The sequence below is a fragment of the Arachis stenosperma genome, chromosome 9 (genome assembly GCF_014773155.1).
Source record: "Arachis stenosperma cultivar V10309 chromosome 9, arast.V10309.gnm1.PFL2, whole genome shotgun sequence".
In the NCBI taxonomy this organism is placed as follows: domain Eukaryota; kingdom Viridiplantae; phylum Streptophyta; class Magnoliopsida; order Fabales; family Fabaceae; genus Arachis; species Arachis stenosperma.
Window position 1 is genome coordinate 24,347,724 of NC_080385.1, and position 72,089 is coordinate 24,419,812.

Consider the following 72,089-nt stretch of genomic DNA (forward strand, 5'->3'; position numbering starts at 1 on the left):
TCGATTTTTTTATGGTTAAGTTGCCTATTCTAGAATGTGTTGTTGTATTTTTAATTTGTGTTTTGCTTTGCTTTCTCTGTTGTTGATTTTGTCATTTTGCTTATGCATATTCTTGCTTGATGGTACACCTAAGTATCCTCTAGGGTTTTTGAGGGAAGATATTTGCATATGACTCCTATTAATCTTCAATTCATAAACCTTTCATCTCTTTGTTTCAACTTGAATTTGTTTGACGTGATAGTATTTATGCTTTTATCATTTCTTTTGAAATGTTCGTCTCATATCTTTTCTTCGAGATTGTGAAATGATTCTCTCTAAGTTGTATTTGTTGCAGATGAATATCCTACCTGATTGTATTCTTAATCATTCTCTTAAACCTTTATGAACATTGCCATCGACTTTAGGTGGTCATCTCTTGTGAGCTATGCACTCCTTCTATTCAACTTGAATTTGTTTTGACCTAATCCTCTATCTTTCTTTTATTGTTTCTATTGAAATTTTTTTATTCAGATTTCATTGTTAAGACGCGATTTGACTCTCTTTCTAGCACACTTCGTTGTTTCTGAACATTCATGTTTAATTGCGATCTTACACATCTTTCCGAATTCTTGCGAACATCATCTGAGATGCTTGTTCTTCTCTTCCTAAATTTTGTATTCTTTTGAGTAAACTCGAGATTCTATTGGTTCACGTGTAATCTCTAGATACAGCGAGCAATACGTTAGTTTTAGGACATGGCGACGTCAAGAAGATTATGAAGTAAGAGTATTTCGAGGAGGAAGTTAAGGAGATTTTGGTACAAGGTTGAAAAATTAGTCTTGATGTTTGACTTTTGGATGTACTTTGGGAGTGATGGACAAAGTGAAAAGCGTCATGTATGTTTGACTTATCAAGAGAATAAGAGTGTGTAAATGTCAACCGCATCATTTTAACACACACCTATGTTGTAATTTTTGCACCCGATTATACTTCTTTTCTCATGTTTGGTAAAAAGGCTAAAACCATGTAACATTTTCATACTGTATCAATTTTCGAGGGTGAAATTTTTTTTAAGGGGGTAGAATGTAACATCTCAAGTTTTTTGAAACATTTCACATATACCCTCTAATTTTATCAAAATGCCTAAACTACCCTTTACCCTTTTTCTAAACCCTAACCTTCTCCTAACACACATACACACACTCTGCTGAGAATGAAAGAAAGAAAAATAGCGAGGGAAAACAGAGAGGGAGAAGAAAGGAAGAAGAAGGGGAGAAGGAGGTGACACCGGTGAGGCTGGATGTCGCCGTCGTTGTCGCGGATCAGGTAGGGAGAGGGAGCAGGACATCGAAACAGGGAATGGGGGAAGGAGAAAAGAAGAGACGCGAGAGAGGAGGTGTTGTCCCGCCATCCTCGCCATCGCCCCTGGAGACCGTCCCTGCCGCTGGAAGGGGAGCTTCGTTGTTACCGTTGCGGCTGCAATTATGGGGCTTCGAAAAGAGAGAGGAGCTTGCAGAGGAGAGGGAAACACAATGGCTAGGAAGAGGAGAGTTTCGCAAGGAGGGGGAGCTGGTACGCCTCCACCGTTGTCGCAAGCTGCGCCACTGCGCCTCTGGTCACCGGGAATCGCGTTGACGTCGCCGGAAGCTGCTGTTGGAAACTCTGCAAGTTTGTCCTAGCTCGGCTTTGCTTCTACCTGTTCTGTCCTTGCCGGTGGTGGGTCACCGGTGCTGCTGATGCTCCATCCTCTTATTTCCTTTGGTAAGACTAAACTTGTTCTGCCTTGTCTTGCCATAAAGCTCTATTATTGACTCTGTCCTATCATGTTTGCTGTCCCTTTTTGTCTTTGCTTAGTTTTAAACCACCATAGGCTATTAGATTCGCTGCCATTGTTACTGTGGTTGTTCTATGTTATTGATACTAAGGCTGTTGTTGAGGTTGCTGCAATGAGAAATCGAAGTTGTTGCTACTACCTTAGTCAAAATTTCGTGCTCTTTCATTCCATTCTACTTCAACCTTCCTCACCGTTTATCTTGGCACTCTGGTTTGGTTTCTTCGGTCCCTTGAGACTAATTTGTGAGTAGACTTTACATTTATAATTGTTTGATTGGACATCTATAATTATTTTAACATATATCTATTATGATCTTTGAATATACTCACGATATTTGCCTTGAAGGATTTTAAATTTATTAGAATAATAGATTTATTAGAATTTAATATTTCGTTTTTATATAGTTTATACCTTCAGAACTATACATGAGATCATATATATTTTTTATGAAGTTTTGCATTATTCCAAAATGTTTGATTTTACTTGAATATATGTTTTTGAAGCATTGAAATGTTTATTGGTATTCACTTACTTTAAGGATTGTGAAACATGTTTGAAATTTCTTATGATTGAAAAGGTATGATTGGAAATATTATCTGATTTGATTTGATTTGATTCGATACTTTATATATTTGAAAGATTAGAGATTTATTGTATTTGAAACTATATGTTTTGAATTGGTTTGGGAGGCTCGTATTAGAAAACTGTAGTTAACGGCGGTTATGACGTTAACCTAGATGCATCTGGCTCAGACCTCAGCTAGCAGGGGCGTTGCTAGCCTAATGTGTAGGCCACACGTTGGATCTGTTATTCCGTACGGACACACTAGAGGAAAGGGCTACCCATAGAGGTGGAGCCGCCCATGTGTGGGCTTTTGTTTTGCTTTCTATATGAGGACTCCCTTATTGATTCACTTATTTATATAAATTATTATCTTCTAACTAAAATTATGTTTATATGGTCTCATGTGAATTATAGATGTACTGTCTAGTCACTGGGTTGCAAAACTCACTCCATTTTTATAAAAATATTTTTTCAGGAATAAATATTTGATTAGGTGAGCCTTTCTATTCAAGAGTAATGATCTGCAATGGGTATCTATTCGTTGTTGAGTTCTTAGACGTCATCTGCTCCATATGTCACAGGCAGGATCCACCCATATTTATTTTATTTTTGTTTGTTAAAGATATGTAATTATTCATTTTAGACATTATAAATTTATTTAAAATGTTTGTAATTTTCTTATCCAACTTACATTTGAGTCGGTTAGGCTTGCTTGGGATTATTTTCCTGAGCGCCAATCATGGTTCATTTTGGGCCGTGACAGCTTTGCTCTCTTCTTTTCAGCGCTGTTGAGTCTCTTCATTCTCCTCATCGCCATTTACTCTTCTCAACGTGTTGGAGCTATTGCTCCTCACTCCTCAATTTCTTCTTTTTTTCGTGTAGCGCTTCACTCTCCTCTCACTCAACGTTAGAGTTTTGATTCTATTTTATTAGTCAGATTAGGAAAGTTGTTACTTATTGAAGTAAAATCCAAAATTCAAATTCAAAATTCAATAGAATCTATAATTTTTAATGATGAGATTTGCATTTTACTTAGTTCATATATTATTAATTTATGATTCTAATTTGATTTTAACCTCTCTTCATAAACTTATTATTCATGATTTGTTGTTTTAATATTTGTTCTGTCCGAGTTATTCACTATTGTTAGTAATCAAACACCTTTTAACTTGTTAACTATAAAGTCTACTAACTTTGCACCACTGCGATTTAAATAACAATTTGTTCTGGTATAAAACAAAAGGTATAAGAATTTGCAAGTGGCATCTAAGATGCATCATCTTCTAACAAGTTTATAATTTGTTATGTATATGTGGAGTTGTTAGATTGTTCATTCTTCATAGATACATGAATATATGGAGGCATAAGGTTAAAAATGAATTCTGCCCCTATGGGGTAATAAGGGAGTATTATTAGTGAATTTTTAAGTTTATTGTGTGCTTTGTGATGATATATGTATTTTTAAATTGCTACTGTTATTTTTAATTTGCCATATACCTAAGTTTGTTTGAAGGAATTTTTGTGAGTGAACAAATACCAAATTTTAGATATCTAATTTTTAAAATTTTAAATATATAATTTTTTTAGTTTGATGCTATAATCAGATAATCAAACTAGCTCCAAATCATTTTACGAAATCTGGTTATAATCAAACATGTCGAAAGTAATAATCAAAATCAAAAATGCAAATCAAATTTTAACCTCATGTTATAATTAGCACTATAAGAAAAATATTGAGTACCATTAGATTTACCGTTGGAAGGAATCAGACGGTATAAACCTTGCTAGTAAATGTTTACTATCGGAATTATTTTGTCCGACGGTAATTACCTTTAAATTCTGCTAATTACCTGTTCGAAAAATCATTTGGTTACCGATGGATTTTTTCAACGGTAATATTGGCTCCACAATATTTTGCTTGCTGCACTATTACCGTCGAATTATTCTCTTGGTGAATTCGATGATAATGCCAATTTTTCTTAAAAAATTTTTTAAATAAATTGTCAATTTTAATTTTTTTATTTAAATTATTTTTCACATAATTAATAGTCAATTTACAAATAATAGAAATCTATTATTTAAAATAAATAATAAAATATTCAAATAAATTAAAAATTAAGTACATCAAATAAATATAATGAAATAGGAAAACGAAAAACTAATAACTAAAGATCCAGGTATTCCTCGTCGTCGTCCTCATTCCCGTAGCTCTGATGAGGCGGCACAAAAGGCGGTGATGTCTGTGTACCACAAGTAGGACTGCTGCTACCAGCATGGATGATGCCAGCGGCGCACATCTGAACCTGGTACACCTCCATCTGAGCCTCCATCTGCTGAAGTTGCGCTAGGTACTCCCTCCATTTCAGCCTAAGGTTATTCGTGTCCGTCACGCATGTGAGGATCCCTTGATACCTCTTGCTATAATCGTTCAGTTTTTGAACCTGCTGGGGAAGGCTACAGGTGAGCTCCTGCACTTGTAGCCTCAAATTCACGCCTTTCTCGGGATTGATGGCTCGACTGGTGGTAGAGGTGAACGATGGATTTAACGTGAAGGTGCAGAGGTTGCTGGTGAAGAACGACCCCAGCCAGTAATTCAATAATTAGGAAACATGAAACACTTTTATCCATTTAAACTTACAACCATAAATCTACTAAACTAGAATCAATAATTAGATACTTTCATCAATTCAATAATCAGGAAACATGAAATATTTTCAGCCGTTCAAACTTACAGCCTTAAATCTATTAAACTAGAATCAATAATCAAACACTTTTCAGCAATTCAATAATCAGAAAATATAGATGACTTAAAGTGATACTTGCCTCGTGTCGCCATCAAGCCAAATCGTTAACTGTACGATGGGAGGTGGTGGAGGGGCATCAGTTACCTCACTTCCGTAAGAGGACTCCAGGTTCACGTCTTTTGTCGTTGGAGGCAGCGTCACCGTGGCAACGGGATGCTGAGTGGTTGGAAGCGGCGGCATCGCCATAGACGGAGGGACGTAGTTGGGGTTAAGGACTATGATGAACGACTGGTCCGCTAAACTCGCAACATGTGACGTCATTGGGGTAGTCAGAGTAGAAGGAGAGGATCCAGAATTCCCGGGGATACCGGAGTCCCTCTACCACGACCATGACTATGAGCACAATCAGCAGCCTGATCCGCAATACCTCTACCCATCGTCATGTTTGCAAAGAGCAAAACCAGCCGTAACACAGTGAATCATCATAATTAAGACAATTTCAAACAACTCCAGCAACAATATTCAGCAATTCAGTTCAATAGCACTAGATGGTTTCAAAATATTTGTGAGTTAACAGTAAGAAAACAATCAACAATAAACTTAATAACGTACATAACACATATACTCAAAATAATATTCCTTACTAAAATGTCACATTTTTAAAATAAGAAAATTTTCATTGAATAATTAGAATAATGCCAATTTTTTCTTTACATTATGAATTTATATAAAACCCATTCAATAATCAGTAAAACCTTAGCATATTGATAATCAGCAAAACCACTGCATATTCATATTCATAAACAAATTCATAAAACAATTCAATATTTCAACCACTGTCATATTCTAATCAGCATCATAAATCAATCAACAGTAAAATTAACAGTAATAACATCAATGAATCAAATACTTAAAATTAATATACCATATAAAATATTAGAATAACTAAAAAAAATTAAATGCTTACCTGTTGTTGCAGAGGCAAAATTGACTCCAGAAGGTGGACGACGCACAACAGCGCGCAGACAGCACAACCACGGAGGCACGGACGAGCAGCGACAACTACCCACAGAGACGGAGCAAAGGCGGAGGGAGGCGCGACACGCAAGCAAGAAGCAAAGTCGAGAAGAGATGTGAGGAGGGAGAGAGGCAAAGCTGGGCAGCGGCGGTGGGTCTATGGTGCGGTGCGTCGGTTCCAAGAAGGGAGAAGGGAGGGGTGTTAGTTGGCGATGGGTGGGCTGACGGCGACAGAGAGGGGGCTGTGATGATGGTGGTGTCTACGGCGGAAGATGGTGGTATTGGGGAGAGGAGAGGAAACGGTGGTTGAGTGCGAGAGAGAGTGGATCCTAAATGAGGAGGAAGAGGGTTCACAATTTGAATTTACGCCCGGTTACTGTTAGATTTACCGTCGGATTTTTCTGAGAGTAAACCATTGAATGTCACCAAAACGCAGCATTTCACTAATTACGTTTACTGTCGGATTTTTCGATAGTAAAGGACGTGCCAATTTATTTTTTCTCTCTAAATATTGCTTGTGGACTTACCGCCGGAACCCGAAATCCTCCAATAATTACTTAACCTTATGAATTCGATGCCGTTACTACTGGTAACTCCGACACCATTTTGCGACACAAAATTCGACGATAAATTCAACGTAACTCAGTATTTTTCTCGTAGTGTAGATTATAATAATCAAACATATCCAAAGTAATAATCAAACTTGAGAAATGTAAATCAAAATTCAAACTCATGTTATAATCAAACACACTTCAAATCAAACTTTAAAAATCTGGATATAATTAGATAGAAATTAACATTTGGCTTCTACTAATGTTTAGCATTCCTTTCTCAAATCTCACTGTCATCATAACCAAAAATGACACACAAACATGCACTTTTGTCTTCGTAAGATATTGTTATTGATAAGACCAATATACTAATCATTGTCATTGAACAAAAATTAAAAATCAGTTGATAGTTCTAATTGTAGCCTATAAATGAAGAAAAATATTTTCTTTCATCTTGTTTTTGTTTCTTACCTTGCACCCTTTTATTCTCATTTTACATTGAAACAAAAATCTCAAATAAAGAAGCAAAATACTAGGAATAGAAGAGAAAATGCAGAGACTTAAAATGAAACATGTGACTTAAAATACAAAAATTGAAAATATAAAAATAAAAATAAAAAAAATTGGAACTCACCTTGATACAGAGAGTAAAATACAGAATCAAACAAGAAAAAGGAGAATCGCACCGCACCAAAAGGAGAGAAAAGAAAAATTACTCTGCGCGAGAGAGAGAGAAAAGAAGATAGTTTTGACATGTGGGTGAGAGTGGAGTGGGTGCATGTTATAAAGTGAGAGTAGAGTTTGTTTTTGAATTTTATATACTTCTTTTCTTTAATCAACTATTTCAAATTTTAGTACTTTTTTTGTGTTCTCAAATAAGTATTTTTTTCAGTTATATTCTTAAATTAATTGATAAGAGAAAATAAATTAGTACAATATTTAGAAAGATTTATTAAAATCAAGAGTAGTTTTGCAACTTAGTTTTTAAAATTAATATTCAAGTTGACCTCTAAAATTTGATTTACTTTAGATCTCAAAATTTATATTAGCAACTTGTATTTGTCCATAAGCTGATTTCCATTAATATTGTGTTGATTTTGTACATTAACTTACTACAATTTTGAATTCTTGACTTAGTTTTATGTGACTAAGATCTACTACAAAATCTAGAAGCTTAATTGTCTTTCCAGCATTTTCATAACGATCATGAAGACGATAATAACAAGTTCAATTTGTAAAATTTGAAAGCTCTAAAGCAGCTGTCAAATTTTTAAAACTCTAACAAATTTTGAGCATATAAAATTTAAACAAAATATTTAAATCACGACAAATTAACATATCAAATCAATACACCATAACAGAGGGCGCACTACAAGAAAAAGCAATATTTATAACAAAAAAATTATTGTAAAAAATCGAAATTTTGAGATAAAAAAAATTTGTAACAAAAAAAAGGGCCGTTGCAGTATGTCCCGTTACAAAAAGTTTTTGTAATAAAAAATGAAACTGTTACAATTTAAAGTAATATTTTGTAACAAAATTTTCTGATACAAAAAACCACAAGTCGTTACAAAAGTGTTAACAAATTTTGTTCTTTAAAATATTTTTTGTGACAATATATTTTTTCCTATCATAAAATTTTGTTACAAAATGTAACTTGATTTTGTAACTTTTTTTTAGTTACAAAATACTATTTTTTTTAATACAAATTACATGCACCAAATTATATTATTTTTTTAATTAATTAATATATTAACTAATTTACTCAGCAAGTCAACATTTATATAATATATAATAACATAAATAGTTTAAATATCTTTCATTTAACTAAGATTATTTTATAAATCTTCAATATATAAACTTTAAAGTACAAACTAACAAGACACATTGAAGAACCGTAATGAACTAGATAGATATATAGGATAAGAAAAACAAGAAATTTTAAATCTTCAAAATATAAACTACAAATTACGAACTCTATCTTGTTCATATACCTCCTTTCTCATGAATAAGCTTCTAATAAGTGTCACACACCTGAAAAGACCACCAACCAAAAGACATTAGTTTAAGAAACAAGATTTGTTTTTTCTTTAAAAATGCACAGGAAAAACAAAAAACTATGCTCGTATTATTCAACAATAAATACAAACTCTAAAATTCTTACCATGAACTATACTCGTATTATTCAGTTGAGTAACATACTTAGCAATTCTTTTGATGGCTTGCACATATCGATGTAACAATTAAAGAGTAGAGTTTATACCTTGACAAAGCAATTGATTAAAAAAATTTGCATAATCTCACACTATTAACCTAAATAATCATAATAATTATGATCATTTATACTAACTGTTTCAATATTATGATAGAATATTTTTACACGAATCACTTGTCACTGTTTAACATAAGAAACAAGATATAAAAAATAAGATATAAAAAACCAAAACAAAAATTAAAAACAAGATATAACACTAAGTCACTAATTATAACTTAGATTCTTTGTTATAAGAGCACGAAAAAGGATAAATGCCTACCAATTTTCAAAAATAGTGAAGCATTATGTATCATGTTGTATAACCTTGGTGATTGTAGAACAAGCCTCTTAACATCTCTAATGTAATGTATAAAATAATGGGAGCAGTTTCTAAGATAGAAACCAACACTACAAAAAAAAGTTAAAATAACAAAAAAGAACATGCAGAAAATAACAAAAATAGCCACTTCAAAAAGCTCACATGGAACCACAATCAAGAAGTTTCACAGCAGAATAGAGAGGACAGTAACGATCAGAAAACATAGAAGCATTCTGCGAATAGATTCAGCTACTGAATGCCTTTGAGACTCTGGTGCAGTAATGGCTTCTTCAAATTTAAGTTTCATAACTGCCTTTTCATATTCCTTCAATTTCATTGTTGCACAGAATCATTTGGACACATTTTCTTTACCTATTGAATATAAGCATATTACATCAAACACATTTAAATATTGACACAAAGTACATGCTAAAGACAAATAGAAAGAAGATAAGAAGATACTTTGAAGAAAAGTAAAAACCAAAAATAATAGAATGGCTCAAAAGATCTCTAGTATAGAGTACAATTAAAGGAGTTATAGAAACTAAAAATAACGCTCAAGGACAAAGAACTGTAAGGCTTCTTCAACCATATAAAAACTTGCAGCAATCTCTCAAACAAGGGACAACCACCACTATCCCCAACCTCAATGATTAATTTTCAATTTCATAACATGATAAAATTTCACCAACCTCACACTTATATCATTTTATCATTCTCCACCCATACACAATACCCTTTCAAGCTAATGACTTCAAACAAAATAGTTGAAGCATACTTCAGATTTAGCACTTACCTAGTTAAGCACATGCTTATCAAAGCATCAATATCCTCATCACAGAAACTATGCACCCATCCTTAATAAGAAATTCTAATCAAAATTCATAAATTTCAATAATCAAACATTATAATCAATACAGTTTAACAATTCATAGTATTTTTTCTTTAAAAATCTCTTTACAGGAATATTCACATTTTTTTACATGTATCTTCTTCTTGCTATCAATTCAGCTACATAACTTGGATGCAGATGGCTTTAAATATTAGTATTTACATAGCATCTCATCAATTTTAATTCTATATATATAATAAATCAATATATCATTCCATCCATCAGATTAACCATCATCTAAGTCTAGTCTAGGACATGACTTAACGTTTTTTTATATACATGAAAGGGGGTTTGGATGATTGACACTAACAGAAACTCAGGAAGAACAAAATCAATCAATATTATAAAGCCTTAATCAAAACACTAACAGGAACTCAGGAAGAACAAAATCAGAACCATTCACTAACAGGAAGAGAAGAGAAGCAAATTCTAAATTTACCTAATCAGAACTTCTAATAACCAAATCCCAAATTTCAGAAGAGAAGCAATATTAATCAGAAATTCTAAATTTCCAATAATTAGAACCCTAAATCCCTAATCATAAATTCCAATATTCAAATTCCTAATCAGAAATTCTAATAACCAAATCCCTAATAAGAAATTCAAAACATATAATTTACCTAAACTGAACTTGAGCAGGGGCTAGAGAAGAGAAGAAGACCAGCGGCAGAAGCAGTCGTTGTCGCCGTCGTCGTTCAGGCCTTGAGGGTCAGAAAAGCTCCATCGCTGTTTGCAGTTGTCGTCGTCGAGAGAGACGTCGTCACTGGGAGCCGAGAAGCAATGCACCACCATCATGACTCCAAGGATAGGGAGCAGTGACTAGCACCGTCATGGTGCTGTCAAGAGACAGAGAGAGCGCTGAGAGGGAAAGAATGCGACAGTTGGTGAGAGGCACAGAGAGGGATGCACCGGAAAGGCTGGCGGCGCCGTCGTCAGGGCCTGCGGGGAAGGGATGAGAGGAGACTGAATTCTAAGACCATCTCCAGTAGGGAACTCATCACAATTCCTGGTTATGGCCCACCTGTCATAAAAAGTAACTCCACATCAGCTTTTGCGTCATAAACAGTAAATAGGAACTCAAAATATCTCTCTCTTCTCCATTAGGAGGAACTAACTTTAGTCCCTATTGTGGTCCCACTTAATTAATTAATTAAAATACTTGAAATTAATGTAATTAATTTGTTTTAATAATGTAATTTAAGTATTGAAATTTAAAAATAATTCACTATTAAAAGATATTAATATTAAATAAATTCATATATAACAATAATACACAATAGATAATTCGGGATTACACTAATTTGTAAAATTCCTTAATACAAAGAAAAACATAATTAAACTCTATAGTTGATGACAAGCATTGTGAAATTGCCATATGTGTTCAATCAAGTCTTCCTTCAATTGTCTATGCTGCTGCCTATTTCGAAGTTGGACATTTCTTTGGAGAAATTGATGGTATGGTGCAAAATCTTCCTCTCCCAACTGAGGTTGTGATAAGCCATTTTCAAAATCTTCATACTCTAAGCCTTGAGCAAAATTTCCTGCATAAGTATCTCTTTCATCCTCAACAATCATATTATGCAATATAATACAAGCTCTCATTATGTTGGCAAGCTTCTTCTTTTCCCAAAAAACGAACTAGACCACGTATAATTGCAAAGCGTGCTTGCAACACTCCGAATGCTCGTTCCATATCTTTTCTTTGCCCTTCTTGGTATTGTGTAAATAACTTGCGTTTCTCCCCCTTGTGGCTTTGAGATTGATTTGACAAATGTGGCCCATTCAGGATAAATACCATTTGCTAAATAGTATCCTATTGTATAATTATTACCATTAATAGTATAATTTACCTTCGGAGCACGGTCATTTAGAATATCATCAAACACTGGAGAATGATCTAACACGTTGATATCATTATTTGAACCAGAAACTCCAAAGAACGCATGCCATATCCAAAGGTCTGAAGATGCTACAACCTCAAGTACTATGGTTGCAACCCTACGATAACCACTTATGTACATACCTTTCTACGCCTTTGGACAATTTTTCCATTGCCAATGCATGCAGTCAATGCTACCTAACATGCCAGGGAAGCCACGACCCTCCGCCATTTGTAGCAAGCATTGTACATCATTGGATTGGGTTTCGCAAGTATTCATCCTGGAACACGAAAATAACACCTTCAACAAATTTTTCCAAGCATTCAATTGTAGTGCTCTCGCCTATGCGCACATAATCATCAACAGTATCAGCTGCTACGCCATATGCTAACATCCGTATCACAGCGATACATTTCTGGAGTGGTGACAAGCCTCTTCTTCCAGTTGCATCAACCCTCTGTTGAAAATACGGATAGACGTTTGAGAGAGCGTCTACTATCCGAAGGAACACATATCTTCTCATTCGAAATCTCCGTCGAAAAATGTTAGCATTATACACCGGTTCATCTGCAAAGTAATCTTGGAAAAGGCGATCATGTCCTGCTTCTCGATCTCTGTTGATCCATCTACAAGTAATTGGGATAGAGCTTCTATCGATATCTTCTTCTTCTGAATCTTCGAGTAAATACTCATTGATCCAATTATCTGAGTGTGTTATCTTGCCGTCTTCTTTTGCCATACAAAGCCTCATTAAACATATCATCAAAATTTCTTGCCATATGGAAAAATGTAATTTTTAGTTCTCTTTCAAGGTGAGAAACAAGAGTTGAAGTGGAGTTGCAGAGTCATTGATAGTTGATATTTATAAGTGTGTCTGCAATAAGTACCTTAACGGCTAGTTTTGTAACGGCTAGTTTTGCAACGGCTAGTTAACGGCTAGTTTTGTAACGGCTAGTTTTGCAACGGCTAGTTTTGCAACGGTCACTTTCATGAACAATAAGGGCACAATAATATTGACTAATTTAAAAACTTACATCAGAAATAAATAAAACAAACTACATCACATACCAGTAATACGCAATAAAATAAGAACATACTACATAACTCTACGAATACAAGGAACCATTAAGTAAATCACTTGGCGATTATTTTCTCACATGCAATCTCATGAAGAGGTCGACATTTTTCACTCATTGTAGACGTGTCAGCATTAAGTATTTTCATATCCATCTCCCTTTTTCTTTCCTTGGCCATCCTTTCCATCTCCCTTTCTTTTGCTTTTATCTCCATTTCTTTAATATACCTTTGAGTTTGTAATTCTTGTTCTTTCATTGTCGCTTGAATTTGTAACTCCTTCTCTTTGATTGCCATAATCTTTGCTCTATGTTCCTTCTTCTCTTCTCTTTCTTTTTTCCTATCCATTAGTTTCCTTTCTCTAACATTCTTAAAATCTTCCATGAGAGATAATTTTTTGACAACCGATGATTTTCTTTCACTAAAATCTTCAGACATTTGTGCTTTTCCCTTACCTTTTCGCTTGCTCTTCTTTGATCCTTGTGGGCGAACGGGAGAGTCCACACCGGGTTCGTCAGCCAACGGTGTTTCTGAGTTTGATGAGGATGAGTATGCTCTAGTTGCACTAACCTTGGTTCTCTTTGAGCCGCCACTCTGTGTAGGTAGTTGGCTTCTCCATTTTTGCTCCAACCGAAGCATGTTCCAATGCCTCTTAAAAGTGAATTTTTTACCATAATTTGTGGAATAAAGTTTATAAGCAAACTCCTTTACATCATCAGCGTTCGAACCACTCCTTATGTTTCGACTAACTTGATCGTAGCAACCAACAAATTGTGCAACAGCCTTGTTGATCTTATACCATCGTTTCTTACATGCAACTACCCTCCTTGTCATGTCGGAGCAAAATTCTACACAGTAGCTATGAATTCGACTCCAAAATGTTTCCCCCTTTTGATCGGTACTAACTATAGGGTCGTTAAAACATTTAACCATGCACTGATCATCATCTCATCCTCTTTCCAATGTCAGTGTTGAATACTATCTTGCCTCCGATCTTCAATATCATCATCATTGAGGTTGATAGCATCTAATCCATGAGGGTTGGTAAAATCTGAATATTACAAATTTGGACTAGATTGTATAGGAGTCTGAGAGGATGGATTAGAAGAGCCACCAACACCAGATGAGTTATGTCTTGATGCACTAAATTGAGTTAGAAATGGCAAGAAAGTTGGAGTAACATTTCCGATAGAGGGGTTAAATATGGATGAAAATGGAAAATGGGGTGTTTGTGAATTTTGATTTTGCGGTTGGAATATAGGAAATTGATTATTATAAGGAGTTTAAAAATTGAAATTAGAAAGATTTTGTGGATTTGGATTTTGAAATGTATTTGGTAGTATGAAGTTTTGATTTGGAACTTGAGAGTTTGAGGTTTGAGATTGTTGGGTATTTGAAATTTGAGAAAAGTTTTGTAAGTAATTGAAGAAAGAGTTGAGTTGGTTTGGATCCATTTTTTCGAACAAAAAATAATAGTAGCAGAATTTTGATTTTGTAAACTTGGAAGAAGATGAAGAAGAGTAGTAGAGAGTGTGGCAATAGAAGTGTATCTAAGTGGTATATATAGAGTAACAAAATATTAATTTATTAATAATAACGGTAACATAGTAACGGCTAGTTTCTAACGGCTATTTTTACAACGGCTAATTTTGTAACGGCTAAATTAATATAATAATATAAATAATATTTAATATTAATTATATAATAATTAATATAAATTATTAATTAAATAAAAATTTAATTATTTAATTTATTTAATTATTATAATTATTAATAAATTAATTATAATTTAATTACTAATAATTATTAGTTAATTAATTATATAAATTAAATTAAATAAAAATCAATATTTAATATAATTAGTCATTATAATTATTATTAAATTAATTATTATTTAATATATTAATTATTTAATTAATTAATTAATTATTTAATTAATTAATATTTTATATAATTATTTATTTTTTATTTTACTTGCCATTTGGCAATTGTGTATTGGTTAATGGGAGTCCCCATTCAGAGGGACTCCCTCGTTTTGAATTGCGTGAAGGAACTCAAGTGAGTTCCTCTCCAATGCCCCATCTCTCTTTTCTCTTTGACAACACAATAGGAGGGCTCCAAAGTTTTGCCCGTTGGAGATGCTCTAAGGATGGGACTGTAGCAGGGTCAGGGAAAAGGCTTGTGAGGCACAGAGGGTCAGAGGCAATGAGGTATTGAGGCTTGTGTATTGCGTGAACTGAATGCATGCCCTAGGCTAGCATGAAAAGTTCACATAATGATGCTCACTAGGCCGGGCCAGGCCGGACGACCTGAGCTATGACCCGGTCCTAGTTTCATGCCTCCTTTTGGTTTCATTATTTTTTTTTCGGGTTGGTCTCCGGCCACTTCGGGTCCGGACTAATATGTCCCAAAATTCTTTGGATTTGGACCGAGTTTTCGGGTCGGATCGGACTGTGTACATTCCTACTTAAAATGAGGCCGTTTCGAGTTTTTCAAAAAAAAAACTATTTTTATTTTAAATTATTTTGGAGAGTGTGTGTAAATTAAGTTTTTATTTGAGAATTTTAATAAAATTAGGGTATAGAGTAAGTATTTTTAATAAAATTAGGAGTAGTCAAATTACTAAAGTTTTAAATTCTAAATAAGAAAATATCTAAATATTTATGAAATTTATATGAATTATAATTAATTTTAAATCCAAAATCTCATAACTTTGTTTTAATTATTTTTTGGTAAATAATTTTTTGAAAATGAAACCATGAATAACTATAATAAATCACAATACAAATAATTTATTATTTATTTTCTAACAATTAGAGATTTTACTGGTTTAATGATGAGTGTTGGGTTTTAAATTTAAGAAAATTTTTCAAAATTTTATTTAAATGGATAAAGACGGCAAACAGCAAAATAAAAAATAAAGATGAGGGTTAGAGTTAGGATTTTTACTTTTTATATTTGTTTTTATTTTTAAATTTTAACTATTTTTATTTATGTTTAATAATTAATTTTTTTAATTTAAAAATTTAATTTTTAATCAACATTTAAGACTTAATTATTAAAAAAATTATATATTAATTTTATTAAAAGATATAAAATAATATATACTATTTTTAAAAATAAATAATTTAATCTTTAATTTTTTATAAAAAAATAATTAATTAACACAAATAATATTTTAAAAAATAAAATTTTTTAAAAAAAGTAAAATTATCTTAAAGATTTTAACATTTTTAAATAAATTTTTTTAGTTACAAAAATTCTTGTATTTTATGACAAACAAATAATTTGTTACAAATAATATTAAATTTTGTGAAAAATTAATTTTTTGTTACAAAATAATTAAAATTTTTAAAATAAATTAATATTTTATTACAAAATATTTTAAACTTTTGCAACAATTTCATCTTTTGTTATAAAATATTTTAAAATTTTGTAACAAAACACTGATTTGTTACAAAAGTCAATATAATTTATAATTAAAAAATTAAGTTATTATAAAATATTAAAATATTTTGTAATAAATTGTATTATTGTTACAAAATATTATTATTATGTAATAATTATTAATTTTTGTTACAAAGTTTTTATAAATGTTTCATTTTTTTGTAGTGGCGTTAAGTATGGAGTCTTAGTTTTTATCTCTTATAACTTCAACAAGTTTGTTATCGAATACAATTCAGTTAGGGCAAATACGTTGAGTCGCAAGTAATAAGAAATTGAATGAAAAGGTTAACATTTTCTTGAAAACTAATTAAGTATAAGCTCAATTGAGCCTAACACTATCTAGACAAAACACGAAATCAACAAACTATAAACATAAGAAACAATAAATAAAAAAACAGGTGACAAAATTTGTAACACCCTAACTTTTAGTACCTCATAATCGTACTAAAAGTTTGAGTGCTACTTACCTCTAAACCTTTTTATTATATACTATCTTTATTTAATATTGAGCCTTCGCGAATACGAACCGAAGCTTTAATTAAGAAAACGAAAAGAGACTTTATTTTACGCCACTAAATCACAAAAGTATATATATTCACATAGTATTAAATACATAAACTTATTTTAAGATTCCCAAAAACAAATCCTACCCCTCTAAAAACTCTAACTGACAAAGCGAGGGGAAAACAAATCCTAACAACTCAACTTATAAACATATTCCTCTGTGCTCCCGTAATTTGACAATGAGCCTTTGCACCTGTAGCTGAAAGGGGTGGAGATAGGGGGTAAGAACCGGGAAGTTCTTAGTAGGGTCGGGGTTAGAAGTTAAGTTCATTTTGCCATTATTAACCAACCGCAACTAACAACAAAACACTTATAAGCATGAATAATAAAAGAACTCAGAAGTCAATCAGTCACGCAGCACACACACACAATCACAGAGTTACACAGCACATAGATATGCGCAAACAAGCATGATGCATGTCTATTCCTATCGCAGGTAATGAGCTCATTTGTCGGTTTCGACCCGCACCCGACGCAATCCGACCCGCAAGTCAGATAAGGCATTCCAGCGGCATAACCTCTGCAAGTTTCCACTTCTTGTAGGCGCTGATTCTCCAGCTGAAGTATGCCGAACATGACCTCTGCAAGTACTTGCAGGCGCTGATTCTCCAGCTGAAGCATGTGCCACTTTCTCCTGGAAGCCGTTCCATACACACGGGCGTCCCCGCACAATCATTCAAAAACAAAGCCCACGGCTTAACACTTTTACATCGGCACTATAACTATTTACTTTCCGTCACCCTCTCGTGATCTTTCATTCTCATAAGTACGTGCGATTATCTTCTCTTTTCTTTTAAAACTAAAACCACATCTTTATGCCATTCTCCAAAATCTTTAAAACAATTAATAATCCAACCGACTCCAGCAGCAAAAATATTTCTTTAATAATTCAAAATCAGTTAATATATTTCTTAAAGCTTTTGAAAATTCCATTTCTTATTCCCAAAATAATCAAAGTATCCAACTAGTTCATACATAACTGAATCAAATCTCAAGCAAACAACAATAATTCAACAATAATTTAACATAAACTCATTCAAATTCACGCAATAATCAGCTAAATCAACATTCACTTATCAAACTCACATTTAATTATTATAAAGTTACCAAACCCTACCTCCATATGAAATCAAACTAACGGGACCTCCGGAGAAGTTTTCTGACCGAACTGCTGAAGAAGAAAACGTTAAGAATCGTCTGTGCCTCCTAAAACTCCAATTGACCGAACTCAAGGGAAAGTGGAGTTATATCACCGTCAACTTCCACCGATCAAAAGTGACGCCAATACGCAGAGGAGGAGGATACGAACACTTTTATCAGATTAGATTTTTCATTGGAGTTACGAATCTCAAAAAATCGAAACCGAAGGCTCAACAATGCCTCGGTTTCTTCCTTCCCTCGCTCACGGCTTTCTCTCTCTTTCTCTGTGCTTTCTTTTCTTCTCTTCCAACTTCAGTTTGGTTATGAGATGAGCAAAGATATTAGGTGGTGATTTGTGTGGAGTTAAGCTTTGTTAGGTGTCATTGTTCTATATACTATGCATTCAAGGCCACGTTTCCATTTATTTCTTTTTCTCCCTTAATGGTTTCGGCCAATTCTTTTCCTTTGTGCCCTTATGAAAACTGAGTAATTACTAATGCTAATCATAAAGTTCATTGGCAATTTAATTGTTAGGTATCAAGAATAATGAATAAATGAAAGCATGTGTCATTATTAATATATGCATATATACACGTTCTCCTTAATGATTTTGACTATAATAAATAAATAAATAAATAATAATTCTTTTATTTTTTTTTAAATATCTTATTACAATAATAAAAATAATTTAAAAATTTTAATAGATTTTAAACTCAAGATATCATAAAATTTAATTTAATTACTTTTAGAAAAATAATTTTTCTTTAAATACAATAATAAATTATGTATAACTAATTATATAATTTTTTAAAAATTCGGGTATTATAAAATTCAAGTCCATCTACAGTCTTAAACTCTTTAATAACTATTCATCCACACTTTTTTCAATATAATATAATTAAAGTGGAATTGCTCTTAACTATAATAGTATTTTGATAGTTCAAGTACAACGACTTTTCTAATTAGAATAATCAGCTTAATAACTTAATTTCAATTTAAACCTAACTATCGATTAAAAAAAATGAAAATTGCTAAGACCTCAGAAGCAAACAATCAATTCCTCAATAGGCTATATTTTAACTTCTATCTATTTATTTAGGTAAACATAAATCAATTCTTAACTTTATGAATCTTATGGAAAACATTAAGAAAAACTAAATAATTATATAATTAATTAAATCAGAAAAATAAATGAAAACAAAAGTTCAAGAGAATAATTCAAAAAGATCCATCTTAACCTAAAACCACTTGGCAATTAGAAAAATTGTATCTAAGTAAAATTTTCTAGTACTCTACTTATAGGAAGCAAAAATTATATACTTATTCTCTAAGTTGTGTCTATCATTATCATATCTTCTAAATCAAATCTCTCCCAATCTTGATCTTTTAAATCTCTTCCAAATATATTAAATTTGAAATTTGAGTCTTAACAACTCTTCTTAAAAGTCTTAGCTTTGATCTTCAATCAAGATAATTGATTCAAAATTTTTATAATTCAAAACTGGATTACACATAAAGTTATCCAAAATAAAATAGATATCAATTCAAAATTTAACAATAAAAATATATTCTCACTATTTTCTATAAATTGCCTATACTTGAGAATAGGTCATCATATTTTTAGCCAATATTATCTATTAATTTAGATACATTTTATGATAAAAAAAATATAATTATACATACATGAGAGATAAAATGACCACTAAGTCAGAAGATATTAGTATTATTGTCATCTTTGGAAGAGTCATCCATAATTTTAAGAAAAAAAATCTAAAAAGTTAACCACAATATAAACCAACTCAAATTAATTCAGGCTAATTTCTTCTATTTTTAGTTTTGAGATTTAAAAAATTAAGGTAGTAGGGGGTGATTTTTTTTATAACAGACTTGTTTTTCAATTAGTTGGCTCCAATTGATTACACTTCTAATTGATTTTCTAACAAAACCGATTTTAATATTAAAAGATTAGATTTAGAAGAGAGATTAAGACTAAGACTAAAAGACAGAGATTTAATTAAATCTGTTAGAATATATTAAGATCAATTAGCATTCATTAGAATTATTTAATATATCTAAATATTTATTATAAAATATTACGTCTTTATTGTTACGATTCTCTTAACACTTATAAATATCCTTTTAAATTGTATCGTTTCAGACAACTTGAATACACTCAATAATATACAAATTTTTTTTCTAGTTTAATCTCTTGTTTAATTTCTAACAAAATCTATGTATTGTGTTTGATTTACGGTGTACAAAATTAAATTATAATTCTGTATCTTGTTTAGTTTAAGATAAATATAAAGATTAAAATAAAAATAATTATTAAAATATTTTTATTTATTAAAAAAATAATAACACTACAAAGCTAATCTTTCTCAGCTTTTCTCTCTCCCTCTTAGTGAGTCCTCAGCCTCCCTCCACCTGACCTTTCTTCACCTCCCTTCACCTATATATTTAATTTTTGGGCAAATTTTATAAGTTAGGATCTTATGATAAGGACTAGATATATAGGACTACTTGATTAACTTTTTTTTTTCTCTTTTTCTTTCAATATTTTGGTTGTTTTTGTTTTTAGACTTTTTTGGGTCAATTGTTGAATTCTATGAATTTAAATTTACCATTGTTTACTTTCTAATTGGGAGTATCTCATAACACTCATGCAAACAAACAGAAATACAGACAAAAGAAGATTGAAGAACATAACGAAACTCAAGAGAAACATATTGGACAGAAAAATGAACACAAAATGCTAAACAGCGAAAGACCGACGATGACTTATCTTCGACACAACAACATCGGCGACAATAGGATGGAGCTTGAGGAGGGAGTGCCATTGGGTAGAGTTTGCCTGAGTCAGAAGAGAAAGAAAAAATTAAATGAGAGAAAAACCCTGATTTGTTTTTAAAGAGGGATTGAATTAAAATTTTAAAAATTGAATGCGTATATTTTGAAAAAAAAAATATTATTAAAATTTTAATTTTCGTCGGTTTAAAAAATTTAAGTCTCCTATATTTTTATTTTTTAGAGATAATAAATAAACTGAAATTTTATATTCTGAAATTAAAAATTTTAATTTTAATTTTTAACTATCGAATATGATACTGAAACTTAATCTGTCATTTTCAGTCTTTACAAACAAATATAATTGAAAAATTTTTAAAAAAAAAATTAAACTATTATTATATCCATAAAAAATAAATTTTGTTTAAAAAATTATTCCATTGTACGTTACTTTTTTTTTTTTGTTAACTATATATTTCGTTAAAAAAGTACATTTAATTTCTAAATTATCCCTATCATCTTCAACTTGTGAAGCCCTCAACCCAATTGCAATGACTTTTTTTTCCAAACTCTAGAATTCTAAAACCCTCTTCCATCACTACCTTACCAACACTTCTAAATCCTCAAAGTCCAAATACACCTTAAGGGTACCCTTAGCTACCACCCATCATTTGAATTAAATTAATTATTATATACTTTAATATTAACAACGGAGACCGACATCTCTCCTTTCCCCGTGGCTTGTTCTTCATACACTCACACACATTACAGGTTTATTCTATCTCCATTTACTCGGTTATATCTTCAAATATTTTAATTTTATCATATAATATGAGAAATACACATAATATATGGTACATGATGAGATACAATAATATTATTTAATGTATATAGTAAACTCCAGTTAATAATAAAGAAAAATTGATTTTTTTAAATAAATGAAATAAATATAATAATTATTAATATATAGAAATAAATATGAGAGTATTTACATTTCTACTTCACATTACATATATATTTCCAAATTCCATTATAATAAAAAAGGAGATAAATATATGTATATTTCGCTCACACGACGAACAAAATAAGTAGCAAAATTTTGTTATTGTCAATGTTTGTTTTTTTTTTTTTTTTTTTGTCAGGGGTTTTTGTCAATGTTATATAACACTTTTTGTCTCTTTTACTCATTTTTAAAGTGCGACCATTATGCCATGATTTTTATGCTCCAATAAGAGTATCAATTATTGGCTAAGAAGTCTGAAACCTGAAACCATGGAAAAATAAAACCATGCGATGGGTACATCTGACCATGGTTTTTATTCCTCCCACTAAGTACAATGGTATTGTCCGTATTGACCATGGAATGGGAAGCGAAAATTCACATTAGCCACCACTGCATGCAAAAACACGAACTTCTTAATTCTCAATTAATTCAATTCGTTCGAAAATATGTATAAGATTTTTTTTTATATAAATACAGGCAAATTAAGAAATTATATATTATTTTCAATAGAATTTAGAGTATTTGAATTAATTTAATATATATATATATATATATATATATATATATATATATATATATATATATATATATATATATGAAGGATTACCATGTGTTCATAACACACAGCGGAAGAAAAAAAAGTAATTCTAAAGATCTATTTTGTACTTAAACTTTATTCCAATAATAATATATAGATCAAATCTAAATACCTGTGTATGCTAGTAAAAATTACTTTTTCCTTCGATGGTACGAAGGTGCTATGCGTATCTATATCGAAACCAATATTTGCTGTCAACTCCTTGACCAATGGACATCTGATCTAAATTGAGAAATCTCTTACAACTCTTTGCATGCCATAAAATTCTTCTCCAAGAATTAAGCTCACATACATTTATGTGTGTAGAGATAAAGGAATAAAACTCTTGTTATTCTCTCGTGTGACTTTCCTGTACTCTTGACGTACATATATATAGTATGAGATTTGTTACTGATTTTAAATTTGATTCTCAATTCAAATTTAAATTATATCTTGAAATTCCAAATCTGAATCATTCAAATTTTATGAATCATATCATAACTCAATTTGAAAACAGAATCAGTTAGGATCTCATCCAAATTCAGAAATAGAATAACTAATTATTCTCAAATCTCATTTAATGTTCTCAATTATCATACTATTATTATATTCTTGGTGCTAGCAAAGAATATAATAATATTCCATTTGAATTAATATAATTATTTATTTGATCAAATCAAAATAATAATTAAATAATTCTATAGCAAATGTTAGAACACTCATTAGTGTGTGACCCCATAGGTTCAATACTAAGCAGGTAGTAAATTAGTCGTACTAAATTTACTAATCAAGGTTGGCGTCTAGCAACACTCCTCAACGACCCGATAGTATGAAGTAATATATTTTTACTAAAAACCTCAGAAGAACAAAGTACAATTCCTTCCATCTTTCCAGCTCTTGTTTAACCTTTAGAGTATGGTTTAATTGTCAAACTCTAACTTGTTACCATTATTATAATGAAGTGTGAATGACTTAAGAAACTCATTTCTTCATTCATTCAATCCCCTTGGCCAAGGTTTTATTCCTCTCAGTCATTATAATCATAGAGCTCAAACTCTTTACCGAGAGTTGACGGATTCCTTATTGACTAATCATTAATTCTACAAGTATTTAAATCATACCCAATATCCATTCAACTAGCACCCTAGGGTATTAGGTGTTCGGAATCAAAGTATAATAAATACATTGTTAATTACTATGACAGTCGCAGGTTAAAGAAAACTCTGTTACTATGTTCATCTTGAGAATATCCTACTGACAAATATGCGGTAATTATAACCATTAGAAATTTTCAAAGTGAGTCAGTTCAATGGTCATATCTCTATATACACCATCTATATATATAATTTAATAAATGAGATCTATTAATCTTCATCCAATGAAGACCATTATATATATATATTGGTCTTTTCAGATTATTAATGTCCTTTTTAACAATCCTATGACCAAGAACAATTTAGATTAAATTATAAAAGATTTATCTCTCAATATTATGATCACTATCACAATGATAAATCTCTGAATTTAATCAAGGACCTTATTATATTAACATTTTAATATAATAATAATAATAAATTATTTGACACATGATTGATTAGATTGTGGTCATACTCCTTATTCCCAACAATATATATATATATATATATATATATATATATATATATATATATATAGTGTAGTTAATTTTTCTTTTTTGGTTTTTAAATCAAGTGTACTATAGTTATAAATAAAGATATAAATAAAAAGTTACATTAAAATAATCTTAATAGAATTAGAGCAAGTTTAATTTGCGTTTTCATACTTTTTATTTTTTATATTTAATATTTTTTATTTTCAAAATTTATGAAAGAAAATATTCAAAAATATTATTTTATTATTTACACTACAAAAAAGCTATAAAATAGCGACCGATTTTAGTAACCAACAAAATGGGTCCTATTAGTGACCAATTTTGCAATTAATCAAATTTTTTTATTTAAAAAAAATCGATTACTAAATTAGCGACCGATTTAGTGACTATCCACTCTTGGTTGCTAAATTGATCACTAAAATAAAAATTAGTGACCGATTTAACTACCAATGACAAAGCCAATGTAGTCGGTCACTAAAATCGATTGCTATTTTTTTAACTTAGCGACCGAATTAGCAACTAAAACAAAAAAACAAGATTTTAAGATATGTTGGTGGCTAAATCGGTTGCTATTTTTAATTTAGCGACCGATTTAGCGAGCAATATAAAAACAAGCCTAATAATGGTTGGTCTTTAAGAAGTTAGTCGCTACATCGGTTTTAAGTGTTAAGATAGCGACCGATTTAACGACCAACTATAAAATGCTGGTTTTAAAGCATTCGGTCGCTAAATTGGTTGCTATTTTATAATTTTGTGACTGAATTAGCAACGGACTTAAAAATATGTTGATAAAATAGTTGGTTGCTAATTCGGTCGCTAAGGTAACGGTCACTAAATCGGTTGCAAAGGGTTAATATGGCGACTGATTTTAGTGACCAACTATAAAATCTTAGCATTAGAGTAATTGGTCACTAAATCGGTCGCTATTAGGGACTGAATTTGCGACCAACTAAAAAAAAAGTTACAAATTAATTAGTATGTTTTAAATAATAGGAATAAATTAGATTTCAAAATAAATTAAAAAAACCATCACTTTTCAACCTTAACCCTAAGCTCTCTCCTCAATCCTCACACAACGTCCCTCTCGCCGCCTCTCTCACTTTCCGGCGGAGTGGAGAGAGAAGTCACTTTCCGTCGAATTTTAGTCAGCGCTGTTCTTGTCGGAGCCATTCTCGATCGTTGGTGTCATCCCTCCTCCTCGAGTCTTTATCGTTGTCTGCCCCTCGTTATAAACCCCGTAAAATTAGCGAATAATTAACTAATAAAATAAATTTTAATAAAAGAAATTAGGAATATAAATTGGTGTAATCTATGGTGGCCACAAGTTTTGGTGCCTATGGTGGCTATGGATTTTACAAAATGATATTTTTAACCAAACAAAATGAAAAATTAAAGCACGATTCAGTTCTATTAATAAATAATGACATGTTTATGAGTGTAAATAAAAGAAAAAAATTAGACCATTTATCATTTTTTGACAAAAAAAAATGATCTATCATTTTCTCTCGTCGTTGAAAATGGAGTTGCTACCAATGCCCAAAATTTAAAAAATGATAGTATCTAAAAATACTTACATTGCATTAATTTTTTTCTCACGTTAATAAATAATTATTTATATCTTTTATTTTTAATTAAAATAATCATTTTATTCTGCAATAAAAAATTTGAAATCTAAAGTTACTGTTATTAATTAAATTTTAGTGTTAGTCAAGTGAAATTTAAAATTATTAATTATAAAAAAGAAAGTATAAGTAGACAATGAAAATATTAAATAATATGAATAATAGATATATCGGATGTTCAATTTACTAGGTGTGCAGATAATTATTCTAATATTAAAATTTAAGTAGATCATTTTTTTGTCAAGAAATATGATAAATGGTCTAATTTTTTTTATTTTATTTACACTCATAAACATGTCATTATTTATTAATAGAACTGAAACGTGCTTCAATTTTTCATTTTGTTTGGTTAAAAATATCATTTTGTAAAGTCCATAGCCACCATAGGCACCAAAACTTGTGGCCACCATAGACTACACCATATAAATTTATAATAAAATAAGATAGAACAACTTAAAACAAGAATTTTGACACGAATTTCAAAAAAGTTGGCTCAAGATTGGACCGAACGAGCCGAACTAGACCCAAAATGGGCCCAAGGCCCAATTCAGCCCAATAACAATTAATGAACACAGCTTCCCCTTCCTCCTTTCTCTTTATTCATGCTGCAAAACCTATTGGGGATGGGAAGAAGAACTCAAAACCCTTGACTCCAATTTCAACCACCATATCTTCTCACTTTGAGCTCTGATCGTCGCACCGTTTGCGGCCACACAACCACCACGTCGAGCTCTACGAATCTATCGGAACAATTTCATAGGTAAGCCACACCCTCACTCCAGTTTTTCTACCCCTTGAATTTCAAAATTTGTGAGTATCTATGTTGAGATTTTGATTGATTTTGGTACTCTAGGTTCGATTTAGCTTGCGAAACTTGTTGGACTTGGTTCGTTTGGTCCGTGGGTATGGTAAGGATTGTTAACCCTAGTCAATTCTATGATTTTGTGTGTTAGGTATTATGATTTGGATATATATGTGTGGTTATGTGAATTTAGGTGTATATATATACATATTGGAGCTTAAATTGTGGGCATTGGAAGTTGGTGGAGGTTAGGTGTCAATGCTTTGGTGATCTTGGACCTTTGGGATTGTGTTTGACTTTGGTGGGTTGCCTTGAAAAATACGTAGAAATCGGTAAAGGTATGGTTTTGGTTTCTCGTATTTAATATATAATATTCTGTGAAAACTTAGGCTAGATGACCATAGGATAAGAATGAATGCATGTATATGTTGAATTGCTTAGTGTCATGCTGGCAATTGTGAACAAGGTTGGGAGTTGGGTATTATTGAATATTGGGTGTGGAAATAGAATGTTAAATGATGCTATGATGATGATTGACATATTGATAGTAATGAATTTGTATAGATAATGAATTATTGATGTTCTTATTGATATAAATGTGAAGTTCATGTGCTAGAGTTGTTTAAATTGGAGTTTAATGGGTGGTGGAAGGATGTGGAGTGAGGTTGCTATGATATTGTATGAGTTGGTGCTGAATTTGAGTATTATAGGCTGATTTTTGAAAGGTGACTTGATAAAAAATTGAGGTTTGATGTTTTTGTAAAAAAATGATTTTTGGCCGAATTTCGGTAAGTCATAACTTGACTTTCGAACAGCCAAATGATTCCAAACTTGATTCATAAAAAATTGGGTTCGTGAGTTTACGCCGTTCGATGAACGGATGAAAAATAATTTAAAACAAAAAAGTTATGCGCATCGAAAGTTTGGGACTCAAAACTAAAATTCTGTAGATTTTCAAACTTAGCCATTCGAAATGGGCCAAAATATTCGCTCACGCATACGTGTGACCCACGCGTACTGGTGCGCGAAATTGTGATCACTACAACTTCACACAACTAACCAGCAAGTGCACTGGGTCGTCCAAGTAATACCTTACGTGAGTAAGGGTCGATCCCACGGAGATTGTTGGTATGAAGCAAGCTATGGTCACCTTGTAAATCTCAGTCAGGCAGACTCAAATGTATATGGTGATGAACGAAAATAACATAAAAGATAAAGATAGAGATACTTATGTAATTCATTGGTAGGAACTTCAGATAAGCGCATGAAGATGCCTTCCCTTCCGTCTCTCTGCTTTCCTACTGCCTTCATCCAATCCTTCTTACTCCTTTCCATGGAAAGCTTAAGCAAGGGTTTCACCATTGTCAGTGGCTACCTCCCATCCTCTCAGTGAAAGCGATTGCATATGCTCTGTCACAGCATAGCGGAATTCATCTGTCGGTTCTCAATCAGGCCGGAATAGAATCCAGTGATTCTTTTGCGTCTGTCACTAATGCCCCGCCCTCAGGAGTTTGAAGCACGTCACAGTCATTCAGTCATTGAATCCTACTCAGAATACCACAGACAAGGTTAGACCTTCCGGATTCTCTTGAATGCTGCCATCAGTTCTCGCCTATACCACGAAGACTCTGATCTCACGGAATGGCTGGCTCGTTTGTCAGGCGAGCACTCGGTTGTCAGGCGATCAACCATGCATCGTGTTATCAGGAATCCAAGAGATATTCACTAGAGCTTTGATTGCTTGTAGAACAAGAGTGGTTGTCAGTCACCTTGTTCATGAGTGAGAATGATGATGAGTGTCACGGATCATCACATTCATCAAGTTGAAAAACAAGTGATATCTTAGAACAAGAACAAGCGGAATTGAATGGAAGAACAATAGTAATTGCATTAATACTCGAGGTACAGCAGAGCTCCACACCTTAATCTATGGTGTGTAGAAACTCCACCGTTGAAAATACATAAGAACAAGAGTGATCATTGGTTTCGGCCCCAGAGAGGGAACCAGAAGAACCAAGATGATAATACAATAGTAAAAGGTCCTACTTATAGAAAACTAGTAGCCTAGGGTGTACAGAGATGAGTAAATGACATAAAAATCCACTTCCGGGCCCACTTGGTGTGTGCTTGGGCTGAGCAATGAAGCACTTTCGTGTAGAGACTCTTCTTGGAGTTAAACGCCAGCTTTTATACCAGTTTGGGCGTTTAACTCTCATTTGGGTGCCAGTTCCAGCGTTTAACGCTGGGATTTCTTGAGGTGACTTTGAACGCCGGTTTGGGCCATCAAATCTTGGGCAAAGTATGGACTATCATATATTGCTGGAAAGCCCAGGATGTCTACTTTCCAACGCCGTTGAGAGCGCGCCAATTGGGCTTCTGTAGCTCCAGAAAATCCACTTCGAGTGCAGGGAGGTCAGAATCCAACAGCATCTGCAGTCCTTTTGAGTCTCTGGATCAGATTTTTGCTCAGATCCCTCAATTTCAGCCAGAAAATACCTGAAATCACAGAAAAACACACAAACTCATAGTAAATTCCAGAAAAGTGAATTTTAACTAAAAACTAATAAAAATATACTAAGAACTCAACTAAAACTACCAAAAACATACTAAAAACAATGCCAAAAAGCGTACAAATTATCCGCTCATCACAACACCAAACTTAAATTGTTGCTTGTCCTCAAGCAACTGAAAATCAAATAAGATAAAAAGAAGAGAATATACTATAGACTCCAAATTATCAATGAAACTAAGCTCCAAATTAGATGAGCGGGACTAGTAGCTTTTTGCCTCCGAACAGTTTTGGCATCTCACTTTATCCTTTGAAATTCAGAATGATTGGCTTCTTTAGGAACTCAGAATCCAGATAGTGTTATTGATTCTCCTAGTTAAGTATGATGATTCTTGAACACAGCTACTTATTGAGTCTTGGCCGTGGCCCAAAGCACTCTGTCTTCCAGTATTACCACCGGATACATACATGCCACAGACACATAATTGGGTGAACCTTTTTAGATTGTGACTCAGCTTTGCTAAAGTCCCCAATTAGAGGTGTCCAGGGTTCTTAAGCACACTCTTTTTGCCTTGGATCACAATTTTATTTCTTTCTTTTTCTTTTCTTTTTCTTTCTCCCCCCCCCTTTTTTTTTTCGTTTTCTCCTTCTCTTTTTTTTGTATTCACTGCTTTTTCTTGCTTCAAGAATCATTTTTATGATTTTTCAGATCCTCAGTAACATGTCTCCTTTTTCATCATTCTTTCAAGAGCCAACAATTTTAACATTCATGAACAACAAATTCAAAAGACATATGCACTGTTTAAGCATACATTCAGAGAACAAAAGTGTTGCCACCACATCAAACTAATTAAGCTAGTTTTAAAGATGAATTTGAAATCCTGTACTTCTTGTTCTTTTGTGATAAAAACAGTTTTCATTTAAGAAAGGTGATGGATTCATAGGACATTCATAACTTTAAGGCATAGACACTAAGACACTAATGATCATAAGACACAAACATGGATAACCATAAAGCATAATTTTCGAAAAACAGAAAATAAAGAACAAGGAGATTAAAGAACGGGTCCACCTCAGTGATGGCGGCTTGTTCTTCCTCTTGAAGGTCTTATGGAGTGCTTGAGCTCCTCAATGTCTCTTCCTTGTCTTTGTTGCTCCTCTCTCATGATTCTTTGATCTTCTCTAATGACGATGGAGTGTTCTTGATGCTCCACCTTTAGTTGTCCCATGTTGGAACTCAACTCTCCTAGGGAGGTGTTAATTTGCTCCCAATAGTCTTGTGGAGGAAAGTGCATCCCTTGAAGTATCTCAGGGATCTCTTGATGAGAGGGGTCTCTTGTTTGCTCCATCCTTTTCTTAGTGATGGGCTTGAGGTCATGCCTTCTCAGTTGAACCGGCTTTGGATGCCATAAATGGTTATGGAAAAACAAAAAGCAATGCTTTTACCACACCAAACTTAAAAGGTTTGCTCGTCCTCGAGCAAAAGAAGAAAGAAGAGAGTAGAAGAAGAAGAAATGGAGGAGAGGGAGATGGCTTTGTGGTTAGGCCAAAAGGGGAAGAAGTAGTGGTTTGAATTTGGATGGTGAGGTAAGTGGGGTTTTATGGAGGTGAGTGGTGAAGAGAGAGATGGGATTTGATAGGTGAGGGGTTTGTGGGGATCCTGTGGGGTCCACAGATCCTTAGGTGTCAAGGAAAAGTCATCCCTGCACCAAATGGCATCAAAAATCAAGTTTTGAGCCATTTCTGGCGTTAAACACCGGGCTGGTGCCCATTCCTGGTGTTTAACGCCAGGTTCTAGCCCTTTTCTGGCGTTTAACGCCAGTCTGGTGCCCCTTTCTGGCGTTAAACGCCCAGAATGGTGCCAGACTGGGCGTTAAACGCCCAACTGCTAGGCTTACTGGCGTTTAAACGCCAGCAGCATCTTCCTCCAGGGTGTGCTGTTTTTCTTCCTGTTTTTCATTCTGTTTTTGCTTTTTTCATTGTTTTTGTGACTTCTTATGATCATCAACCTACAAAAAAGATAAAATAACAAAAGAAAATATATAAAATATAATCATTGGGTTGCCTCCCAACAAGCGCTTCTTTAATGTCATTAGCTTGACAGAGGACTCTCATGGAGCCTCAGAAATACTCAGAACCGTGTTGGAACCTCCCAACACCAAACTTAGAGTTTGAATGTGGGGGTTCAACACCAAACTTAGAGTTTGGTTGTGGCCTCCCAACACCAAACTTAGAGTTTGACTGTGGGGGCTCTGCTTGGCTCTGTTTTGAGAGAAGCTCTTCATGCTTCCTCTCCATGATGATAGAGGGATGTCCTTGGGCCTTAAACACCAAGGATTCTTCATTCACTTGAATGATTAATTCACCTCTATCAACATCAATCACAGCCTTTGCTGTGGCTAGGAAGGGTCTGCCAAGGATGATAGATTCATCCATGCACTTCCCAGTCTCTAGGACTATGAAATCAGTAGGGATGTAATGGTCTTCAACTTTCACCAGAACATCCTCTACAAGTCCATAGGCTTATTTTCTTGAGTTGTCTGCCATCTCTAGTGAGATTTTTGCAGCTTGCACCTCAAAGATCCCTAATTTCTCCATTACAGAGAGGGGCATGAGGTTCACACTTGACCCTAAGTCACACAGAGCCTTCTTGAAGGTCATGGTGCCTATGGTACAAGGTATTGAAAACTTCCCAGGATCCTGCCTCTTTTGAGGCAGTCTCTGCCTAGACAAGTCATCCAGTTCTTTGGTGAGCAAGGGAGGTTCATCTTCCCAAGTCTCATTTCCAAATAACTTGTCATTTAACTTCATGATTGCTCCAAGGTATTTAGCAACTTGCTCTTCAGTGACATACTTATCCTCTTCAGAGGAAGAATACTCATCAGAGCTCATGAAAGGCAGAAGTAAGTCCAATGGAATCTCTATGGTCTCATTTTGAGCCTCAGATTCCCATGGTTCCTCATTGGGGAACTCAGAGCAGGTTGGTGCACGCCCATTGAGGTCTTCCTCAGTGGCGTCCACCTCCTCTCTTTCCTCTCCATATTCGGCCATGGTTATGGCTTTGCACTCTCCTTTTGGATTTTCTTCTGTATTACTTGGGAGAGTACTAGGAGGGAGTTCAGTAACTTTCTTGCTCAGCTGACCCACTTGTCCTTCCAAATTTCTGATGGAGGACCTTGTTTCATTCATGAAACTTTGAGTGGTTTTAATTAGATCAGAGACCATTGTTGCTAAGTCAGAAGTATTCTGCTTAGAACTCTCTGTCTGTTGCTGAGAAGATGATGGAAAAGGCTTGTTATTGCCAAGCCTGTTTCTTCCACCATTATTATTAGTGAAACCTTGTTGAGGTCTCTCTTGATTCTTCCATGAGAAATTTGGGTGATTTCTCCATGAAGAATTATAGGTGTTTCCATAGGGTTCTCCTAGGTAATTCACCTTTTCCATTGAAGGATTCTCAGGATCATAAGCTTCTTCCTCAGATGAAGCATCCTTAGTACTGCTTGGTGCATTTTGCATTTCAGACAGACTTTGAGAAATCAAATTGACTTGTTGAGTCAATATCTTGTTTTGAGCCAATATGGCATTCAGAGTATCAATCTCAAGAACTCCTTTCTTCTGACTTGTCCCATTGTTCACAGGATTCCTTTCAGAAGTGTACATGAATTGGTTATTTGCAACCATTTCAATTAGTTCCTGAGCCTCTGTAGGCGTCTTCTTCAGATGAAGAGATCCTCCAGCAGAGCTATCCAAAGACATCTTGGATAGTTCAGAGAGACCATCATAGAAAATACCTATGATGCTCCATTCAGAAAGCATGTCTGAGGGACATCTTCTGATTAATTGTTTGTATCTTTCCCAAGCTTCATAGAGGGATTCTCCATCCTTCTGTCTGAAGGTTTGGACCTCCACTCTAAGCTTACTCCATTTTTGAGGTGGAAAGAACTTTGCCAAGAAGGCATTGACTAGCTTTTCCCAAGAGTCCAGGCTATCTTTAGGTTGTGAGTCCAACCATATTCTAGCTCTGTCTCTTACAGCAAAAGGGAATAGCATCAGTCTGTAGACCTCAGGGTTAACCCCATTAGTCTTGACTGTGTCACAGATTTGCAAGAACTCAGCTAAGAACTGATGAGGATCTTCCATTGGAAGTCCATGGAACTTGCAATTCTGTTGCATTAGAGAAACTAATTGAGGCTTAAGCTCAAAGTTGTTTGCTCCAATGGCAGGGATAGAGATGCTTCTCCCATAGAAGTTGGGAGTAGGTGCAGTAAAGTCACCCAGCACCTTCCTTGCATTGTTGGCATTGTTGTTGTTTTCGGCTGCCATGTGTTCTTTTTCTTTGAAGAATTCGGTCAGGTCCTCTAAAGAGAGTTGTGCTTTGGCTTCTCTTAGCTTTCGCTTCAAGGTTCTCTCAGGTTCAGGGTCAGCTTCAACAAGAATGCCTTTGTCTCTGCTCCTGCTCATAAGAAAGAGAAGAGAAAAAGAAAAATGTGGAATCCTCTATGTCACAGTATAGAGATTCCTTGAAGTGTCAGAGGAAAAGAAAAATAGAAGAAAGAAGGTAGAAGAATTCGAACTTGATTAGATAGAGTTCGAATTGTGCATTAAGGAGGAGTAGTACTCCATAAATAGAAGGATGTGGGAAGAAGGGAAGAGAATTTTCGAAAATTCAATGTGGAAAAGAAATCAAGTGATTTTTGAAAAAGATTTTGAAATTAGAAATTAAAAAGATTTGATTGAAAACTATTTTGAAAAAGATGTGGTTAAGAAGATATGATTGGTTTTAAAAAGATGTGATTGAGAAGATATGATTTGAAAACAATTTTAAAAAGATATGATTTGAAAAACATTTTAAAAAAGATTTGATTTTAAAAATTAATGACTTGCCTAACAAGAAAAGATATGATTCAAACATAAAACCTTCCTCAACAGAAAAGGCAACAAATTTGAGATGTTCAATCAAATCATTAATTGTTAGGAAGTATCTTTGAAAAAGGAAAGAAATTGATTTTGAAAACATTTGATTGAAAAGATATGATTTGAAAAAGATTTGATTTTGAAAAACTTTGAAAACTTGAAAAAAAATTGATTTTGAAAACAAAATCTTCCCCCTAGCACCATCCTGGCGTTAAACGCCCAGAATGGTATACATTCTGGCGTTTAACGCCCAAAATGCTACCTCTTTGGGCGTTAAACGCCCAACCAGGTACCCTGGCTGGCGTTTAAACGCCAGTCTGTCTTCTTCACTGGGCATTTTTGAATGCTCAGCTTTTTCTGTGTGATTCCTCTGCAGTATGTTCTGAATCTTCAATTCTCTGTATTATTGACTTGAAAAGACACAAATTAAAAATATTTTTGGATTTTTAATAATAAGGAATAATCAAAATGCAACTAAAATCAAATAACAATGCATGCAAGACTCCAAACTTAGCAGTTTGTATACTACTGACACTATTGAGACTGCATATGAGAAACAACAAAACACTCAAGTCAATAGAATTCAAAGATCAAAACAAGGAAATCATCAAGAACAACTTGAAGATTAATGAAGACACATGCATAATTTCGAAAAAAAAATGCAAGAAGAACAGAAACATGCAATTGACACCAAACTTAAAATGAGACACTAGACTTAAACAAGACATATTTTTGGATTTTATGATTTTGTAATTTTTTTGTGCTTTTTCGAAAATTAAGTGAAAAGGAAAATAAAGGTATCAAAATTCTTAATGAGAATTCCAGGAATCATGCAATGTTAGTCTAAAGCTTTAGTCTAAAGGAATTAGACATAGCTAGCTAAGCTTCAGCAGGACATTGCATTCAAGAGCTAAATTGATGAGAATCGATCAGCTTTGGTGATGATAAGAACATCACCTTGAAACACTAGAATTCATTCTTAAGAACTCTGAAGAAAATAAATACCTAATCTAAGCAACAAGATGAACCGTCAGTTGTCCATACACAAACAATCCCCGGCAACGGCGCCAAAAACTTGGTGCGCGAAATTGTGATCACTACAACTTCACACAACTAACCAGCAAGTGCACTGGGTCGTCCAAGTAATACCTTACGTGAGTAAGGGTCGATCCCACGGAGATTGTTGGTATGAAGCAAGCTATGGTCACCTTGTAAATCTCAGTCAGGCAGACTCAAATGTATATGGTGATGAACGAAAATAACATAAAAGATAAAGATAGAGATACTTATGTAATTCATTGGTAGGAACTTCAGATAAGCGCATGAAGATGCCTTCCCTTCCGTCTCTCTGCTTTCCTACTGCCTTCATCCAATCCTTCTTACTCCTTTCCATGGCAAGCTTAAGCAAGGGTTTCACCATTGTCAGTGGCTACCTCCCATCCTCTCAGTGAAAGCGATTGCATATGCTCTGTCACAGCATAGCGGAATTCATCTGTCGGTTCTCAATCAGGCCGGAATAGAATCCAGTGATTCTTTTGCGTCTGTCACTAACGCCCCGCCCTCAGGAGTTTGAAGCACGTCACAGTCATTCAGTCATTGAATCCTACTCAGAATACCACAGACAAGGTTAGACCTTCCGGATTCTCTTGAATGCTGCCATCAGTTCTCGCCTATACCACGAAGACTCTGATCTCACGGAATGGCTGGCTCGTTTGTCAGGCGAGCACTCGGTTGTCAGGCGATCAACCATGCATCGTGTTATCAGGAATCCAAGAGATATTCACTAGAGCTTTGATTGCTTGTAGAACAAGAGTGGTTGTCAGTCACCTTGTTCATGAGTGAGAATGATGATGAGTGTCACGGATCATCACATTCATCAAGTTGAAAAACAAGTGATATCTTAGAACAAGAACAAGCGGAATTGAATGGAAGAACAATAGTAATTGCATTAATACTCGAGGTACAGCAGAGCTCCACACCTTAATCTATGGTGTGTAGAAACTCCACCGTTGAAAATACATAAGAACAAGAGTGATCATTGGTTTCGGCCCCAGAGAGGGAACCAGAAGAACCAAGATGATAATACAATAGTAAAAGGTCCTACTTATAGAAAACTAGTAGCCTAGGGTGTACAGAGATGAGTAAATGACATAAAAATCCACTTCCGGGCCCACTTGGTGTGTGCTTGGGCTGAGCAATGAAGCACTTTCGTGTAGAGACTCTTCTTGGAGTTAAACGCCAGCTTTTATGCCAGTTTGGGCGTTTAACTCTCATTTGGGTGCCAGTTCCAGCGTTTAACGCTGGGATTTCTTGAGGTGACTTTGAACGCCGGTTTGGGCCATCAAATCTTGGGCAAAGTATGGACTATCATATATTGCTGGAAAGCCCAGGATGTCTACTTTCCAACGCCGTTGAGAGCGCGCCAATTGGGCTTCTGTAGCTCCAGAAAATCCACTTCGAGTGCAGGGAGGTCAGAATCCAACAGCATCTGCAGTCCTTTTGAGTCTCTGGATCATATTTTTGCTCAGATCCCTCAATTTCAGCCAGAAAATACCTGAAATCACAGAAAAACACACAAACTCATAGTAAAGTCCAGAAAAGTGAATTTTAACTAAAAACTAATAAAAATATACTAAGAACTCAACTAAAACTACCAAAAACATACTAAAAACAATGCCAAAAAGCGTACAAATTATCCGCTCATCACGTACGCGTGACCTGGGCAAAATTACACGTATGCGTACGCATACACATGACATTCGTATGCATAGCCCTGTTTTTCAGCAAATGAACATTTTGTATTTAAAACCAAAATTTGAATCTCTAAACCTCTATTTTCACCCTTTAGCCCCTAAACTTTAGTTGTATACTTAGTGATGAGGTGAAGATAGGAAGGGGTGGTAACTTGCAAGAGAAGAAAGCTTGAAAATATGATGAATCATGATTGAGAAGTGTGAAAGTGTTATGGAAATTATGAACATTTATGATAATGATGTGATGATTGATGATTGAACTGATTTGGGATAAATGAATGTATGTTTGAGATACCTGGACAGTAGCAAGGGCTGCAGTTCATCCCGCTTGCTCCAGGTCAGCGATTGTGATGCCTGGGTAGTAGTAGCAATGGTGGTTATTCCACTTGCTCCAGGTTGAGCTTTTTAAACGCCCGCCTGGGTAGTAGCCGTAGTAGTGGTTATTCCACTGGCTCTGGTTTAAGCAGGTAGTAGCAAGGGGGTTGTAACTCAAACCCACTTGCTCTGCATGGGTGTTTCTCTCCATAGTTAGCTACCAGGACGTGTCGGGTTGGCTATATAACTAACAGATGATATCATCAGCTATAGGACAGGCATGCATCATATACATATTGTTTGCTTTGCTTGTTTGTGCATTAATTGAGAATGCCAAAGTGAATTATTATGTTAATTGTTATATTTGCTAATTGCAGTACTTGTATACTTTGTCCTTGCTTGCTTGATTGTCTGTGCAGTATCATTGGTGTTGGAGGATTGGAGGAAAGACAGGGAAGTTAGGGAGTTCAATCTAGTTCAAGATTTGTTTAAGTTAGAACCTTAGAAGACCACCCGTTATGGTTTCTGTTTTTGTATTTTAAGCTCTATGGTTTTAGTGTCGGCGTCCTAGGATCGCCTCTGGCATTCTCAGGGCCTTATATCTTATGTGCGTGGCACCTTTACTGTGCTAAGAACCTCCGGTTTTCATCTCATACTATGTTGTTATTTTTCAGATGCAGGTCGAGAAGCACCTCGGTAGGCGTCTGGAGCTTCTGCAGTGAAGTGGATTAATATTGGGAATTTACTTTTGGTCCTTTGCTATATATATATATATATATATATATATATATATATATATATATATATATATATATATATATATATATATATATATATATATATATACTTGTTTTATTTTGTATCTCCTATAGGTTTGTAGAGAACTAGGATTTTAAACATGTAATTTGGGCTATTAGCTGTATTTTCTGTATGTAAATATTTTCCGGCCAACCTTAATTTCGCAAGCTGAGTTAGGAACTTGTTATTTTGTATTCTTGACCCTATATTCCTACTTTCTGTTTATTTATGCCTTTGAACCTTAGTGTCTTCACACGCTAGTAATCTTGTTTCCGGAGCGTTGCGCTTTTTATTTTACGATTTTTGTTTTAACCGTTTTTCAAAGCTCCTCGTATACTGTATCTTTTTCAATATTATTATATATTTTTATTTTAGAAGTCGTAATATCACACCACCTCTGTTTTACATCATAAGTGTAAAGCTTTGTGTGGTAGGGTGTTACACTCGCTGCGTACCTCCTCTGCTTGTTCTGCCATTGTCGTAGATTGTCGCATCCGCGTTCAGATCTGTCGTTGCTCGCCTCGCGACGTTCTTTTCTCAGCGTCGCCTTCTGTGGTAACTTCTTCTCCGATAACAACAACAACGGTCTTCCGGTTAAGCTGATTTTCTCCTTCAATCAAGGTACTTTAATTTTGTATCTCTGATTTTGATTTCTCACTTTTAGAGAATGTCTCTGTATTTTTATTTTGATTTGGTTTTATCAATTAGATATTTATTTTCAAATCTATTGTTATTTATTCTCTTCTTGAAAAGTTTTCTTTTGTTTTATTGAATATATATATATATATATATATATATATATATATATATATATATATTGAATATATATAATGAAGCATTGGAGACATACAAAGCATATCTGAACATTGATTTGAAGAAGCACCATGCGCTGGTAACATTTATGGACAAGATGGCTTATTGGACTGTTAAATCGCTCAGATTCCCCACTGATCTATTCTTTCAGGTATTCATTATTCATTGATATCTTTTCAAGTGGTACATGATGGTGCATGTGATGTTAGGTTGCTGAGGATTAGATCATAAGTTGATTAACCAGCATATGATGGGTGATTGGCTCTATTATTATTATTATTTGAGAACTAAATCATGTAATTGATAATATAATACCTTTTATCTTTTGAAATAGGATAAAACAAATTTCTGAAAGTTAAATTATCTTCATGAAGATTAATAGCTTGGAGCCTCTTTAAGGAAATTAAACTGATGATGATTACAAAGAATACTTTGTTTAATTTGGGAAGTCCATATTACCTCTTTGTTCTTTACCATAGAAATATTACATCTTACATACCTTAAAAGAAAAATATAAACCTTGATAATTTCATAATCTATACTATAAAATGCTTAATTAAGCTTTGTTCTTATCATATGTTTTATGCAAATGCAACAGCATACGAATGCTTTCCATTTTTCTTTATCCGTTTTTCTTATCATACAAATGCTTTATTCTTATATTTATATTTCTTCTCATCAGTTTATGAAGGGGAAAAGCCCTTTTACAAGGAAAAAGACATTGCTATTCCGGTACATGTTTATGGTAAAACTAAAGTCGTAGCTGAGCAGTTCATTTCCGAAAATTACTCGAGTTATGCAATTTTGAGAAGCAGTATCATCTATGAACCACAAACAGTCTCACTTGTTCCGAAATCTCTTCCAATTCAGGTGGATATACAATATTTGAACTTTGTATGTTATTATTTAATAGTTACTCGATGTTATTAATTAAATCTATCTCTTGATGCAGTGGATGGATGGCGTCCTTGCTAAAGGAGAAGAAGTGCAGTTCTTTCACGATGAATTCTGTTGTCCGATTTTTATTAAGGATCTTGTAAATATAATACTAGCTTTACCAAGCTTATGAATATCAGGTAATAGGAGTTTTAGAACCAAAGCTTATATATTGATCAAAATGTTTTTAAGTAAAAGAACATCTAAATGAGAGATTTAGTATGTCATTCTGAACATTATATTGGAGAAGGGTTACTTCCTACCTATGAAAATTATTCATATATAATGAAATCTAATGCATATCAAGCCACATATGTCACGGCTAAATATTAGGAAACAAATTCTTTTCAGTTTTAGTTGATTTGGTGTTTCCCATTTTATTGGCTGTAAATATCTTGTATTACCACAATTAGGAAATCAGATAGCTAATTGTTAGGTACAGTACTGTATATATAATTGATATGCTATTCAATAAAACACAATGCAATTTGGCATGGTATCAGAGCTAGGTTGGCTCTGATAATCATCACATAAAAGAGACCTCCACCGCTGAAATGGCTGGAGTAGGTGAGACTCCTCCAAAAAGAGAGAATTCAAAAAAAGACGAAAATGAATCCAACAAAGGACCATCGCCTTATGATCTGAGCGCTAACGACAATCCTGGAAACGTAATCACACAAGTGCAATTACGAGGAGAGAACTACGAAGAATGGGCTCGAGCTGTGAAGGTGTCGCTACGTGCTAGGAAAAAGTGGGGGTTTCTAGATGGAACTCACAAGAAGCCACAAGAAGGGGCATCTGAAATGGAGGACTGGTGGACTGTTCAATCCATGCTGGTCTCATCGGTGATGAATACGATTGAGCCACGGCTGCGCTCTACCATCTCATACGTTGAAGATGCAAAGGATCTTTGGGAAGAAATCAAGGAGCAATTTTCCATCGTGAATGGTCCTAGAATTCGACAATTGAAAGTTGAACTTGCCGAGTGCAAACAACAAGGACTGGCTATGGTGGAATACTATGGAAAACTAAAGACTCTTTGGGATGAGTTGACAAACCATGAACCAGTGCTTAGATGCTCTTGCGGAGGCTGCAAGTGTGATATTGGGTCACGATTAGATAAGAGAAGGGAAGAAGAAAAGGTGCATCAGTTTCTAATGGGGTTAGAAGACATAAGCTATGGCACAGTGCGATCCAATATTCTCGCAACGGGTCCTCTACCTTCTCTCAACAAAGTGTATGCAACTTTGGTACAGGAAGAGAGAATGAAGACGATCAGCAGAACCAAGGAAGACAAAAGAAGCATAATGGGACTGGCAGTACACACTGGGTACAAGCACAAAAGCCGAAATGAAATAAAGTCACTCGTATGTTCTCACTGCAGAAGAACAGAACATGAGATCAAGGGGTGCTTTCAACTGATTGGGTATCTGGAATGGTGGGGAGATCGATCTCGAGACGAAAAGGGAAGCAACACCAAGACCTCGCATAAGCAGGGAGGACGCTTGCGAGGGGGCTGTCATACGTGCCAACACAGCACAAGCCACAACAGAAAAATCAAGTGACCATGAAGAAGAAATAGGAGGAAGCGCAATGACTGGACTTAGCCAAAAATAATGGCAGACGCTGTTAGAGATGCTAAATGGCAAAAACGGAAGTAGAACTGAAAGCATGACTGGTAAGGAAGGATATGTTGTGTGGATTATAGATAGTGGAGCCTCTAACCATATGACAGGGAATTCAAGAGATCTAAGGGGCCTAGAGTGTATTGAAGCATGCACGGTGGGGCTACCAAACGGAGAAGAAGTTCTTGCAAATACAAAGGGAACAGTGACTCTTGATGGAGGGCTTAAATTGACCAATGTTTTATATGTGCCAAAACTAAGATGCAATTTGATTTCAGTATCACAATTAACAAAGGATGCAAATTATACTGTACTATTTACTCATGAGCTTTGTGCTATGCAGGACCTCATTTCGAGGATGCTGATTGGAGCGGGTGAACAAAGAGATGGGCTCTACATGTACCGTGGTGTTCGCAAATTCACAGCATCTCAAACCCAAGAGAAGAGTAGTATTGATCTTTGGCACAAGCGAATGGGACATCCTTCCTATAAAGTGGTACAAATGTTGCCAAATTTGAATGGTGGTTGTAAATTTAAAGAGAAGAATAAATTATGTGAAGTTTGTGAAAAATCTAAACAAACACGAGATAAATTTTCATCAAGTGATTCTCATGCAACACATCCTTTTGATTTAATACATTGTGATTTATGGGACCCTATCGTACCCCCTCTTCTTGCGGAGCATCTTATTTTTTAACAATTGTTGATGATTATTCAAGAATAGTTTGGATCTATTTGTTGTGTGAAAAGCGGGAGGTGTCAAGTGTGATGATTAATTTCTTTGCTCTCATTGAAAGGCAGTTTTATAAACAAGTCAAAGAAGTGCGCATTGATAATGGGACCGAGTTCATCTGTATGCGTCCATATTTTTTGCAGCATGGAATTGTTCATCAAACATCTTGCGCTGGGACACCCCAACAAAATGGAAGGGTAGATAGAAAACATAGACATATTCTTAATGTAGCTCGTGCACTGAGATTTCAAGGATCTTTGCCCATTTGATTCTGGGGAGAATGTGTTTTAACTGTAGGACACTTGATCAACCTAACACCATCATCTGTTCTTAACGGAAAAACTCCTTTTGAAATGATACATGAAAAACCACCTGACTATAATCATCTTAGAGTTTTTGGCTCATTGTGTTATGCGCACAATCAACAAACCAAGGGGTGATAAATTTGCCAGCCGAACTCGTACATGCGCATTTGTGGGATACCCATTTGGAAAGAAAGGATGAAAACTTTATGATATGAAAAGAAATATTTTCTTTATATCTCGTGATGTCAAATTTGTAGAAACCGAGTTCCCGTTTACGTGTTTGGCCCAGGAAAATTTGGTTTCCATTTCTTTAGTGCATGAGAAAAATTTTTTGGAGTCCATTAATAATAAGCCCACACTTGATGTTCACGAGGAGGTCCTTCCTCAAGTTAATTCCAATGACGAGACCATTGTTGCTGTTGGGGGGAGTGAATCTCCACATACAGACCCAACAAGGACAGCTTCACCCCTCATCGAAACCAGCAGCCCCTCACCAACTGTCTAAGATGATGTGCCTCTTTCTACCGACACCACCACGCTCTCTGAACTTCCTCTGGGTCGTGGACACGGCGTAAAGCACCCTTCGATCAAGCTGCGTGATTTTGTCACCAACACGATCATCGTAAACCCGTCCATCTCTTCACCCTCTCCATCACATTCCTCAGGTCCACTCTATCCCTTATCTCAATATATGTCATGCGATAAATTTTCTGTGTAACACTGTACTTTCCTAGCAGCATTAGGGTAAGAACGTGAACCCACAAATTTTCATGAGGCAATATGTGATGCTCGATGGAGAGAAGCCATGAGCGTTGAAATTAAAGCTCTTCAGGACAATGGTACTTGGCACCTTACCCATCTACCTCCGCAGAAGAAGGCTTTAGGGTGCAAATGGATTTATTGCATCAAATATCGTTCGGATGGGCAAGTTGAAAGGTTTAAGGCACGCCTCGTCATCCTTGGTAATCATCAAATTAAAGGGCTGGATTATAATGAAACCTTCGCCCCGGTCGCAAAAATGGTAACTATTCGCACTATTTTAGCTGTGGCCGCTGCTAAGGATTGGGAACTCCATCAAATGGATGTTCACAATGCCTTCCTCCATGGGGATCTTGAGGAGGATGTTTATATGAAATTGCCACCGGGGTTTCACGTCCCTACTCCTGGCATGGTGTGTAAACTTCAAAAATTCCTCTACGGACTCCGCCAAGCTCCACGCTGCTGGTTCTCTAAACTTTCTGTTGCCCTCCTTCAGTACGAGTTTCAGCAGTGTGCCTCCGATCACTCATTGTTTGTCTATCGTCATCACAATAATCAGCTTGTAGTGCTCGTTTATGTTGATGACCTTATCGTGGCTGGTAATAATTCTCTTGCTATTCGCCAGTTCAAGGACTACTTGAATCAATGTTTCCACATGAAAGACTTGGGGAAACTAAAATACTTTCTAGGGGTGGAAGTGGCTCGCTCTTCCACTGGAATTTTTCTTAACCAACGCAAATATGCGTTAGATATTATCATGGAGACTGGCATGCTTGGCTCTCGGCCTGTGTCTACACCTATTGAAGAAAATCACCGCTTTGCATTGGCTGAAGGACCTTTGCTCTCTGATGCAGCCCAGTATCGTCGTTTGGTTGGTCGTCTCATTTATTTGTGCTTTACTCGCCCGGAACTCTCATACAGTGTTCACATTCTTTCTCAGTTTATGCACCAACCTCGTGAAGAACACTGGCAGGCCGCCTTACGAGTTGTTCGCTATCTAAAAAGCCGACCTGGTCAAGGTGTTTTATTGCACCGGGAAAACGATTTTACCTTGCATGCTTGGTGTGATTCTGATTGGGAGGGTTGCCCTCTTATTCGTCGGTCTCTCACTGGCTGGGTTATTCTCCTTGGCAACTCGCCAATTTTATGGAAAACAAAGAAACAACATACAGTGTCACGGTCCTCTGCAGAAGCCGAGTATCGCTCCATGGCTAATACCACTTGTGAACTCAAATGGTTAAAGGAACTGCTCTTGAGTCTTGGGATCTCCCACACGCAACCCATACCTCTCTCATGTGATAGCCAGGCAGCACTTCATATTGCTAAGAACCCTATTTTTCATGAGCGTACTAAGCATATTGAGGTTGATTGTCATCTTGTTCGTGATGCTGTCATCCAGGGCCTCATCCTTCCCTCCTATGTCCCAACAAAATCTCAGGTTGCAGATATCTTGACTAAAGCTCTGAGCTCCCATTCATTCGCATCAATGTTGGACAAGTTGGGCATTTGTAACTTACATGCCCCAACTTGAGGGGGGGTAATGAAATCTGATGCATATCAAGCCACATATGTCACGGCTAAATATTAGGAAACAAATTCTTTTCAGTTTTAGTTGATTTGGTGTATCTCGTTTTATTGGCTATAAATATCTTGTATTACCGCAATTAGAAAATCAGATAGCTAATTGTTAGGTACAGTACTGTATATATAATTGATATGCTATTCAATAAAACACAATGCAATTTGGCAATATATTATAGCTGAGTTACATATAAATACAGAATTTCATGTAAATATGATTTCCCTTGGCATTTTCATTTTCTTTTAGCCCTTTTCAAATGCTCTCTTTATTCTTTTTTAACTAATTTTGCAGCCATGATTTCTACTTTTCTAATTTTTTTTACAGAGGATAAGCAAATACAATTGCTACTCAATGCTGGTGGACCTGATAAGGTATCGCGAGTTCAAATGGCCAAGGCTGTTGCACAGTTTAGAGGCCATGACACCTCAAAAATAAAATCAGTGACTGCCTTGCCGGTATGTAATCCACTTCATTTTATCACAATTTTCTGATGTAATTAGTAATTGTTTATTGGTTGCTATAAGACTGAATCAACTAGAAAAAAAATAGAGGGAAAAAAACCTTTTTTGTGTTCCAATTAAATTAATCAAAATAGATGGTTGTTGTTGTTCATGTATGTTGATTGGTATTGATTCTAGTGTGCTTGTTTGAGTATATAGGAAATTTGTAACTGAAAATAAAAATTAGACTCAGTTGCTTAGAGTAACAAAATATGAAGATAAATATATATAAGCTTCATTTTTGTAGCAAAATGTTGATTTGTCTCTGGTTCCACCAATGTAACCAAACATACCCTTTTTAATGGGGTTAAAAAAGCTTAGTAAAAGCTGATGCAAGATATTTGCTTTGTTATAGAGCAATTTACTGGAATGGAGCATTCTGAATTTTCTGTTACTGGAGTTGTATCTCACTTTTAACATTATGAATTTTCTGTTACAATGGCATTACTTAAATGCTATGCAAGATATTAGTCACTGTATGCAAGTTACTAAGATAGTTGACATTTAGTTTAGTTGATTATTCCTTGTAACTTTAGAGCTTATTTGGGTGAGCTTCTAAGAAAATATCTTTTTTCGAGTTATCATTTTTTAAAAGATCTTATGTAAAAGTAAAAGTAATTTTATGTTTGGGTATCTCATGTAAAAAGATCTTTTATTTATCAATTATGTTTGGGTATAACAATATAAAAGTACTTTTTTGTTTATTTATTATATGAAAAACATCTTTTTTTAAGGAAAAAAATCTTTTAAAAAAAGATGTAAATTACAGCTTCTCAAAAAAGATGTTTTTCTGATTTTTCTAGTGCTTTTACTTTTACTACTAGAAATTTGCCAAACACACTAAAAAATAAAAAAAAGATCTTTTTTCAATGGAAAAAGATCTTTTTTTATCAAAATAATGGCGCCCAAACAAGTACTGCGCCAAACACACTAAGATAGTTAATTAGTTAGTTGGTGTAACAGTATGCAAGTTAGTTTATTGTGCATGAAAAAAATGGTGAGTGAAGACCAAAAACGAAGCCCGAGAAACCAAAAGTACCCTGCAATTGAGGGAAATGGCCAAAGCCAAAACCTTAACGATGCCGTTTTCAGTCCGCGATTCAAATCTGCCGCAGTTATTGCCGGCTAGGACGAAGAGGCACTGCTTCTCGCGAGCCTCGTCGTTGAAGACACACCCGATAGAGATTTCAAACACAGGAAGCGCTTTGTCTTGAACTCCAAGACTCCACCCACCAATTCAAGAAGGTATTCTAATCCTGCTTTCTTCAATGCTTTTTTGTTTGAATTGCGTTATTGCAATTATGTGATTATTGGAGTGAACTTTGTGTTTAGGAAACGCAGGGCACAGAGTTCCCTAGAATCGATATGAGTGGCTGATTTTGATCTTGACGAAGAAGACACTCCAAGAAAAGGTTATTTTATTTGCATTGTTTTCAATTTGGGGTTTAGGGTTCTTGGTCTTTCATAATAGATTCTTATGTTATCATTACTATGCAGATAGTGAGAAAAAGACTAAAGAAAAGAAGGCCACTGTAAACGAAGAGAGTAAAAAAGGAGGGAAGGAATCCAGTGTTGATGCACTTCCCTGCATTGATAAGCTCAGAGACGAGCTTTCTTGTGCGGTGAGTGGTTTTGATGTCGATATCATTGTTTTCAAGGTTCATACATTCCTAGTTTCGAAATCATTTCATGTTTGTTTGGAGATATGCTTTGATCCAAGTACCACCCCTTGTGGTCACAGGTACACTTCAAATAAAACTTTTTTGAATTTCTTACTTAGTATGATTTGTCCTGGCCGTTTTTTAAATTTCTATTAATTAATGAGTATATACCCATTTTGGTCCTCAAAGAATTTCAGACTGGACACTTTAGTCCCCAACTAAAATTAATTACTCGATTGGTTCCTAACAATTAATTCTGTTAGTCACTTAGGTCCTTTACTCCGTTAATTCTAACGGAGGACAAAATAGTCTCTGACAACTTTAACATGGGACAAAATGGTCCTTGATCTCCTCTGTTTGGAAACGATATTGTTTTCTTCCAATTTCCATCATATCTCGTATAACACTAACAGTCTAACACTGTAATTTCAAACTACACAATGCACATTCTATAAATTTAATGTTCTATGGGAAAAAAATCTCAACTTGTTCTCAACTAATTTATACTCAGGAAACTAACGCCTATGTCTCTCAACTAATTGTCGTCTTCGATGGATCACATGAATCTAGACAGCAAGTCTGATTTGTTAAGACTCGTCGTTGTTGTTGCCATTTGCCTCCTCCTCTACCCTAACATCTCCATGACCACATTGTCCACCACTCCGATCGCTTCCTTCAACTTCTTCTCTGAACCAATGTTCAGTAATCGTTTCAGTTTCCATATAAGCGGCAACGACGACATTGCTCGTTGTAATAGCTTGGATGCGAGGTCGAAGCTATCTGCCAACTTGGACTCCGAAAACGAAGGAATGAAGCACTCAGTGTCTATTTCAAGTGAGAATTTGCATATGATGTCGAAGGAGAATCTTCTCATGATGTCCTGATGTCCAACAATCTATATTGCTTGTCGGAGAGTGGAGAAAGGCGTGCCCTTGGAATAGTTGTAGAACTTGGTCTTGAGGATGCCGTGGACGTTGTCAAGGTTGGAGGTGATGTTATCAAAGACGTGGAAGTGAATGCTTTTGGTGGGTGAAGTACAGAGGAGGTGGATGTACCAGTCACAATGATTTAGGAAGTGTGTGATCCATGACATGTTGAGGTAGGTGCGACATGTGTGACAATTACACCATGGCTTAATCTTAGAGCTAAAGAGGAGGAAGGAAAAGATGGAAAAGAAGACTGTGAAGGTGAAGAAGGAGAGTATGAATGTTAGGGTTATGCGAGATATGATAAAAATCGGGGAAGAACAGTGTCGTTTTCGAATAAAGGGGTCAGGGATCATTTTGTCCCTTGTTAGAGTTGTCAGGGATCATTTTGTCCCATGTTAGAGTTTTCAGGGACCATTTTGTCTTCCGTTAGAATTAACGAAGATAAGGACCTAAGTGACTGACGGAATTAATTTTTAGGGACCAATCGAGTAATTAATTTTAGTTAGAGACTAAAATGTCTAGTTTAAAATTTTTTGAGGACCAAAATGGGTATATACTCTTAATTAATTGATTTTTATATCCTAGATTTCTAATTCAAAATCTTGAATATATATTTACAGCTTTTGTAAATGGTGCCTTCGATCTGCTGCAGACAAATGTGGCAAAAAATGCCCAAAATGCAAGCAAGTAATGGGGTATATATAGTTTCTTTTCCTTCCTTAGACTCATTCTCTTAAGTGGGTTAGCTTCTTTGGAGGGAAATAATGGTTCAAAAACTTGTCCACCAGTTTATTCCATATTTTCAAGCTTGATTTGGGCTGATTATCCAACCACCTCTTTGCTTGGCCTTTTACAACAAATGAAAAGAGTAGCAGTCTGTAGACATCCTAGTCTACTTCACTAGTTTTTACTGTGTCAGCTATCTGCAAGAATTCAGCAAGAAATTCTGTGGATTCTTCTTGTGGAAGTCCCTGAAACTAGCAGATTTGCTACACTAGAGTGATTAGCTATGGGTTGAGCTCAAAATGAGCTACTCCAATAGGAGGTATACTGATGTTGCTTACATAGAAGTCAGGAGTGGGTGCTGTATAAGACCCTAAAGTTCTTTTGGGTTGTGCATTCCCAATTAGATCCATAGTGATTTCAGTATTCCTGCACAAACAAGAGACAATAAAAATTGAGAGTTTTTATGTCAAAGTCTAGAGAACTCCAATGAGATATCCCAAAGAAACAAGAAAAGAATTTTTTTTGAATTAATTTCGAAAATAAATTAAGAAATTAGAAAAGAAATGATTAGAAATTTTGAAAATTAAAAAGAGAAAGTCAATTAAAGATTTTAAAATTCAAATTTGATAGAAAGAAAGACCAATGAACCACCAAACTTAAAATTAAAACAAGATCAAGCAAACAATAATTAAAAATATTTGAAAATAAGATAGAAGATTTGATTTTGAAAATTTTTGAAATTTGAAAAGAAAGAGTCAACTAAAGATTTGCAAAACTGAATTTCGAAAAGAAAAAGTCAACAAGATAAGATAAGATTTTAAAATTAAGACAAAAGATCTGAAATTTTTTTTAAAAAAGTTTTGAAATTAAAAAGAGAAGAGAGAGAAGGAATTAGAAATTTTCGAAAAAAGGATGAGAGAGAGAGAGTAGGTAGAAGGTTTTGAAAAAGAGGAAAGAGAAAGAAGAATAAAAGAAAGAATAAGATAACTGATGAGCGGATAATTTATACGCTTTTTGGCATTGTTTTTAAGTAGTTTTTAGTAAGTTCAAGCTACTTTTAGGGATGTTTTCATTAGTTTTTATGATAAATTCACATTTCTGGACTTTACTATGAGTTTGTATGTTTTTCTATGATTTCAGGTAAATTCTGACTGAAATTGAGGGATCTGAGCAAAACTCTGAAAAAGGCTGACAAAAGGACTGCTGATGCTGTTGGATTCTGACCTCCCTGCACTCGAAATGGATTTTCTGGAGCTACAGAACTCCAATTGGCGCGCTCTCAACGGCGTTGGAAAGTAGACATCCAGGGCTTTCCAGCAATATATAATAGTCCATACTTTATTCGGAAATTGACGATGTAACTTGGCGTTGAACGCCAAGTACATGCTGCTGTCTGGAGTTAAACGCCAGAAAAACGTCATGATCCGGAGTTGAACGCCCAAAACACGTCATAACTCGGAGTTCAACTCCAAGAGAAGCCTCAGCTCGTGGATTGATCAAGCTCAGCCCAAACATACACCAAGTGGGCCCCGGAAGTGGATTTATGCATCAATTACTTACTCATGTAAACCCTAGGAGCTAGTTTATTATAAATAGAACATTTAACTAATGTATTTGACATCTTGGGACGCATAGTTCTCAGACCATGGGGGCTGGCCATTCGGCCATGCCTGAACCTTTTACTTATGTATTTTCAATGGTGGAGTTTCTGCACACCATAGATTAAGGGTGTGGAGCTCTGTTGTACCTAACGTATTAATGCAATTCTATTTTCTTTTATTCAATTCTCTTTTATTCTTATTCCAAGATATTCATTCGCACCCAAGAACATGATGAATGTGATGATTAGATAACCCTCATCATCATTCTCACTTATGAACGCACGTGATTGACAACCACTTCCGTTCTACATGCAACAGAGCTTGAATGCGTATCTCTTAGATTCCCCAACAGAATCTTCGTGGTATAAGCTAGATAGATGGCGGCATTTATGAGGATCCGGAAAGTCTCACCTTGTCTGTGGTATTCCGAGTAGGATTCCGGTAATGAATGACTGTGACGTGCTTCAAACTCGCATGTGCTGGGCGTTAGTGACAAACGCAAAAGAATCAAGGGATTCTATTCCAGTAGGAGCGGGAACCAACCAGTGATTTGCCGTGCTGTGACAGAGTGCGTGAGCGTAGTTTTCACTGCGAGGATGGGATGTAGCCATCAACCATGGGTGATGCCTCCAGACGATTAGCCATGCGAGTGACAGCCGCAGAGGACCATTTTTCCGAGAAGATTGAAAGTAGCCACCGCTGATGGTGAACCCCTATACACAGCTTGCCATGGAAAAGAGTAAGAAGGATTGAGTTGAAGCAGTAGGAAAGTAGGCGTCCTTGAGCCATACAGTATCTCCATATGCTTATCTGAAATTCCCACCAATGAATCTGCATAAGTGTTCTATCCCTTTTATTATTTCATTTATTTTCTTATTTCTATTTTCGAAATCATAAACAATTTTTAATCTGCCTAACTGAGATTTACAATGTGACCATAGCTTGCTTCATACCAACAATCTCTGTGGGATCGACCCTTACTCACGTAAGGTTTATTACTTGGACGACCCAGTACACTTGCTGGTTAGTTGAACGGAGTTGTGTTCACTCATGCCAATTTCAAATTCCATAATTTTACAAGGAGTGCAACTTAAAGAATAAGGATCACAATTTCGTCCACCAAGTTTTTGGCGCCGTTGCCGGGGATTGTTCGAGTATGGACAACTGACGGTTCATCTTGTTGCTCAGATTAGGTAATTTTCTTTTCAAAAAGTTTTCTAAAATCTTTCAAAAATATTTTTTTATTATTTTCGTTTTTTTTTAATATAATTTTCGAAAAAAAATAATAAAAATACTAAAAAATCATAAAATCATAAAAAAACCAAAAATATTTTGTGTTTCTTGTTTGAGTCTTGAGTCAAATTTTAAGTTTGGTGTCAATTGCATGCTTTAAAAATTTTTCTTGCATTTTTTCAAAAACTCCATGCATTCATAGTGTTCTTCATGATCTTCAAGTTGTTCTTGACAAGTCTTCTTGTTTGATCTTGATGATTTCTTGTTTTGTGTTGTTTGTTGTTTTTCATATGCATTTTTTGTTTGTTAGAGTCCATGCATTAAAGATTTCTAAGTTTGGTGTCTTGCATGTTTTCTTTGCATCAAAATTTTTTTCAAAATTGTGTTCTTGATGTTCATCATGATCTTCAAAGTGTTCTTGGTGTTCATCTTGACATTCATAGTGTTCTTGCATGCATCTTGTATTTTGATCCAAAATTTTCATGTTTTGGGTCATTTTTGTGTTTTTCTCTCTCATCATTAAAAATTCAAAAAAAATATATATACATATTTTCCTTATTTTTCTCCAAATTTTCGAAAATTTGAGTTGACCAAGTCAAAAATTTTTAAAATTAGTTGTTTCTTATGAGTTAAGTCAAATTTTTAATTTTAAAAATCTTATCTTTTCAAAATCTTTTTCAAAAATCACATCTTTTTCATTTTTTTATAATTTTCGAATTTTTTTTTTAAAATATTTTTCAAAATTTTTTTCTTATCTTTTACATCATATTTTCGAAAATACAATCAATAATTAATGTTTTGATTCAAAAATTTGAAGTTTGTTACCTTCTTGCTAAGAAAGGTTCAATCTTTAAGTTCTAGAATCTTATCTTGTAGTTTCTTGTTAGTGAAGTAAATAATTTCAAATTTTTAAATTAAATCTTTTTTTTATCTCTTATCTTATCTTTTTCAAAAAAAAAAAATTTTTTTTATCTTTTTATCTTATTTTTTTTATTTCAAAATATCTTATCTAAACTTCTTATCTTCTTATCTTTTCAAATTTGATTTCAAATCTTTTTCAATCAACTAACTAACTTGTTGTTTGTTTCTTATCTTTTTCAAAACCACCTAACTACTTTTCCCTCTCTAATTTTCGAAAATATCTCACCTCTTTTTCAAAAATTCTTTTTGTTTTAAATTTTAATTTTAATCTTATCTTATCTTTAATTTTCAAAAATTACTAACCCCTTTTTCAAAATTATTTTCGAAAATTCTCCCTCTCTTTTCTTATTTTATTTAATTAATTATTTACTAACACTTCTCTTCACCTCTCTTCATCTAAAAATCCGAATTCTTCTTCATTCTTCTACTCCCTTCTTTTTCTACTAACATAAAGGAATCTCTATACTGTGACATAGAGGATTCCTCTTTCTTTTCTTGTTTTCTTCTCTTTCATATGAGCAGGAACAGGGATAAAGGCTTTCCACCTCTGAGTCTTGGGAGATGGAAAGACTAATATAAAGCCGTCATAGCTCAGTGGTAGAACATGTGGCTGCAAATCAAGAAATCCCTGAGATACCTCAGGGGATAAGTTGTCCTCCACACAAACATTGGAAGCAACTAAGGGTAGGAACACCAAAATTACTAGGAATGATTCAACAGAAGCAAGGAAGAGACATAGAGGAGCTCAAAGAGCACCATTGGACCTTCAAGAAGGCGCCACCCTCACTCAGGTGGATTCATTCCTTGTTCTTTATTTCTTTTTATTTTTCGGTTTTTATGATGTGTTTATCTATGTTTTGTGTCTCTACTCCATGATCATTAGTATGTAGTAACCATGCCTTAAAGCTATGAATAAATTCCATTAATCCTTCACCTCTCTTAAAAGAAAAATGTTTTAATTCAAAAGAACAAGAAGTACATGAATTTCGAATTTATCCTTGAATTTAATTTAATTATATTGATGTGGTGACAATACTTTTTGTTTTCTGAATGAATGCTTGAACAGTGCATATGTCTTTTGATCTTGTTGTTTATGAATGTTAAAATTGTTGGCTCTTGAAAGAATGATGAACAAAGAGAAATGTTATTGAGGATCTGAAAAATCATGAAATTGATTCTTGAAGCAAGAAAAAGCAGTGAAAAAGAAAGCTTGCAAAAAAAAAAAAAGAAAAAAAATGGCGAAAAAAAAATTAGAAAAAAAAAAAGAAGAAGGAGCAGTAGAAAAAGCCAATAAGCCCTTAAAACCAAAAGGCAAGGGTAAAAAGGATCCAAGGCTTTGAGCATCAATGGATAGGAGGGCCCAAGGAAATAAAATCCAGGCCTAAGCGGCTAAATCAAGCTGTCCCTAACCATGTGCTTGTGTCATGAAGGTCCAAGTGAAAAGCTTGAGACTGAGTGGTTAAAGTCGTGATCCAAAGCAAAAGAGTGTGCTTAAGAGCTCTGGACACCACTAACTGGGGACTCTAGCAAAGCTGAGTCACAATCTGAAAAGGTTCACCCAGCTATGTATCTGTGGCATTTATGTATCCGGTGGTAATACTGGAAAACAAAATGCTTAGGGCCACGGCCAAGACTCATAAGTAGCTGTGTTCAAGAATCAACATTCTTAACTAGGAAAATCAATAACACTATCCAAAATTCTAAGTTCCTAAGAGACGCCAATCACTCTAAACTACAAAGGAAAAAGTGAGATGCCAAAACTGTTCAGAAGCAAAAAGCTGCAAGTCCCGCTCATCTAATTAGAATTAATATTCATTGATATTTTGGAATCTATAGTATATTCTCTTCTTTTTATCCTATTTGATTTTCAGTTGCTTGGGGACAAGCAACAATTTAAGTTTGGTGTTGTGATGAGCGGATAATTTATACGCTTTTTGGCATTGTTTTTAAGTAGTTTTTAGTAAGTTCAAGCTACTTTTAGGGATGTTTTCATTAGTTTTTATGATAAATTCACATTTCTGGACTTTACTATGAGTTTGTATGTTTTTCTGTGATTTCAGGTAAATTCTGACTGAAATTGAGGGATCTGAGCAAAACTCTGAAAAAGGCTGACAAAAGGACTGCTGATGCTGTTGGATTCTGACCTCCCTGCACTCGAAATGGATTTTCTGGAGCTACAGAACTCCAATTGGCGCGCTCTCAACGGCGTTGGAAAGTAGACATCCAGGGCTTTCCAGCAATATATAATAGTCCATACTTTATTCGGAAATTGACGACGTAACTTGGCGTTGAACGCCAAGTACATGCTGCTGTCTGGAGTTAACACTACAAGAAAAACACCCATTCAAGTACACTTGAAAAGTGTAGCCAAAAGTGAAAAAAAATGATGCCTTAGGCTACGGCTACGCTTTTTGGGCTACGGCTACGCTTTTTGGAGTGATTCCTATTCGGCCGTTGCCTATTCTCAAAGGCTACGCTTTTCTGTACCAAGGGCTACGCTTTTGGCGTTTGGGAATAGGCTACGCTTTTCAAGTGATGCTATTCAGGACCAAAGGCTACGCTTTTCAGCTTTCATTTTTCCAGAATAGGCTACGCTTTTCAACGCTACTGCATCACTTGTAAAGTGTAACCACATTGTATACCATAGCTACTTTTTATAAGCGTAGCCTTAGGTCCCTTATTATTTTTTTTTTAATTTTCTGTATAACCATAGCTACTCTATAAAAGTGTAGCCTTAGGTCCCTCATTATTTTTTTTATTTTTTTTATTTTCTGTATGTATATAATATTCTAATAATTTTTTATACAACATAATATTTAATAATATTATTACATATATAATTCTACATTTTTAATTAAATGAGTTAAATATTATAAAATAAAATTAAACACATAATTATACTAAATAATTTCTTTAAACAATAAAAATTATCCTTACATAATTCAAAGACATAATCTTAAGAAGCAATTAACAATCAAAATATAACTTAAGATAATTTAAGTCACATGAAACTTGTATCACATCAATTAAAATGCAAAGTTTGCACTCTATATCCAACAAGAGCTTAACAAACAGAAAATCGTCAATCTTCTAATCTCGGCATAATGACTAAAAAATCTTCTGAAGTGCCTTCAAATTCTTCTCAAACACATCTTTTTTATGTTGATCTTCGTCACCATCAAGAAAACTCTTAGCCTTAACAATTGTATCGGTGTTCATTCCCTTGTTCATTCCTAGCGAGGCTGCTGCAAAAATACTTGCACTTCTAAAAAGTTTAAACAACAAAATTCTTCTAAAGGTGCACAAAAAAAGTGTAAATAAAAATTAACTGAATCAAAATAGTAAGATCACAAACTGAGTTGAAATACTACAATATATATGATCATCATACTAATTGCTGAATAAATGGACAAAGAAAAAGAAATTAATTGCTGAATATACCATTACCTATCTTCACTCCAAACAGCTTGTACTTTACTGCCAATAGGATATTTATCACCCAAACCAATCCCAGCATTATTTACCAAACAACTGTAACAGTTACTCACCTTGAACAAAACTAAAAGCATTCTAATAGCTCATTACCTATCAAAAGTAGTAAGCACTTTGATTTAGCAGATTTCATATCTCAAATAAATAAGATACAATACCACAGTATCTATTTGATTGATCACTTACTTTTTCTCTTCCCAGCTTGTTAGTTTTTTATTATTCCCATTAAAGCTGAATGCTAAATTCCCAAAATCATGCTAATCAGCTTAATTTCAAGTGGAGAAAACGACGTTGCTTCAAAGAGTAAAGTGAGAATTATCAACCTAAATTATAAAATTAAAAATGAATTGAGACAGATATATCAATTTTGCACCAATATCCCCAATGCAATTGACGGACCAAACATGAATCCCCTGGCTTAATCTATTTATGGCAAATCAGAACCCAAAACACAATTCAAGAATACATCAAGTTACACAAGTAAATTGAAGCAAAAGGCTTAAAAAATTGAAGACAAATTAATGAATAAAACTTCATAAACTAATGCATTAATCAGAAATTTTTTCACCTCCAAATTTTGAGAAAGACAGTGCTGCTTACCTCTGGAATGGGCTGTCGGATTACATTTTCCACGGCAACACCAATTAAAATCCTCCAAGTGATCTTGCACTACATATTGAAGACTAATAATAAGAATTAAAGGTATTTCAAAACTCAAATGCCCCTGCACTGTTTTGAATTCCATTAACACAAATTACATAATAAGAACAGGAATTCTATAGCACAAATTCAATTGTACACAATAGAAGAAAAAAAAAGCTTTGCCCCTAATGCAGTAATAAAATTTGAATGATGTGATGGTTGGCAGGCTTAGCTTTGGGATTGCAATGATCTTATTGATAACTGCCACAAGCATGAGTAAGAGGCAGCCTTATAGATAGGTTGGTTGAATGGTGAATGCTACCTAGTTAAAAGGGGTGTTTATGCCGGCTCAAACATATTGATTCTAGTAACCGTAGGTTCGGTAATTAGTTCGGTTTTGTTAACCATAAGGGCCAATCAAACAGAACAAGATCACAAAATACATGGACAAACAGGGTGAGGAAGAATTGATCATCCAATTATTATACTTAGAAAGATGCCTTACAAGTTGCTGAGGTAAAAATCCAAGTTCACATTCCAAAGACATGCTTTCAAAGGAATACTAATATTATAATAATAGTTATTCATTAAAAAGGGTTGCCACATCCAATTAAGATGAGTAAACATGCTTGTATAAAAATTTAAGTACTGCATAAATTTAAGTACAAAAATATTATAATAATAGTTGTTATTATCACAAAAAGGAATTGATTCCCATAACCAATCATATGCCTAGTCCCCCAAAGATGCATAAAGTGCTGCAGCTAAATTTAAGTATAAAAATACGCATACAAACACACATGGTATAATAATAATAACTGAGCATTGTCATATGAATTGCAAGTACCAGAAAAATTTCATCTCCAGTGGCATATCTCCCTGCATGATCTTTCAGTAGCTTTTCAAGTGCTGAAAATAATGAAAAATATGCAACATTTAATTAAGGCAAGAAAAAAAAAACCACTCAAATGAATAATTGGTTTGGAAGTAACAAATAAGAATATATCTTAATGGTATTCAGTGAAGTGTCACCTGTGAAGCCCTTTCTAATGACACTTTGTGCCCAAGGAAGTTTTTCATGAGGGCCAACCTTTTTCTCAATGATGTTATTCTGCAAAACAATATGTGCAACCTGTGGAGAGTGGATAAGATGATTAGAAAGCCGAGTAACAAAAAGGACTAGAGCTTAAGATTATGCAGCAGGTGTACCTGAAAATTGAGTGCTCTTTTGGGAACGTCATGAGGCAGCAAAGGGTATTGAGGATACTTATCATCCAAATACTGCATACATAGAGAACATGAATAATTGAATATAAATAAGAATATATAAGATAAACAGGGAAATTAAAATCATGAGTTGGAGGACCAACCATAATAATGGCTAAAGATTTAGCAAGAACAAAATCGCCATCCACCAGAATAGGAATTAAAGCAAGAGGATTCAACTTGAGGAACTCTGATGATTGTTTAAACAAGGCAATTTAACAATACATGTAATAGAAATAAATACAGAGCATAGGTTTAGAACAAACCGGGGTCAGATTTGGAGGAAAAGCAAAAAGAATAGCAATCCAATGCAGCAACCAGCAGGGGAAAGAATGTTAATGCTACCAGCTAAAGATCCTTCACTCTTTGGAAAATCAAGTTCTTCCTCAACGAGAAAATGAAAAGGACAAAAAAAAGAAAACAGAGAAGGAAGAAGACCGACAAACACAAGATCCATTCAGCTTGCGCTAGTTGAGTCAGACAGCACGACAGAAATTGAAGCAGAGTACTGACAGTTAAAAAATTAGCTGCATAAGTGTCATAATATTACCATATAAAAGTGTCCATCTAAATTCTACAATATATATTCTCCTCTTTCAGCAGAAATTGGAACACTCAATTGACTGCAATAATCACTACATATGTCTCAAATCAAGCTTGGGTTCCCAAAATACATCTTAAAATTCACAGGTACTTCAAGATATTGATTCAATCAACAAAGCAATTTAAAAGCATAAGAATAATCCTCTCTTGAGAATACTCTGCTCTCTTTAAAAGTGAAACTTATACAAGAAAAAATCAACAAGAACAATAACAAAAATAAGAATAATAATTCAGTTACGTTGACACATGGTGAAATTTACATTGGTGATTTTAGTTTGATCTGACAGTCCACAAATAAACAACGCAGAATACAGAAGCTAAAACTCCCAATTAAAACCCTAAAATCAAAACCCAAAACCTCCCAAATTTCACAGAACCATCATCATCATCGGGCGCTTACCTCGCTTGTTAGGGATCGATGCTTTGCCTCATTGGAAACCTTGATGCTTCACAGTAGAGCGGAGAAGAGGTCGCTAGAGAGCACACAGTTTCTTTGACACTGCACAGAGAAGGCGAGTGAGAGAGAGTGAGTAAGAGAATGAGCGAGAAGAAAAGAACGAGGCACAGAATGCTTACTTGGTGAGCGCGGTGATGAATGGCAACGGTGAAGAAGAGATGAGCGACGACGAATCAAAGGTGAAAACCCTTGAAGAAGAGATGAGCAGCGGCGACGAATCGAAGGAGAAGGCGCGCGAGTTTGTGCAGGTAGCGTGAATTGGTGACGAATCAAAGAAAAAATTTTCATTAAGCTCAGTATATAGCGCAGAGATGAGGGTTACTCGATCGGATTGAAAGGGAAAGGACGATGAGAAGCACAAAGATGAGGATGGTGAGGGCGGCGCGGCGACGAGGAGCGACGGTGAGTGGTGAGTGAGAGGGTTTTTGTAGCGAGAGTGTTTCTTCGTGATGGTGAGCTTTGGAGGGTTTCTTCGATGGTGACAGGGTTTCTGAAAGGGGATCGAGATGAAGGCTATGTGAGTTTTGGAGGGACAAAAATTTCACTAAGTGTGTGAATTTTGCTTTTGGGAAACTGATGAATAAAATTGATCAAGTGTCAAGTTTTTTGCTTTAGATACATTAGGCATCACTTTTAAAGTGTACCCAAAACTTAACAAATAGGCTACACTTTAAAAGCGCTCCCTTAGATATAAAAAGTGGACCTATAAATATCAACATTCGGCTACGCTTTATAAGTGATTTCTATAATACCTAAGGCTACACTTTTTAAATGATGCTAAAATTGTGTTTCTTTTTCTCTTATAAAAAGGCATCACTGAGAAAAGCGTAGCCTATTCATAGAATAGGCTACGCTTTTCAAATGTAGCTTAAAAAAAGTGTGGCTGAATGGGTATTTTTCTTGTAGTGTAAACGCCAGAAAAACGTCATGATCCGGAGTTGAACGCCCAAAACACGTCATAACTCGGAGTTCAACTCCAAGAGAAGCCTCAGCTCGTGGATTGATCAAGCTCAGCCCAAACATACACCAAGTGGGCCCCGGAAGTGGATTTATGCATCAATTACTTACTCATGTAAACCCTAGGAGCTAGTTTATTATAAATAGAACATTTAACTAATGTATTTGACATCTTGGGACGCATAGTTCTCAGACCATGGGGGCTGGCCATTCGGCCATGCCTGAACCTTTTACTTATGTATTTTCAACGGTGGAGTTTCTGCACACCATAGATTAAGGGTGTGGAGCTCTGCTGTACCTCAAGTATTAATGCAATTCTATTTTCTTTTATTCAATTCTCTTTTATTCTTATTCCAAGATATTCATTCGCACCCAAGAACATGATGAATGTGATGATTAGATAACCCTCATCATCATTCTCACTTATGAACGCACGTGATTGACAACCACTTCCGTTCTACATGCAACAGAGCTTGAATGCGTATCTCTTAGATTCCCCAACAGAATCTTCGTGGTATAAGCTAGATAGATGGCGGCATTTATGAGGATCCGGAAAGTCTCACCTTGTCTGTGGTATTCCGAGTAGGATCCTGGGAATTCGGAAAGTCTTACCTTGTCTGTGGTATTCCGAGTAGGATTCCGGTAATGAATGACTGTGACGTGCTTCAAACTCGCAAGTGCTGGGCGTTAGTGACAAATGCAAAAGAATCAAGGGATTCTATTCCAGTAGGAGCGGGAACCAACCAGTGATTTGCCGTGCTGTGACAGAGTGCGTGAGCGTAGTTTTCACTGCGAGGATGGGATGTAGCCATCAACCATGGGTGATGCCTCCAGACGATTAGCCATGCGAGTGACAGCCGCAGAGGACCATTTTCCCGAGAGGATTGAAAGTAGCCACCGCTGATGGTGAACCCCTATACACAGCTTGCCATGGAAAAGAGTAAGAAGGATTGAGTTGAAGCAGTAGGAAAGTAGGCGTCCTTGAGCCATACAGTATCTCCATATGCTTATCTGAAATTCCCACCAATGAATCTGCATAAGTGTTCTATCCCTTTTATTATTTCATTTATTTTCTTATTTCTATTTTCGAAATCATAAACAATTTTTAATCTGCCTAACTGAGATTTACAATGTGACCATAGCTTGCTTCATACCAACAATCTCTGTGGGATCGACCCTTACTCACGTAAGGTTTATTACTTGGACGACCCAGTACACTTGCTGGTTAGTTGAACGGAGTTGTGTTCACTCATGCCAATTTCAAATTCCATAATTTTACAAGGAGTGCAACTTAAAGAATAAGGATCACAATTTCATCCACCAATAACACAAATAACTAACTAACAAGATTTGAAAATAAAATAAAAGATTTGTTTTTGAAAATTTGAAATTTAAAAAAGAAAAGTCAAAAGAAGATCTTGAAAATTAAAATTGGAAAGAAAAAGTCAAACATAGATTAGGAAAGATAAGATTTGAAAGATTTGATTTTTAAAATTTGAAAATTAAATTTTGAAAATTTTGAATTTTAAAATTTGAAATTTAAAATTTGAAATCTGAATTTTAAAACTTGAATTTTGAAATTTTAAATTTTAAAATATTGAAGTTTGAAAATTGATATTGAATTAAAGTAAGATAAGAATTTGAAATTTAAAATTTAAAACAAGATAAGATAAAATTTTGAATTTTAAAGAAAAAGATAAGACAAAGATTTGAAAAGATAACAAGAAAGTTTAAAATTTGAATTTTGAATTTTTGAATTTTGAAAAATTATAAAGACAAACACTAAAAGATACCAAACTTAAAAATTTAGAAATCAAATTGACTATGATTTTGAAAGTTTGGAAAGAAAAACACAAAATGACACTAAACTTAAAAATCTTAAGATCAAACAAAAGAAAATAACAAGAACAATTCGAATATGACAAAGAACACTCAAGAAAAATTTTCGAAAAGCTAAAGGAAAGAAAAACCAAGAAACACCAAAAAGACACTAAACTTAAAGATTTTGAAATCAAACAAGAAAAATTATCAAGAAAATTTCGAACATCAAGAAAGAAAACAAGAACAATTTCAAACATTCAAAGAAAAAGATGAACGCAAAAAAGGGACACCAAACTTAAAAACTAACACAAGGCTCAAACAAAAGATAAATATTACTAAAGAAAAGAAAATGTTTTGAAAAGTTTTTGAAAAAGAAAACAAGAAACATAATTAAAAGAGCAAATAAACCATAAAAAGTACCTAATCTAAGCAACAAGATAGTCCGGTAGTTTGTCAATCTCGAACAATCCCCGGCAACGGCGCCAAAAACTTAGTGCACCGAATTGAACTCCGCACAACTGAATCGGCAAGTGCACCGGGTCGTCCAAGTAATACCTCAGGTGAGTGAGGGTTGAATCCCATGGAGATTATCGGATTGAGCAAGCAATGGCTATCTTTTAAATCTTAGTCAGGCGATTAGAAAAGATGATTGTTTGAAAGCCTAAACGAAATAGTAAAGAACAAAATACCAGATTGATGTGAAAATAGTGATAAAGAATCAGTTAAGGCTTCGGAAATACTATTTATTTCCGGATTAACTTTTTTTACTGTCTACTTCAATAACGAATGATTCATTCAATGGTAGCCGTAAGTGATTGACTCATGTCCTCTCATCAAGTTAATCTTTTCTAAACCACAGCAGTTCACCATATCCGAGTAACTCATGTCCTCTCATCAAGTTGACTCATGGCTTCTCACTGTAGCCGAAGATGAAGCTCTAAGCAATCCACTCCCCTTCGCGATCCTACTCAAAACGCCACAGACAAGGTCGGATCTTCCAAATCAGAGAGTGTTGCTTTTTTTACTCTAGCCTTAGCGCCACAGAGACCTTAGTAACCCACGGTCAACGAGATTTCATATCATGTATCCAAAGTTGCCCAGGTACTCTCTTGGAATCCGCAATGCATTCTCTAGTTTTAGTTCAATGCTATCCGGGTCAGGACTCACACGGAATCCATGTAGAATAAGGATGAATGTATAAGAGAATAGACTCAGACATATTGAAATAAAAACAGTAATATTATTAATCCATGAGAATTAGCAGAGCTCCTAACCCTAAGTTAGGAGGTTTAGTTGCTCACAGCTCACAGAAAATAATAATAGTAATGTTTCTGTGCTTCTACCCTTCGGGGAGGCATGATCCTCAGGAAGAAGGAAGTTTCTTATTTATAACCAAATACTAGACCTAAAAGATGGTACTATTAATTAAAAATTACAAAAATGTGATAAACTAAGCTAAAGGGTGCGAAAATCCACTTCTGGGCCCACTTGGTGAGTGTTTGGGTTGAGTTTGGAGTAAATTCACGTGCTTGGACTCCTTTTGGGGCGTTGAACGCTGGATTTGGTCCATTTTGGGCATTCAAAGCCGAGCTTGCTCCTTTTGGGGCGTTGAACACCGGGCAGGGGTGATTTAGGCGTTCAACGCCCATTTTGGGACTTTATTTCCAAATACAAGTATAGACTATTATATATTTCTGGAAAAATCTGGAAGTTAGCTTTCCAAAGTTGTTGAGAGCGCATCAATTGGACCTCTGTAACTCCAGATATTCCTGTTTGAATGCATGAAGGTTAGGAGTTGACAGCATCTGCTGTCCTTTCTTTGCCTCTGAATCAGACTTTTCCAAAACTTGCTAGATTCACCAAAAAATCACCTAAAATCATAGGAAAACCACAAAAACTCAAAATATCATCCAAAAAGTGATTTTTGCACTAAAACCTATATAATAAAACTTAATCAAATGTACTAAAAACACTAAGAAAATAATACCAAAAAGCGTATAAAATATCCGCTCATCAATTGTCTATGGTAAGACTAAAATAAACAACGTTCTCCTTTTATTTTTATATATAATCTTTTCTTTCTAACCCTTAAATGTTTTTTGTTACTAAAAATGTTTGGTTGCTAATTAGCGACCGATTTAGTGACTCAAATGTTGGTTGCTAAAATATAGTCTCTACTTAGTGACCGACTTAGAGACTGAAACACTGGTAACAAATTAGAGACCGAAATGCTAGTCGCAAATTAGTGACTGATTTCACGACCGAAAAGTTGGTCACTATTTAGCAATCAATATACTCAGCGACCGATTTAGTGACCAAAAAATTTGGTCACCATTTAGTGACTGATTATATTAGCGATCGATACTCTATGGTGAGGGTTTGGTGTCTTTGTTCAAAAATCGGTCGCTAATGGTTAGCAATTGAAGTTGGTTGTTTTTTTTAATTAGCGAACAAAGTTTTAGCGACCACCAAAATCGGTCGCTAAATTGGTCGCTATTCTGGTAATTTCTTGTAGTGTTATACTGTTTTTACATTTTGTTTCTTCACAAAATTCAAGAAATATAAAAATTAAAAATAAAAGTAAAAAATAAAAATGTAAAGCAAATAGATATCATAAAGTTAAATAATCTATAGTGGTAGAAAATTTTAATTTTTTTATTTTATAAATGCATAACAACCATTACAAGAGAAACGATACTTAGCAGTGATTTTTACAGGGATTAATGACGGTTTTAAACCATTGCAAAACGAGTTATCAGCGCTTTAAGAAATGTTGCAGTATGGGAGTGGAGATTTGATTTTGCGGGGTTTATTTGGTCAACGTTGAATTCGACGACATTTTCCGGCAGTTTTGAACCGCTACGATTTTGTTGACCATTGTATTTTTTAAACGTATTTTGCGGTGGTTTGTAGCCGCCGTTATCTAATATTCAATAGTTTTAAATTTATTTTCGACCATTTTATAACTGTGGCTATTTGCCTGACTAAATGGATGCAAATATACTGTATTTTGCACCGGCAATCAATGCTTTTTAATTTGAATGTACTAGGTATTATGTTTTGTTTTTTTGTTATTTTTTGAATTTTTCCTGATATTAGAAATCTTAATTATTTTGTAACTGAAAAAAAATTAATGGGTAAACGACATTAGCAAAACTGATAAAAATACTCATATATTTATTCAAATATCAATAAAGTGTATTCTTTACTAAGAGTTGCATAGTAAAAAATAAAACAGTGTATATTTAACTAAAAAATTAATTTCAAATCCTAAATTCTACTATCTATTCTCTCCCTCCAATGAATTCATCCATGCAGTCACGTCTGGTGGCAGCTCCTCACCTTACTCTTGAATTAGACATCACAGAGCACTCTCCATTGCTGGCCTTTTTAATTTCTCGGCCGCCAGCTCTGCTTGTAGCTCAAGCAGCACCCTTTGGGTCTCTTCTCTTTGAATTCCATTGTTCGGCTGATGTAAATTCGTATAGAACACTTGACTAGAAGTCGGTCCGATACCCATGCCACGCACTCTATCCGGGTGCTCCTTTCCAAGAGCTTGAGCAAGCAAATCATTCTGAGACAATGGTCCAGATAATTCATCATGTTACTCAATCTCTGCAATTCTTTCCTACACAGTTAGATAAGCGAACATAAGCATTTATTAGCTAATTGATAACCGAATAGACTTTCAACACAATTTTAACAAACAAAACCTATGAGAAACAACTTAGCGATTCACAATGCATTACTTACACCAATAACCAAGCTGTATCATGGAGATAGGAGCCATTAGGTCGTTTGTGCGTTAATGTCCACAACTCTGCTCTACCAATTGGACGCCCTTGTCGTTCCGACGATAACAATATAGCTTAAATGGCGAATAGGTAGACGAATAGAAGGTTCAAAAAGAGAGTCAAATGTAAATTACATCTTTTTCTTTGAGTATTGCTAAGCTTTTCGATCCACCAGTGTGAGTGTTTAACTACTTCAATCGATTCACATCATTTTTTCTACACTTCTCCTATCATGCCACCAAAATTAAAAGTTACTAGACATTATTTTTGACTAAATGTAACTTAAATAGACTTTTTTTGGTAAGAAAAAAAATATATCACCTTTGTGTCTTCACTATTGCGATAATTAAGGTACCATTTCCAATGATCTGCAGTAATTTTCGGTGGGCGGTCTTCAATATTTTGTTCAATAGTCAGTTTTGATTTGTAATAATCATGATACAACCTGTTCCTTGTGTCCTTCCAAGCCCTTCCTAGCATTTTAAATATTGTACGCTTGATAATTCCTCCACTATCCTGATCAAAATGAAATATTTTCTGCACCAGTAAAATTAATTTGTTAGTAGGTGACAAATTAAGATTCTTGAACTCTACAAGAATATAACGTTTTACCTTTACACATTCGTTATACATCTTGTCCTTGGAGCGAACCTTTTTCCAGTCTTTCCTACATATTGAGAATTTGGTGTAGTCAGATCCTAACAGTCCGAGAATGTCACTCAGTATACTAACTTCATTTTCAACTGGTTGCAGTCTCTCGTTGAACTTGAGTACGATCTTTCTACCGTTAGATGGCTTCATAGCCTCCTTCACGCTCAAATGAAGTTACTTGAATGTCCCATCGGACTCTGTAAATCATAGTTAGTCTGTGTGAGTAACCATTGTGGCCAAGATGTGATGAAATCATATAAAAAATAAGCATAAAAAATTATATGGGATAAATTCTTGTATACCAATTGCTTTAACATTTCAAAATTAGGTGGTCTTGCGTCCCTTGCGCTTCGGAGCCTCCGATGCAGCAAACAGGTTATCAACGTGTTGCTCAAAAGAATCTACCTGATTTGTCTCTGGGTCTAAGTCTTCATCGCCTACCTCTGAGTTTTGAACACCATTCGTGCAAGTCTGTAGAGCAGGTAGTGCGTGGTTCGGTACCAGCAGTCGAAAAAGGCGTAAAGATGAGGTTGTTTGGACACCAGCACTATTGGAAGGAGAAATTAGACAATCTACTTGATGCACAGATCAAGCCGCAGCAGAACCTGTTTGAGGTTGCTGACATACTGCATCTAACTTTAATTTTTTCGTGTAACAACCTATCCTGAACATCTTAATAAGCTGTGTATCATAAAAAATATTCTGGACATCTTAATAAACTGGTTAACCATATTGAAAACTTAAAATTTATATATTTTTTATGAAAAAAATTTCAAAGAATATATACATTTTTTATAGTTAAATTTATGGCAGATATTAGCTAAACTTTTATTGCATAATATATATAAATTTATATATTTGTCCCAATAGGTTGTTTCACTTTTCCCACGCTAATTTTATTTCACATTAAGACGAAAATTATTTACTAAGCTTGTATTATTACTCAGAAAAAGATATACAATTTAGTTGAATTCATAATTTTTTATCTAAAAAATATTTTTATTTTGTTTTCTTACCTTACAATTGTATATTATATGTTAGAAGTATAGTTATTATTTATTTATCTCCTCATATCAATTTAATCTTTTAAAAAAATAATATTATGATATAATAATATCAAAATTTAATGATTAAAAAGTTTAAAAATTAATTCTTATAAACAAAAAATATATATAATTAGCATAAGACAAAATTTTTATACAAAATTTACATAAACTTAAAAAAGCCTATGAATTGAAATGAAATATTAAAAATATAATTATTATATATCTTCTTCTATGATTATCTGTTTTGTTTAAGTATATCCTTATCCCCCTAAATAAAAGCATGGAAAGAGATCATGGTTACAAATTTTGTAGTCTAAGTAACTGGCAGAGTAGTCAAAGATAAAGAGGAAATAGTAGTGACTAGTCAGGACTTCATGATTATTATTTATTAATGAGTAATTATTTAAATTAATCTTTAAAAATTTTAAAAATGAATATTTTAGTCTTTAAAAGATTAATATGCAGATTAATTTTTAAAATTTTACTCTGATAAATAAATCAATTTTTAACCTATTTTTTAGTAGAGTAATTATATAAATCAGTTTTTAAGAATTTTTAAAACGGATATTTTAGTCTCCAAAAGATATTAATATATAGATCAATCTCCAACATTTTTTTTCTGTCAGATATAACAGTTCTTCATTCATTTTACTTTTGTTATATGTCAACCTTTATTATTATTAGTTTAGTTTTGTGCATGTTGACGATAACACTATCATATTGATACACTCTTTTTGTTGGAAACAAGTAAGATGAATAATAATGTTTTGAAATCTAAATTAAAACACTTTCTTTTAGTATAAACATACCTTTTAAAATAGAACATCTTTTAATTATATTAAATACAGAAATATTAAATAATTTTAACCTTAAATTTTTTGTAAAATAGTCTCTAATAATTTTATTATTATTATTATTATTATTATTATTATTATTATTATTATTATTATTATTATTATTATGCAAAAATTCTTCTTATATTATAAATACATACATAAAAATTTAATGAATAAATTTATCATTATTCTTATCTTAGAAATACAAAAAATTATGGTACAAAATTATTATATAATTAATAATAACAATAATAATAATAATAATAATAATAATAATAATAATTTTATTTAATTTTACTTTTTTTATAGATGGAAGACTGTTATGTCTGTCAGAAAAAAATATTAGAAATTGATCTGTGTATTAATTTTTTTGAATTAAAATATTTTTTTTTTAAAATTGTTAGAGACTGATTTACATAATTATTCTGATGAAAAATAAACTAAAAATCGATTTGTCTGCAGAATAAAATTTTAAATATTTTCTAGTATATTAATTTTTTTAAAAAACTCAAATATGCACTTTTAAAATACTTAAAGATTGATTTGAATAATTACTCTTTATTAATTAGTAATCAGCGCAAGACTAAAAGGGTAAAAAAATTAGATCAGTATATAAAAAATGACTGAAAAGCCAAATAAAGAATCGTCAAAGTTGAAGAGAAGTTCTTAAGGTTGCGTTTGTTTACAGAGACAAAATACGACACTGAGATAGAAATACAGAAATATAAAATTGTGTTTGGTAGAAAAGATATGAACAAAAATAATATATTCAAAGACACTAAATTAATGTATTTTATGTCCATCCTAACAAAAAATACACGGAAATTAACAAAAAAAACTTGTTTTATGCTTGAAAATAAAAAGGAAAGTTTTTCAAATATCATATCTCAGTATCCATTTAAGGTGACGTTTAAGGGCAGATAAGGTACGTGATTTTATTAAAAAATCAGATTGGATGAGTAAAGGATAAAAACATATAAAACGTGAAATATTAACCGAAAATGTTAGAAAGTTAACATAATTTATTATTTTTAATTAGTAATTAATTATTAATATTTAAAAATATGAATTAAAAATATATTATTAGAGTAGTATTAAACTAAAAAAATTAAATTAATAATTAAAAATAATAATAAATAATAATTTTTAATAATTTTTAAATATTTTTCATACCAATAAAATTTAAATCTTAAAATAATTTAATCTAATTATAAACTATTATAAATAATTAATGTATTTAAAATTATAATATCATAATGTTGGGTCAAAAATTTGACACAAGTAATCAAAAAATTTTTTTTAAAGTAACAATGCTAATAAAATAATAAAATAATGTTTTAATTATTTTTAAATTTGTAATATTTATTATTTATGAGTTTTATCATTTTAATTTAAGAGTGATTAATAGTGTATTGAAAAGTTTAGAAGACTAATAATTTTTGTGTTTTTTGGCCAACATTTAACTATTAAGATAAAAGTGAACAATCTTTTACTATTAAATATAATCTTATACCATTAAAAATATTATTAATAGCTAATTAATAATTAAAAAATACTAAAATTATTGGCCATAACATTCCTGAGTTAGATTTCAAATAATCATATTAGATTTGATGGTTAAATTACCTTATATTTGGTGTCCAAATTTATTTATGTATTTAAGGTTTTATAACTATTTGAGATCCAAATTTATTTAAATTCTAATATTATTTGAAGTGCAAGTTTGCTTGAGGGAAGGAGAATCAGGCCGTGTCCGAGAGAGAGGTAAAGAGAATTGCGTCGCGCCTGAGAGAGAGAGAGAGGTAAAGAGAATTGCGTCGCGCCTGAGAGAGAGAGAGAGGGAAGGAGGTAGTTTTGGCGCGTGGGTGAGAATGCGGTGGGCGCGTGTTATGGAGTGAGAGTGGAATTTGTTTTTGAGTTTTTTTAAGTGTTTGTATTTGTATACGTATTTGTATACGGTGGGTTAAATTGGTACGCACATAGCATGGTTGCACTCTCATACATACACAAAATTAGAAGGAGAAAACAATGGAAAGACACGAGAGATTGAGGGAGGAAGAAGGAGAAGAGAGGGAGATTAGGGGAGGGACGACAATGGCGGGATCGGGAGCTGCTGTTGCCGTCGAGGATGGGAACAGAGGGGGAGAGAGAGAGAGATCGAAGAGAAGAGAAAGAGAAGCATTGAGAGAAAAGACACGACCGAGGAGGAGGCGCTGTCTCACGCCGTCGCGCTCCTTGCTGCCGCCAAGCCGTCGTCGTTAGGACTGCCGTCACCACCGCCGGAGGTCCCATTGCCGTCACTGCATGTGAGAGAGAGAAACGCAGAGAGAAGGTGAAACGAAGAAGAGGGAGGATGGAGCTACCTCGCCGTTACCATCGAGCCCCATTGCTAGGAGGAGTCGCCGCTACTACTGTCGCCATCGCTTGAGTTCACCGTCGCCACCGTTGGAGATGAACCAAGTCGTTCCCTAGCTGCCGGAGCTGGTTAAGTTGGTGCTGCTATCACAGACACGATCGTTCTTGCTTCTGGCTCCCGTTCTCTTTATTGTTGAATTTTGCTGCCATTGGAGCCAATGATGGAGGAAAATTGGTTGAAGTAGTTGCTACCTCGTGCCACTACTGTCCCGCTGGCTGCCGTTGTTTATTTTGCCGCTGCCAAGGCATATTGCTGCTGCTACCATGATCACTAACCTCGTTGCTCCTGCAGTCACTGTTGAAGCTCCCTAAAACCGCCACTGCTGCTGATGGAATCACCGTCCTTCGTTGAAGGTGCTGTCATTGCCACAGGGGCTCTTGTTGTTGCCACGATGTTGTTACTGCTGGTCCAGTCGTGTAATTGGGTTACGTTGAGGTATGGGATATATTTTCAAATTAAAGGTTTTAAATTCAGAATGTCTAAAAATTTAGTGGATTTATTGCAAATGTATTGATAATTAATATGTGGTTAAATTTTGGTTGATTGAGAAGGTGATTGATTGTGATGTTATTATAATAAAAGTTGATTGTATGCAAATCGAGGTTTTGTTAATAACATACATTATTAAGTAAGTTTTGGATGTGAATGTCTTGTGATGATGTTGAAATATGCATACGTGATGATTATGATGATGTTTTGACATGTTGATTTTGGTTGTGAAAGTGAAATGCATGCTATGAATGAATGATGATGATACTTGTATGTTGTTTTTATGGAAAGCATAGATATATGCTATAAATCCCTTTTAGAGACTGGTGATTGAACTAAAAAGAGTTAAGCTCTTCGGGCATAATTAATGATATCAAAGATGTATATAACTAAAAGAGAAAGCTAAGATTGTGGATTAAAAGAGATTAAAAGTTTAGAGCACTAAACTCTTAGGAAGAGATTAAACCAAATTCTGCAGAACCTGTTTTCAGCAAGGACAGTAGATTCTTGGAATTTTTGCTCTCACTCCAGACCTCAAAAAATAGTAAAATTGATTTTCTATGTTTTAAAATTTCATAATTTTTGGAGTTATAGATTGGAAGTTATACAATTTTAGATTTTGTCCTTTCTTGCTGAAAAAGCAGTTTTCTAGAATTTGAAATAGTAACTTCCAATCTGGATTTCACTTAGTCTAAATTTTTTTTTGAGTAACTTACAAAGGCAAATAAAAGGCTGATATGTCTAGAATGATGAGTTCAAATTTCAGAGCGATACAGATATTAGAGAAAAAATTATGCAACTCATAAAGTAACGTGCTCACTCTTTTGTTGACACAAGCATTCTGCAGATTGTGTGATTGTACCAGTAACTTGTCTTAGTTATCGGCATCGATCTAGAAGTCTAATTGGTGTCCAACTAATCTCAGGTTTAGAGTGTCTAGTTTTTTTTCCTAAAAACTCCACAATTTTTGGAGTTATGGATTGAAAATTATAAATTTTGAAAAGTTATTGCTGACTTTTGTGAAAACATAAATTCCAGTTTTTGAGTAGCAACTTCCCAAATACATAAATCTCAATCCTAAAGAAAAAAGAAGATAAGGTTTGGTAAATTTGTAGAGCTTCGGTTGTAGTGGCTGCTATACAAAGATAAGGTTTGGTAAATTTGTAATAATTAAATATGTTCTTATGTGATTGTTGGTTTGATGATTATTACTTGAAGGGTAAAGTACTAAATTGGTCCCCTACGATTAGGTGTAATCCTATTTTGATCCTTAAGATTTAAAGTATCCTATTTGAATTCAAAAAAATTTCATTTAACTTCAATGTA

At 34.2% G+C, this 72,089-nt stretch overlaps 2 protein-coding genes, 1 non-coding gene and 1 pseudogene across 3 annotated transcripts; 2 read left to right on the forward strand and 2 right to left on the reverse strand.

Moving 5' to 3' along the window:
• Positions 1-11,495: 11,495 nt before the first annotated feature.
• Positions 11,496-12,773, reverse strand: LOC130949249 (uncharacterized; annotated as a pseudogene).
• A 395-nt stretch (positions 12,774-13,168) lies between these two features.
• On the reverse strand, positions 13,169-13,942 carry LOC130949251 (glutathione S-transferase T3-like). The gene has a single exon (XM_057878023.1). The coding sequence runs from the start codon at positions 13,940-13,942 to the stop codon at positions 13,169-13,171; it is 774 nt and encodes a 257-aa protein (XP_057734006.1).
• Positions 13,943-32,999: 19,057 nt separating this feature from the next.
• On the forward strand, positions 33,000-33,107 carry LOC130952650 (small nucleolar RNA R71). The gene has a single exon (XR_009074828.1). It is a non-coding gene; the product is annotated as a small nucleolar RNA R71 (small nucleolar RNA).
• A 4,119-nt stretch (positions 33,108-37,226) lies between these two features.
• On the forward strand, positions 37,227-39,851 carry LOC130949252 (uncharacterized). Its single transcript, XM_057878024.1, has 5 exons — positions 37,227-37,251; positions 37,549-37,628; positions 38,404-38,590; positions 39,465-39,652; positions 39,735-39,851. The coding sequence occupies exons 1-5, from the start codon at positions 37,227-37,229 to the stop codon at positions 39,849-39,851; spliced, it is 597 nt and encodes a 198-aa protein (XP_057734007.1).
• Positions 39,852-72,089: the final 32,238 nt, after the last annotated feature.

What these genes read in the sequence shown, in the direction of transcription:
- LOC130949251 (XM_057878023.1), bottom strand. Translation starts at nt 13,942, where the DNA reads ATGACAAGGAGGGTAGTTGCATGTAAGAAACGATGGTATAAGATCAAC.
- LOC130949252 (XM_057878024.1), top strand. Translation starts at nt 37,227, where the DNA reads ATGGTGGTTATTCCACTTGCTCCAG. An exon ending in GGTTATTCCACTTGCTCCAG is followed by an intron (nt 37,252 to 37,548) that starts GTTGAGCTTTTT and finishes TGCTAATTGCAG; the next exon opens with TACTTGTATACTTTGTCCTT. An exon ending in GATTTTCTCCTTCAATCAAG is followed by an intron (nt 38,591 to 39,464) that starts GTACTTTAATTT and finishes TCTTCTCATCAG; the next exon opens with TTTATGAAGGGGAAAAGCCC.